General features: G+C 41.2%; 4 protein-coding genes and 1 pseudogene across 8 annotated transcripts; 1 reads left to right on the top strand and 4 right to left on the bottom strand.

Moving 5' to 3' along the window:
* Positions 1-454: 454 nt before the first annotated feature.
* Positions 455-7,073, bottom strand: LOC133932851 (leukocyte elastase inhibitor-like). Its single transcript, XM_062379726.1, has 10 exons — positions 6,937-7,073; positions 6,085-6,222; positions 5,370-5,551; positions 3,750-3,890; positions 3,408-3,525; positions 2,683-2,825; positions 1,933-2,010; positions 1,710-1,799; positions 1,447-1,627; positions 455-1,286 (listed from the first exon to the last, which is right to left on the bottom strand). The coding sequence occupies exons 3-10, from the start codon at positions 5,544-5,546 to the stop codon at positions 1,054-1,056; spliced, it is 1,161 nt and encodes a 386-aa protein (XP_062235710.1). The 5' UTR covers positions 5,547-5,551; positions 6,085-6,222; positions 6,937-7,073; the 3' UTR covers positions 455-1,053.
* A 2,086-nt stretch (positions 7,074-9,159) lies between these two features.
* Positions 9,160-14,146, bottom strand: LOC133932850 (leukocyte elastase inhibitor-like). Of its 2 annotated transcripts, none has more exons than XM_062379724.1 (9): positions 14,006-14,146; positions 13,282-13,463; positions 12,045-12,185; positions 11,687-11,825; positions 11,267-11,409; positions 10,736-10,813; positions 10,388-10,477; positions 10,123-10,303; positions 9,160-9,967 (listed from the first exon to the last, which is right to left on the bottom strand). In XM_062379724.1, exons 2-9 carry the CDS (start codon positions 13,456-13,458, stop codon positions 9,735-9,737), a joined length of 1,182 nt encoding a protein of 393 aa, XP_062235708.1. In that variant the 5' UTR covers positions 13,459-13,463; positions 14,006-14,146; the 3' UTR covers positions 9,160-9,734. The 2 variants fall into 2 exon arrangements, with proteins under 2 accessions (XP_062235708.1, XP_062235709.1); XM_062379725.1 differs by having other exon boundaries at positions 11,708-11,825.
* A 1,082-nt stretch (positions 14,147-15,228) lies between these two features.
* Positions 15,229-22,107, bottom strand: LOC133932849 (leukocyte elastase inhibitor-like). Its single transcript, XM_062379723.1, has 10 exons — positions 22,013-22,107; positions 21,694-21,875; positions 20,243-20,332; positions 19,523-19,663; positions 19,013-19,130; positions 18,051-18,193; positions 17,115-17,192; positions 16,725-16,814; positions 16,463-16,643; positions 15,229-15,832 (listed from the first exon to the last, which is right to left on the bottom strand). The coding sequence occupies exons 2-10, from the start codon at positions 21,868-21,870 to the stop codon at positions 15,606-15,608; spliced, it is 1,245 nt and encodes a 414-aa protein (XP_062235707.1). The 5' UTR covers positions 21,871-21,875; positions 22,013-22,107; the 3' UTR covers positions 15,229-15,605.
* A 1,744-nt stretch (positions 22,108-23,851) lies between these two features.
* LOC133933050 (solute carrier family 22 member 13-like) lies at positions 23,852-28,399 on the top strand (annotated as a pseudogene).
* LOC133932843 (xin actin-binding repeat-containing protein 1) lies at positions 27,434-38,918 on the bottom strand. 4 transcript variants are annotated; one of them, XM_062379717.1, is made up of 10 exons: positions 38,504-38,870; positions 37,938-38,078; positions 37,749-37,836; positions 37,306-37,638; positions 36,902-36,980; positions 35,322-35,446; positions 34,644-34,691; positions 29,162-29,292; positions 28,484-28,667; positions 27,434-28,370 (listed from the first exon to the last, which is right to left on the bottom strand). In XM_062379717.1, exons 2-9 carry the CDS (start codon positions 38,063-38,065, stop codon positions 28,499-28,501), a joined length of 1,101 nt encoding a protein of 366 aa, XP_062235701.1. In that variant the 5' UTR covers positions 38,066-38,078; positions 38,504-38,870; the 3' UTR covers positions 27,434-28,370; positions 28,484-28,498. The 4 variants fall into 4 exon arrangements, 3 of the variants coding, with proteins under 3 accessions (XP_062235701.1, XP_062235699.1, XP_062235700.1); XR_009911989.1 differs by lacking the exon at positions 29,162-29,292 and having other exon boundaries at positions 38,504-38,897; XM_062379715.1 differs by lacking the exons at positions 27,434-28,370; positions 28,484-28,667; positions 29,162-29,292 and adding an exon at positions 29,442-34,304 and having other exon boundaries at positions 38,504-38,918.
* Positions 38,919-61,122: the final 22,204 nt, after the last annotated feature.

Below are 61,122 nucleotides of genomic sequence, written 5' to 3'. Positions count from 1 at the left end.
AGGTGAAAAAATGTAATTATAATAGAATCCAATATCAACTCAAGCATTCAGGAAAAAAACAAGGAGAAAATCAAGCTGAAATTCTTGTATTGTATACTGGCTGTGTATAGTGTCGTATTGTTGTCAACGTGTTGCTTTGGAATGAACAAGCAACAGTCCATCTGTAACTGTTAAAAAAGTGAAGTTTTGTGCAGCAATAGGCCGTGATTACAGGGAAACATTTTAGTCATTATAATATATCTATTATTTCAATAGAACTGATTAAAGCCAAGTTTTGGTTAAAAATTAACAGTGACGTGTTAAAAACATATCATGGACAACTACATGGTGTCGTATCATCTTCATTACAATGGTTAAACTGAATTATATCCTTCTGATACTCATTATACACTGAATTAGACAAAATGTGAATGAAAGGTTATTTTCTTTTTCAGAAAAAAGTTGACAAACAATATTAAGGGATCACACACTTTATTTCATGTGTAAAAGCATCAGGATACAGAAACATAACTGGTCAAAAGTGCATATAAACTATTTTTTATGAATATTCATTATATGTATAGAAGTGCAATTACATATAACCACCAAGCATGGATCTATCTGCAAATATACTTTCATCACAATATTCTCTTTTGTTTGCTGAATATATAATATAAAGATATTGCATGTTATGTAGAGATTCTTATACCCATTATATGTTTACCTGGTATACAGGAACCGTTGACCTATGTGCTGCCAGCTAAGAAAAGCGTAACAAATGTGATAAAGGCAAAGTCTTCAAGAGAGTATAAGGTACAGGATAACAAATTAGACCGTAATGCTATAGATGCTGCAGCAAAGAGGGCCAAACGTGTATTAAAGGGATAAAGTGACCAAACTCTGAACAAGATCAGATTGGGTCAAATGTAAAAATAGAGCAGAGAGCTTGTGTTCAGGATAAACGAAATGACTCATGTGAGAAGTGAGGCAGACGATAGCCAAAGAAAAAAAGAAAATCTTGGGATGGGATCAAATTCTAGAGCAGTGGCTCTCAAACGCTCAACAATGTAGTGCTCACTGAGGGGAGCAGAAGCGGCCGGCAAACAGAACGCTCATTGTGGAGTTATGTCGGATAAAGAAGAGGAAGGGATGGTCTGCAATGAATCTGACTGGAATCAACAATCGACAACACTGTTCCATCATGACGCAAGCAGTGGCAGCAGCAGCCTCGGTTCCCACCTCATTGACCTCAACAAAAGCCTTGTGAACGACCTTTGACAGCACCAGGTCTTTGGAAGGAGACATGCCTGTAACAAGATAAAGAGGGATGGAGTATATTTCAAGAATGGAGGACACACTGACTTGGAGGAACTTCAGGATTCATTTAGTTGAGTAGCCAGATTAGTTTAATTGTTTCCTGATGTTTAAATGTTTATGAATTAATCTGATGTATGGTGCATGTCCTACCTGAGAAGTCACTCATTGCCATATCGAAGGCATCCACCATGCCCATGCTGATCAGGACATCCTTCATGTCATAACTCTCCTCCATCTTGAACCGAGGCAGGCCCAGTTTAACCTCTTGATTATCCATCGTGTCTCGACAAGTCCACTTCACAAAGTTCTCATAGGTCAGCTTCTCCTCCAGCTGGAGGTGTAGACAAATTCAATTTTTAGTTTGTCTTGTGGGTTTCTGTATTTATGGAAGTGCATGTGTGTGCATGTCCTACCTTCTCCAGACCAGTTGAACTATCGTCTATATCCTTTGGGAGAAATATGAGCATGCTGAGCTCCTTCCCTTTGTAAGGAATCTCCAAGACCTGAAGAACAATGTGTTTCCATAATGATAAATATATACTGAATACATTTGATATGCAAAAATCCAAATGACTTTACAGGTGGTTGACAAGTCACACTGTTGTCACTGACTCATCAAATGGATGTCTTGATTACCTGACAGTTGACTTCAGAGATGAAGGTCAAAGGGAACTTGGTTTCCTGATACATCATCTTCACTGGCTTCCTCTCTTTCTAAAAACAGCAAACAGGAGAAGCAGCTGAAAGCTTGTTCACATTACTTTGTTGCAGTCATGCAGCAAAAAGGTATAGTGAATACACTATGACGTACTTTCTGATTCTGAGAACAAAATATGGGTTATGGATAGTGGTTGTTGACTATAGTGTGCTTTTCTAGTCTTGATGACCACTCAAAGCTCTGTACAGTAATTCTTTTTGCAATTCACCAATTCACACAAATATAAAAATTTTGTGCAACACGATCTCTATCATAGATCACTGCTGAGACAAACAGCCTATCTTGCTGAAGGACACTTGGGTACGTGGAATGGGACTCTGCCCACCTACTGGTGGATGAACCGCTCTACCTCCTGAGCCACAGCCTCAAACATGTTTCCTTACCTGTTTAGGATTTTATATGACAATAGGTAACCTTGTAAACTGCTGATACTAGGGCTTCACCTTATACATGTCAATAATCCCTGTGAAAGTTTATCAAATGCTGCCATTCTTATGCAGATCACATACCTGCTACTGCTCATCCAACTCAGTACTACAACTGACTACTGTACCACTCTTGAATTCCTGCTATCTTCCTTTGATGTTATTCCGTCCTGTTTAATTAAACTTAAGTTGGTGTTAAATGCAGACAAATCCCAATTCATTTTATCCTCTGTCAAATTTTACCTTGTTGATTCTGAACTGAGCATCAACTGTTTCACACTCATTAAACTTCTTGTTCCAGTTGCCTTTGAAGTAGATGGCATTCACCAGTACCAGCCTGGTCATGTTGTCCACCACACCCTGGGCCAGCACATTCGGAATTTTACCTAGGCATTTGAAGTACAAATTTGAAATGATGAAGAAATGACAAGCTCAGTCACTGTGTTCCCTCAACAAAGAAATAAGGTATGATATATTCATTTACCAAAAACAGATCATCTTAAAGGACTGTTTACCACATTCCACTAATACCTGTGATACAAAGTGAACATTTATACCAAATTTGAAAGGATTCTCTCGATGTGGGATGCAAACAAAGATTTTGTGTGGTCAATGATCTTGATCTTTGACCACTAAAATTGAATCAGTGAATGTTTGTGACAGATGTACTGAAACAACCTAAGCAGGTTCCTGATGTTGCATGTTCACAAAAGAGATCACCTTGACATTTGACCTGTGACCACCAAAATCAAATCAGATTGTATCAGATTTGAAGTCGTTGCGTTCAAAAAACCAAATTCCCATGAGGCATTTTTGAGATATCATATTTACAAGAATGGAAAGGACAGATCAACAGACATACCGACTTCTGTAATAACGGACAGTCATTGACATTTCTTGATCTATATTTGGATAGCATTGCACAGAGAGATCATGTCGGCCCATACTGGTGTATATTTGTGACCCACCTTGAGTCTGCTTCTCCACCCACGTGTTGATGTTAAGTCTTGCTGCTTCATGGCTGGTTTTGAAGTCCACAGACTCCAGCTCTGCATCGTAGTGATTCCTGGTTTCTCCCAAAAAATCCTGAAACCATCAGCAACACATTTAATGATTCAGATCAAAAAAACAGAATAGTCTCTTCACTTGACTTAGAAGAGTTTTTAAGTCGTAACAGCAGGAGAACATTTGCACAATCACTTCCTTGCTTGTTTGTTTGATGACCCTCAGACATCATTCCCTTTTACTTGAGCTGAAAAGTTCCTATCTGAGCCTCTCACAACCCTCCACACCCCATTATGAACACACACCTCGACAAACTGGTAGGACTGCTCCCCGTACAGTCTGTTGGCAACACTGAGGGAGTACGGAGCATCTGCCTTGTTGAGTGCATTCAGCAGTTTACTGAAGTCAGCGTGGACGTTGTCCTGACAGTGCTTGGTCTTCAGGCTCTGTAGAGAAAGTAGACAAAGGCATGTTAGATAGCCACTCTGAGCCAGTACAAGACAAGTCTAACTGGTCTGCTGGTTAACTCCCATGTTGAGTTATGAGAATATTGACAAAATCATCAAATTCTTACTGATTGATATTTTTCTTGTGATCCACGGTAAGTTGTGTATGTATTTTTAGACTGTAGCTGACTTAAAATATTTCCCCAAATAAACCTGATGTAGGTGGTTGTAAATCTCTCTCTCATGAATCAAGTGGACATAACAACAAAAACTGAAAAATGTCAGGTCTATGAAATTTGCCTTCGCCATAGATCCTGGTACAGCACAGTGTATGGACTGGTCCATGATAATGACTTAACTGATAAGGTTTTATTTGCTGGTTTAATCTGATTAGTTTCAGTATCTGTATGTTAAAACCTGATAACTACATCTGATTATGGAAGACACATACATTTCCTAAATTACATCAATTGTAAAACTGAGAATTGAGGGGAATAACATTGTCATCTTCAGTCATTGCTTTCACTGTTTGTCTTATTGTGTGAGTCTCAGGGTGTACTGACCCGCACCCTGACTGATTCTAAGTAAGATTTTAACCTAAGTTTGAATCTTGTGAGCTGGATTTTAGATTTTCTAACGAACAGGAAACAAAGAGTAAGACTGAATGGATTTTTATCAGATAAAGTTTGCTCTTCCTCTGGCTCACCACAAGGCTGTGTGCTCTCCTTTGTATTGTATCCTTTAAAAATATGTGTCCGAGCTCTTTAAAGATAGGGTCGTTTAAAATTACGCAGATGACTCAGTGATTGTGAGTGTGCTTCAGGCAATTAAATCAGTCAGAGACCTGTTGTTGAGCACTTTAAGTGGTGCAAGGAATCATTCCTCCAACTTAACATTTCAAAAACCAAGGATATGGTCATTGATTTCAGAAAACAGGTCAGACTATTGAATGTGTGGACTTGTATAAATACCTTGGGACTATTGCTGAGTCCAAACTGAACTTTAAAGCAAACAGTGAAGCTATGTGCAGAAAGGGTCAGTAGTGTTTGTACTGTTTAAGGAAAATGTCCTATTTGAATTTTTACTAAACCATGCTGACACTTTTTTATCATGCTTTTATTGAGTCTGTTTTATCTTTTTCTTTGGTATCATGGTTTGGTACCCTGTCTTTAAAGGACAGAAATAGACAGAGTCAGATGTGAGTGATGGTTCTTCAACAAGAAGGTTCCCGGGTCAAACCCCACTCTCTCCCATCTGCATGCCGAAGTGTCCTTGGCAAGATACTGAACCCCTAAATGGCCCCTCATGAATGTTGAGTGTACTAATTGTAAGTCGCTTTGGACAAAAGCGTCAGCCAAATGAAATGTAAAAAATCACGGAAACGTCTGAAGCTGCAAGTTGTGGAGGTGCATTTTAAATCTTTCTGCCTACTAGAAAATAAACAAAGGGAGTGTGTGTATGTTTGTTTGCATGCTGTACCTCTGACATCTGTGTGTGTGTGTTGCCTCTGGCCCCCAGCATCACCATAGCCAGGGCTGAGGAGATGCTAAATGGAGAGTAAAAGACATTTGCTGCCTTGTCGTTGTCACTCAGCTTCTTGAACAGATCCAGACAGAAGCTGGTGTTGGCCTTGGACAGAGCGGCTGATGATGCCATTGTGTCTACAAAGAAAGCAGAGCATTAATTATTACATGACTCAATTTAAATCAGGCTTTTATCTCTTTATCTTGCGTTATCTTATATTTTAGGTTAGATGTATTATTTCTACTTCTTGGGATTCTCATCTTTTTGAAAATCATGTAAAGCACCTTGTTATAGAGCTGTAGTCAGTGAGATTATTATTAAAGTAAAGTGGTGATTGTTGTCCCTTGTAAATTAGGATTCTATTGAAAGTGAAAGTGTTTTTGGCGAAATGATTGTGAGTTGATCAGCAGACTAACACTAAATATACATACAACAAATCCTGTGTATTAAATGTACAGACTTTCTAATGGAGTATGCTGGAAAACAAACTTTTAATATCGCAATGAAAACGACTTTATGTTAAATAACACCAATTATTACATATAACACCATTTGTATTAACTATATTCTTCCCATCACGCCAGACCGTTAATGGACCTGGCATGAAGCGTTAGAAACAGTTCGACCAGAAATCACGTGTCTACAAAATAACATCGTAGTCTCTACTTACATTCAGACAGCTTCCTTTAGGAGTCTCAAAGAGGGCGAAGAGGGAGGTTCTGCTCAGCTGACACCGCCCCTAAGAGCTACTTCCTCGTTCTAGCATGTCCGTGTACGGGTGCTGAAAGGACCTTTCCTTCGCTTTTTTCTAAAACACAAATACAACACATCTACCTCGATTTGTAAAATGTTTTGCTGTTGGATTGTTTTCAACTGTTTGTTAATCTCTGCTCCTAAAGATAATTTTAAAACAACAACCTTCATTCCTGAGCAAAAATCTGATTATGAACTTAAAATAAAGAACGATGTGACAGTGACAGAACAATAAAGGGAGGATGAGAACAGTGTGTTTGTTTGTGTGGTTTATTCTATTTAAAAAAACACCATTAATATTATTAATAATAATGATAACACTCATCTTAATTATGTCAACTTAATTATTTTATTCATCCAACAGCTTTGATAATAATCCTGTAATTGCAACACTAATCTCATGATATGAACATATCTTCCAGCCCTTTAAGTAACACAGAGAGGAAAACTGTTTCATAGTCAAATGCCTGTAGGCACAGGAAGTGTGAAAGGATAACACATGACTTTGTTCAAGTTTTTATGAAGATACTTCGACAATATAAATGACCACAATACAGAGTTTGAATTCTTTAGAAAAGCCCCAAAACTATTTTTGGATGGTCACAGGGACCTTTAACCACCAAATTCTATTTGGATCATCCTTGAGACCAAGTGAATGTTTGGATTGAATTAGAAGATAACTGTCACCATCATGGAGACACGAAAACAAACAAACTTCTATCTTTCTATCTGATCTCTTCCTAAACTCTGTTGATGGTGGTTCATGTACCTGTGAAGTGCAGACTTTGTTGAAGGAGACGAAGATGGCTGTGTGAAGGAAACAGGAAAAAGCCAGGTCGGCGCGAAATGCCGACGATGCTGCCAGCAGCATGATGAGCTGAGGGAGAAATGCAGCCAGGCCAAGCCACTGGCTCCACCTGCTGTCTGCTCAGACACAAGACAGGAGAAACAGACCAGTCTTAAAAAGCTGCATTACAAACACACCATGGGATGGCTTTGTAAACTGTGAACTTTTAATCCAGTCATCCTAATTGTATGAATGTATTTTGTGCACAGGCATACATCTTCCGCATATATATATATTTATTTAAATTTGCATCTTTGCAATTATAAGTGTAAACCAATACAAATGTTATCAAGTTGCACATGTAATATAACCTATATCTACATATATATACAACATGTACTAATACTTTTTGACCTGAACTGTTTAATGGTCTGACCTGTTTATGACCAGAACACTGTCAGACCCATTTGATCACTTATTTACTCCCCAAAGAACTGAATGTGTGTCTGCTTATCTCCAAAGGAAACATATGTAAATCTGTTAACTTTGTTTAGATTCCTCACCCATCCTGCGCCTACAGAATCAGTCTGATCTGGTTCTGAGCGATAGCCTTAGTCCTCCAATATAAGATCCTTGCATTTTACTATCCTGCATCTTCACTCTGAGATCCTTTTTCCTCTTTGTTGATCCTGACTGCAGAAAGCATAAAAATAATATGGTTATCCACCCTCTTGAATTTCCAGATTTCCATCACAACTTCTGCAGTAGTTATATCTTCATGCTGGTCTTTGCTCTGTAGTTCTGTGATGCTGCTTTCAGAAATGCACTGAACTCTTGATAATCCCCGGACATTCTGCGGAGGTTCTCCTGCCAGCCCGCCTGTAAAGCTCTTGATAATGTCCGAATGACCCCATGTTGTGGTACAGCAGGAAGTCCTCCGGAGGATTCACTATGAGTGAGTAGATATGTTCATGATTATTCTCACACGCAAAAGACAAAAAAGTGAAAAAGAGAAATAAAAAAAGAACAAAAATGTCAGAATGAAAAAGCGGTGCTACACACGAAGAAGACACATCCAGGCTGTCAAGAAAATTATTGCTGGTAAGGACCAACACCAGTGTGGATGTGCTGAAAACAAAAACATATGATCTCAGCAGCGATCTCTTCCTGTATTTTATTATATATCACTAAGAGGTCAGTGCTTGTCTGCTTTTCCAAATGTTTTAACATTGCATATCAGATTTGGTATTTCCCTGGAGATGTTTACCCAATCTTTCCTATGGCTGTCCTCATCTCTTGTAAAGTAAAAGGTGTATCCATCACACCATTTGTTCTTTCTCTTCGATGTATTATATGTTTCTTCCCTCCCTCGCTTCCTTTCCTGTGTTAGATTATCAGAACTGTGAATTTCCGCAAACACATTAAATCTGACCTGTCTTCATTTGTTATTGCTGTTTTCTATCCAAAATTTAACATTGGGTGCTGCCTCTCTCCTCATACTCCCCCTAACTCTTTTATCATTCCCCATATATTGCCTGTAGGAGTTGATCCAACTATTTTATTACAGAATTTTCACCAACATTAATCTCTTTACTTTCTTTTTGTAAATATTGGGTTATCTTTAATTATTTCTTTCATAGTTCTACACACTCTTCTGTCCACCATGGGACTGCTGTTCTACTCATTGTCCATTTGCTTCTAGGCATTGATAACTCTTCTGCTTTTAGAACAATTTCTTTAAACTTTTCTTCCACTTTTTCTATCTCATGGTTCAGGTCTATGTTATCCATTTCTCTTCTAACATAAGAATTTAAACTTTATTTAAATTAAGCTTGGCTGAATATCTAATTAACTTCTCTTTCTTCTCTTATTTATTGAATTTTTATTATTTTTCATTACAACAGAATGATTTCGCTCCCATGTAAACTCAAGCAATCAGAAAAAAACAAGCAGAAATTCAAGGCTAAAATGTTCGTGCACACTATGGCTGTATCTAGTGTTGAATTGTTGTCAACGAGTTGCTTTGGCATGAACAAGCAACAGTCTATCTTTACTGTTACAAATAGTTTTGTGCAGCAATAGGCCGTGATCACAGGGAAACATTTTAGTCATTAAAATATCTTATCTTTCAATAGAACTGATTAAAGCCAAGTTTTTGTAAAGCATTAAAAGTGACGTGTTAAAAAGTATGTCATGGCCAACAAGTGTAGTGTCATCTTTATTACAATGGTTCAACTGCATTATATCCTTCTTATACTCACTATACACTGAATTAGACAAAATGTGAATGAAAGGGTTATTTTCCTTTTTAGAAAAAAAGTTGACAAAAATATTAATTCTTATTCTCTTTGGTTTGCTGAATATATAATATAATGATATTGCATGTTATATACAGACAGTGCAGAGATTCTTTCAACCATCATATGTTCACCTGGTATAGAGGTACAGTTGACCTCTGTGCTGCCAGCTTAGAAAAGCATAACAAATGTGATCATGGCAAATAATCCAAAGAGTCTAAGGTACAGGATAATAAATTAGACTGTAATGTTATAGATGCTGCAGAAAAGAGGGCCAAATGTGTATTAAAGGGATAAAGTGACCAAACTCTGAACAAGATCAGATTGGGTCCAATGTAATAACAGAGCAGAGAGCTTGTGTTCAGGATAAACACAGTGACTCATGTGAGAAGTGAGGCAGACGAGAGCCAAAGTAAAAAAAAAAATCTTGGGATGGGATCAAATTCTAGAGCAGTGGCTCTCAAACGCTCAACAATGCAGTTCTCACTGAGGCGAGCAGAAGCGGCCGGCAAACAGAACGCTCATTGTGGGGTTATGTCGGATAAAGAAGAGGAAGGGATGGTCTGCAATGAATCTGACTGAAGGGATTCCAAAAAGGTCATAATACTTGGTGCTAGCAGTAGCAGCAGCAGCAGCCTCGGTTCCCACCTCATTGACCTCAACAAAAGCCTTGTGGACGACCTTTGACAGCACCAGGTCTTTGGAAGGAGACATACCTATAACAAAAAAAAGAGGGATGGAGTATATTTCAAGAATGGAGGACACACTGACTTGGGAGAACTTCAGGATTCATTTAGTCGACAGTCGACAGATTCGTTTTATTGTTTCCTAAATTATGATGAATTAATCTGATGTATGGTGCAAGTCCTACCTGAGAAGTCACTCATTGCCAAATCGAAGGCATCCACCATGCCCATGCTGATCAGGACATCCTTCATGTCATAACTCTCCTCCATCTTGAACCGAGGAAGGCCAAGTTCAAGCTTTTTCTTATCCATCTTGTCTCGACGAGTCCACTTCACAAAGTTCTCATAGGTCAGCATCGCCTCCAGCTGGAGGTGTAGACAAATTCAATTATTAATGCGTCTTTTGAGTTTTTCTGTATTTATGGAAGTGCATGTGTGTGCATGTCCTACCTTCTCCAGACCAGTTGAACTATCGTCTATATCCATGGGGAGAATTATGAGCATGCTGAGCACCTTCCCTTTGTAAGGAATCTCCAAGACCTGAAGAACAGTGTGTTTCCATAATGATAAATATATACTGAATACATTTGATAAGCAAAATCCAAAACATTAATCAATATTTATTTTCATAGTAACAGTAAAAAAACAAGTCATCCATTCTTAATTGAATCATGAAGATATTTAATAGAATTTCGTAAACTAAAGTAATGAATTATCAATTTAGTTCTCTAGTCAATATACAGGTGGTTGACAAGTCACACTGTTGTCACTGACTCATCAAATGGATGTCTTGATTACCTGACAGTTGACTTTAGAGATAAAGGAGTAAGGGAACTTGGTTTCCTGATACATCATCTTCACTGGCTTCGTGTCATTCTAAAAACAGCAAACAGGAGAAGCAGAAATTTTTTATGGAATTGTCAAAGGCTTTTGACACAGTGGACTTCATCATCTTGGCGAATAGACTCGAATTGGCTCATCTGAGCATGCTGTAACTTGATTTTCAAACTACTTTTATCATAATGTGTCCAGGTTGCTTTGTCTTCCTGTTTTTTCCTGCTTGTATGAAAAGGCGTACCGCAGTGTTCCATACTAGGGCTTCACCATATATGTCACTAATCCCTGTGATAGTTTATCAAATGCTGCCATTCTTATGCATATGACATAACTGCTACTGCTCATCCAACTCAGTACTACAACTGACTACTGTACCACTCTTGAATTCCTGCTATCTTCCTTTGATGTTATTCCGTCCTGTTTAAGAAAACTTATGTTGGTGTTAAATGCAAACAAATCCCTATTCATTTTATCAAATTGGTCAAATTTTACCTTGTTGATTCTGAACTGAGCATCAATTGTGTCACTCTCATTAAACTTCTTGTTCCAGTTGCCTTTGAAGTAGATGGCATTCACCAGCACCAGCCTGGTCATGTTGTCAACCACACCCTGGGCCAGCACATTCTTAATTTTACCTGAGAATTTAAAGTAAAAAATTGAAATGATGAAGAAATGACAAGCTCAGTCACTATTTTCCCTCAACAAATACATGAGGTAAGCTATATTCATTTACCAAAAACAGATAATCTTAAAGGACTGGTTACCACATTCCACTAATACCTGTGTGTCCAATTGAACATTTGTGCAAAATTTGAAAGGATTCTCTTGAGGTGTGATGCAAACAGTGGTTTTGTCTGGTCATTGACCTTGGATTGCATTGCACAGAGGGATCATGTAGGCCCATTAACATACTGGTGAATGTGCGTGACCCACTTTGAGTCTGCTTCTCCACCCACTTGTTGATGGTAAGTCTTGCCGCCTCATGGCTGGTTTTGAAGTCCACAGACTCCAGCTCTGCATTGTAGTGCTTCCTGGTTTCTCCCAAAAAATCCTGAAACCATCAGCAACACATTTACTGATTCAGATCACACAAACAAAATAGTCTCTTCACTTGACTTAGAAGAGTTTAAAGTCGTAACAGCAGGAGAACATTTGCACAATCACTTCCTTGTTTGTTTGATGACCCTCACACAGCATTCCTTTTTACTTGAGCTGAAAAGTTCCTATCTGAGCCTCTCACAACCATCCACACCCCATTATGAACACACACCTCTACAAACTCGTAAGACTGCTCCCCGTACAGTCTGTTGGCAACACTGAGGGAGTAGGGAGCATCTGCCTTGTTGAGTGCATTCAGCAGTTTACTGAAGTCAGCGTGGATTTTTTCCTGACAGTGCTTGGTTTTCAGGCTCTGTAGAGAAAGTAGACAAAGGCATGTTAGATAGACACTCTGAGCCAATAAAATACCAGTCTGTTCCACTGGCTCACCACAATGGTGTGTGCTCTCCTTTATTGTCTATCCTTTACAAATATGTGTAAGAGCTCCAACTTAAGAAAATCCAACTAAACAGTTCAAATACCAAGGATATGGTCAACGATTTCAGAACACAGGTCAAACTGTGGAATGTGTGGAATTGTATAAATACCTTGGGACTATTGTTGAGTCCAAACTGAACATTAGAGCAAACAGTGAAGCTATGTGCAAAAAGGTTCAGTAGCGTTTGAACTGTTTAAGGAAAATGTCCTATTTGAATATTTACTAAAACATGCTGACACTTTTTTATTACTATTTAATTGAGTCTGTTTTTTCTTTTTCTTCTTCTGAAATGGTCCAGTCGGCTGATTGGTGAGCCTCGGATGAGCCTACAGTCCCTGAACACCACACAGCTACAGAGGTTAGCCAGCTCCATTAGGAATGATGACTTGCATCCTCTACATGGGGAACTTCCACTTCTACCCTCTGGTGTAAGGTTTACAGTCCCAAAGGTAAAAAAGTAAAACAAAACTCAAAGAAAATAGTTTTGTTGCATCTGCAATTGTTCACTTGAACGGTTTACAGCCGAATATTCACTATCCTGTTTTCTATTGATAGAAATGCATTTGAGCACTTTGTAAATTTTGTGGTCTTGTATTTGGTCTGTGTGTTTATAATTTTGCACTGTTTTGGATGGATGTCTTCTCTTTCTGTTGCTGCAAAACAAATCTACCTACGGGTACAAATAAAGTTTCCTTAAGCTTCCTATAGCAAAAGATCACAATACCTGCCCTGATTAAACCTGGTCAGAGTCTGAACAGCAGATCTTTATTATTGTTTGTGACTCTGGAAGACAAAGCTGGTGATTCATGTTGAACGTGGGTTGACACAGATGAAATTCTCTGCTCTTTTTACTCTGACATACAGTGTGTCTGTGTCAAAGTTCCTTTTACTTCATCAGGGTAACGTCTGAAGTGTGTGTGTGTGTGTTTGTTTGTGTGTGTGTGTGTGTGTGTGTGTTTTCATGCTGTACCTCTGACATCTGTGTGTGTGTGTTGCCTCTGGCCCCCAGCATCACCATAGCCAGGGCTGAGGAGATGCTAAATGGAGAGTAAAAGACATTTGCTGCCTTGTCGTTGTCACTCAGCTTCTTGAACAGATCCAGACAGAAGCTGGTGTTGGCCTTGGACAGAGCAGCTGATGATGCCATTGTGTCTACATAGATAGCAGAGCATTAATTATTACATGACTCAATTTAAATCAGGCTTTTATCTCTTTATCTTGCGTTATCTTATATTTTAGTTTAGATGTATTATTTCTACTTCTTGGGATTAATATCTTTTTGAAAATCATGTAAACCACCTTGTAATAGAGCTGTAGTTAGTGAGATTATTATTAAAGTAAAGTGGTGATTGTTGCCACTAGTTTATTACGATTCTATGGAAAGTGAAAGTTTCTTTGGCGACCTGATTGTAAGTTGATCAGCAGACTAAAACTAAATATACATACAATACATCCTGAAAATATATAATGTACAGACTTTCTAATGGAGTATGCTGGAAAACAAACTTTTAATATCGCAATGAAAACGACTTTATGTTAAATAACACCAATTATTACATATAAAATAATTTGTATCAACTATATTCTGCCCATGACGCCAGACCGTTGATGGACCTGTTTCTTACATTAAGCGTTTAAAACCTGTTCGACCAGAAATGACGTGTCTACAAAATAACATCGTAGTCTCTACTTACATTCAGACAGCTTCCTTTAGGAGTCTCGCAGGGCAAAGAGGGAGGTTCTGCTCCGCTGATACACCCCAAAAACACAGAGCAACTTCCGCGTTGTCGCATGTCTGTGTATGGAAGCTGAAAGGAGCTCTCCTTTGCTTTTTTCTAAAACACAAATACAACAAAATGTTTTTCTGTTGGATTGTTTTCAACTGTTTTTTAATCCCTGCTCCTAAATCCTATTTTAAAACCACAACCTTTAGTCCGGAGCAGGAATCAGTATACGTACTTAAAATAAAGAACGATGTGACAATGACAGAACAGTACAGCGTTTGACAGCTCAGAGTTAGAGCAATTCCCTGGTAGGTGGGACTGGAGAGCTCACTGCCTTTGTAAGGACATGTAGGGGCAATTACTGCCTCTTTATCTGATGCCTGGTAGATGGTGACTGCTGTGTTTGTGAAGGTAAAGGAGACTGGGAGAAAGATGTTTTATTTACCCATTTGAAATCTAATGAGGTATTTTATATATTCAGTTGAGTGGCTGTGTCTCGATCCAGATTTCTGTGGCACCATGGTTGAATGAAGATAAAGGGTTTGCCTCTCCCCGTATGAGATGGTATAAATATGGGCCGAAATGTCATGATTGACAACTGGCTCATAATTTCACATTATTCTTCATCCAACGAGACCAAAATACATTTTCAAAAGCACTGCAAAGAGACATTTTTAGAATTTATGAAAACCCCAGTTTTATCATGTCTTGCAATTACCAGAGTTATACTTGCAATTTTTGTTGTAACAAAAATCTACATGTTGACAGCCTTAGCACATGCTTTAGATGTGCTTTTATTTTAGTAAAAGGAGTGATTCTCTCTTCTACCTTTGCTGTTTACTGATCCCCTTCAACAAATCACAGATTAGAAATAGACGTTAGCTGCACTCTTTTGCTTTAGTGTCCATTTTTTTTAAACCCTCTTAAAGTCGTATGCTTTAAGGGTAGAAACACAACACTAAAAGTAGTTTCTATAACGTGTCAATTCTACTTGGCATAAAACTTATCAAAGCCTAGTTTACGTTAGATATGAACAGTAACATGTTACTGTGTGTAGCATTATACTATGATTTTTACCTGTTTCAATGACAATTACTTGTCATGGACAACCAGTGTAGTATTTACGCTTAAACAATGATTGATTGAATGTCATCATAACCCAGATCTGAGAATTTTTTTTTCCGTATACAACATTTGAGAATCACACTTTTATTCCATGTGTAAAAATGCAAAAATACAAAATTTACCCGATCCCAGTTCAAAACTTCATGTTAACTTTTGTCTATATTTGTTATATGAGTAGTACTGCAATAACATATACCTGCACTTTGCATAGTCATCCAAGGACACATACATCTGCTAATATGATTTCACCACAGTTAAAAAAACACTAAATTGTTGTTTATACTCACCATACTGGTGCTGGAAATAAAGAATGGGAACTCAAGGTATAATTGAAGTCCTTGCAACATGTTTTTTAAAACCCTGAATTCAATGATATAATATTGCAATCGTAAATGTACTGTAACGCCCCTCTGGTTGAGAAAAACTGTTCTTAACAATGTAGTGCTCACTGAGGGGAGCAGTAGCGGCCGGCAAACAGAACGCTCTTGGTGTGGTTATGTCGGATAAAGAAGAGGAAGGGTTGGTCTGCTATGAATCTTTCTCTATGGATTACAGAAGTGATCCCCACCATTATAGCAGTGGCCGCAGCAGCCTCGGTTCCCTCCTCATTGACCTCAACAAAAGCCTTGTGGATAACGTTTGACAGCACCAGGTCATTGGAAGGGGACATGCCTGTAAAAGGGGAAGAGGAACAGAAATTATTTTATTATATTTCATAATCCTAGTGCAGTACCTGTTTTAACCTTGCCTGTTTGGAATGAGCTAATTGCTTGGCCTGTGGTAATGCTGGTTGCAGCTTTCTTTCTGAAACCTTAAAAGTGACCTGCAGTAATTGAACCGTGGCAAGTAAAGAGCTGACTACTGGACTCGGTCCACAGAACCCTGGAACTGGACACCACTGCTGCACATAGAGCTGTTCATCTGTTTATTCAAAGTTCAGTGAAGTTCGCCCCGCACACAGAACCCTGAGCTGGAGAATCACCTGTTACCATTGCGGTGAATGTGCCCATTATCGTAAATGTGCTGTTGCCATGATTGACAACGTTGCTAACAGTTATGAGTCTGTTTGTTCAATGTTTATTAATATTCAACATATCCGGTGTCCAAATTGCACTAAACTCCATAGTGCACTGCCTTGGGCCCATATAAACACACATGCAGAGTGTGGATCTGAAAGATAAATAAAGAATTCTCTAAATATTCTATAGATAATGTCTAAACTCCCGATGCATGACAGGAATGCAGAGCACGATGATGAAGCCTGACATTCATGTCCTGATTTTGATTTGTTTCATGTCCTACCTGAGAAGTCACACATGCCCGAATCAAAGGCATCCACCATGCCCATGCTGATCAGGACATCATTCATGTCATAACTCTCCTCCATCTTGAACCGAGGCAGGCCCACCTCAACTTTAGAGTGAGACAACCTGTCTGAATGAGTCCACTCCACAAAGTTCTCGTAGGTCAGCTCCTTCTCCAGCTGGGGGTGAATACAATATCATCATTAGTTTGTCTTGTGGGTTTCTGTATTTGTGGAAGTGCATGTGTGTGCATGTCCTACCTTCTCCAGACCAGTTGAACTGTCGTCTATATCCATGGGGAGAAAGATGAGCATGCTTAGCTCCTTCTCTTTGTAAGGGATCTCCAAGACCTGAAGAACAGTGTGTGTCCAAGATTAAAGCAAATATAAACTGAATATATCTTGAGTTTATTAAACAAACAACTTATTATAGTCATTCATTTTGCTTGTAGTTATGTTAAAGAAGTCTGGATCGTACCCAACTCCCATGTAATCTATTTAGCTTTGTGACATGTTCTGCTTCTTTCAGATTTGATAGAAAATCATTGACAAATGTAAAAAAAATATCAGTTGACTTGTTGCCTGGTCAGTTGACAGCTGTTTGAGACACATGCTATTTTACCTGACTCATTAAATGGACGTCTTGGTTACCTGGCAGTTGGGTTCAGCGATGAGGCCCAAGGGTAAAGTAGTATTCTGATACATCATCTTCACTTGCTTTGACTCATTCTGAAAACAGCAAACAGAAACAGTAGTGGTATATATGATCCGCGGAGTTTACAATTACACTACCAAGCCATTCCCAGAACATGATCTCTTTGATTTGTGGGAAAGTTTGGAAGATACAAGTCCAAACTAAGTCCTAGGACACCAATCTGAGGGTATAACTTGACTGGTCTGTTTGTGTTAAGCTGGCCTCCCTTAATCAACGGAAACTCAACAATAAATGTTTGCTCACCTCTTCAAACCTGTCTAGTCTTCTTTTAATCAACCACACACAAAAATGAAGAGGGTTTTTAAGTGTGCACATTTTAGAGATTAAATAAACGCAAATGCACCCTGTGACATCATTGTTGAGCAAGCTATAGTATATAATAAGGCAGCAAACTATAGATTTTAAGCCTGTGGATAATATACCCTAAATTTCCAAGGTGCAAGTTCCTTATATATATATATATTTTATTTTTTTGACTTTGGTGAATCATTTCTCAATAAAATAAAACAATGTCTGATCAGTTGGTGGTACCACTACTTAAAAAATTCTGTATTACTTAAAAAATTCTGTATGTTTACTTAGTATTAGGAAATGTCTTGTGTCTTCTGTTGTGCCTGTGCACTTTGTATGTCTCACTTTGGGAGAGTGGGAAACGTTGTATCGATTCCTTGTATGTTCTGAACATGTTAAGAATTGACAATAAAGCTACTTTAACTTTAACTTAACTTTAACTTAACTACATGGGTGTGTCTTCTGACTCGCATATTTGTATAACAGGTGTCTTACGTGGTGTATTGCTTTGCTATATACAGTAGTTTCATAGAACTATACTGACTGACTAGTGGTAGTCCCTTTTCTCTGTCAAGTTTTACCTTGTTGAGTCTGAACTGAGCATCTCTCGTGGCACTCTCTTCAAACTGCTTGTTCCAGTCCCCTTTGAAGTAGATGGCATTGACCAGCACCATACGGGTCATATCGTGCACTGCGCCCCCAGGCAGCAAATCCTTAATTTTATCTTAGAATTTAAAGCACAAATGTGAAATGATTAAAGGGTCAGTGTGTAAGATTTGGGTATAAAGAGATCTTCCTGGCAGAAATTGAACATCAAATAATCCTAGAGGTGTTTTAACCATTGTGTTTCATCTAAATTGTTTTGCTTACCTTAGAATGGATCCTTTATATTTAAGTATTTAACATTTGTATTGGGAGATGATTATGGAGGCCGGCGTGTTTTTTACAGTAGTCTAAACCGGACAAACTAAACACCTTTTTTAAGTTTTTATGACGACTGAAGGCTCTCACAGGTTCTCTTTCATGTTTGGAAAAAGAGGATGAGGTAATATGAGGTGACTATATTCTGAACACCGTACATTTAACAAATGACAAGCTCAGTCAAGCCCCGAAATTAGTCCAATCATGTTTATAAGAACAAACAGAGTCTTGCTTTCCCATGGTTATTTATTGTGTAAGAAACATGCAGCAGTGGCAGGAGGCCCACTAACCTAGAGGTTGGTGCTTTGATCCCCAGCTCTCCATTCCATGTGCCAAAGTGTCCTTGGGCAAGGCACTGAACCCAAAATTATCCCTGAAGGCTATTCCATCAGCGTTTCAGTGTGTGTGAATGGGTGAATGTCAATTGTAGTGTAAAGCACTTTACATTGTTGTCATGACTAGAAAAGTGCAACATAAAAACTGAGTCCATTGACATCAATATAGATTATTTCTGTATTTATACTAATAAAGCTGGATTGAAATTAACTTTTCTAACGCCTGTTCTCTCCTGGTGATATGCAGATCTATTAACATACAGTTAATAGATCTGTTAGTGACCCACCTTGTGTCTGCTCCTCCACCCAGCCGTTGATTTTGAGCCTTGCTGCTTCAGAACCGGTTTTGAAGTCCACAGACTCCAACTCTGCATTGTAGTGCTTCCTGGTTTCTCCTATGAAATCCTGGAAGCAGCAGCATGTATTTACTTACACAGATCAACCAAACAAAATAGTCTCTTCATTTGACTTAGTGAAGTTGAGTCCTTACAGCCAGGAAAACATTTTCAATATTACTACAGGGCTTCAGTCTTGTTTTGGTCTAAGGAGGGCTTTTTTTTTAACCAAGGCAATTAGAAGTTGACTGTTAACACAATAACTGCCAAACACACTGCCAGCTCATATCAAACAAGGTCATGCCAGCAATCAAACAAGGTCATCCCTCTGCTGCCAAATGTATTATTAAGTGCTTAATTGAGTTTGTTGTGTTCCTCCCTGCCTTCTTCTTCTCTCAGTTCACTGTAGGTTTGCAAACAAGGTGCATGTACACTGTACCACACCCCATCATGAACACACACCTCTACAAACTGGTAGGACTGCTCCCCGTACAGTCTGTTGGCAACACTGAGGGAGTACGGTGCGCCTGCCTGGTTGAGTGTCTTCAGCAGTTTACTGAAGTCACCGTGGACGTCATCCAGACAGTTCTGGGTCTTTAGACTCTGTAGTGAAAGCAGACAAACACATAGAGGGAAAAATTGAGACAGTGAAAAACCAGTCTAATATACAGAGTCTACTAAAGTGGTCTGATGGTCAACTCACCGTTTGAGTGATGTGAATATATACACGGTCATCAATCTTTTCTGTGTAGATTATTGTCCTGATCCACCATAAATATAACTATAACTATATCTTTGAATAAGATATTTAGGGCAGAATGTTTTTCATCAAATCAACAAGACATAAACCATCATCTTTAGCCATCAATTTGTTTTTTCCATGTACACAAGTGTTAACAGAGTCATTAACTTGTCAATACAGACACACCAAAGGAAACCACTTAAATATGTGTGTCCTCAATTTAACCAATGCACTTTTGGGTGGTTGCCATTATTTAAAACCAATGTCGGTTTAAGTCACACTGCGGCATGAGCCAGGACCAGGTTGCTGTGACTTATGTCACACAAAGGGTTTTTGAACTGACACTTGACACATAGACACAATAAACCTGAGGCTGAGCTACTCCCCCCAAACAGATCATTGTTAGTAAAAAGCCCTTCAGTTAGTTTATGCAGTGTCACCTTCTGGATCTGCATCTGCACCTGCTCCTGCATCTGTCTCTGTTTGGCTCCTCCCGGCTGCGGCTTCACTGCCTCACAGAAGCTGAGGACCTGGTGGTGCAATTGGTAGGGTTCACGGTTAACTTAGATATTGCATGTCTCTTTGTATATAAAGGAAGTTACAAAATCAACGTAGCAGTGAATTGTGGGCTCAGTCACATTGGGCTCCCTGCACTTGAAGTGCTTTCACACTTACCTTATTTGGTCCACACCTACCTACTTTTCAGTTTCTTTAGGTATGAACCAAAATAACAGGTTCGGACAAAAATTAAATAGTCATACCATACAACGTACCAATATTTTGTCTGAGCAAAAGAGGTGATCTCTGTCTGCATCAAACAAACCATGGTTGTACCCAGACACGTGAACAGATAGACCCCTAGTGGTGCTCAAGCACTGGCCCTTTTGCCCTGAATGAGAAAAGTGCCCTTCTGCTGGAGCCAAATTTTTTCTTCATTCATCAATATTTAAGAATAAAAATTACTCTCTCTGTCATCAATTCCCCCAAATGTGTTTTGATATGAGACGGGGCATTTATTTGAGTTTTTGTGAGAATTTCGCCCCGACATACTCCCCGGCGCTCACCAGACACAGTTTCAGAAGCATGCGCTGGCCTTTAGACAAGCCTAAAAACATTTGTCCCTGAGTGTTACCCTGACAAATTAATCAGATTGATTTGGTAGAGTAAATGTTATTTTTGCTTCACGTATGATAAATCAGGTCACTGGTTAAACTAAGCTGACAAAATGGAAAGCAGTCTCTTATTGAAAAATAGATTACACATATTAAAGCTCTCATGTTGCCTCACGGGTTATACAGCCTTGCCTCTTTCTCCACCCTTCACTGCCAAAATCAGCAGAGGATATGGAAAGTGACAAGTTCCATCCGATCAGTTGACCACACTGCTGACCGTCACATTTCTTATTCCCATGGGTCGACTTCAGTAAGTGTAAAGCAGATATTGACAGCTGGATCAATAGCAAATTACAAAAAAAGGAGCATAGAACACAACCACGCACTAACTTCCAGCAGCTTTACCTAGGTGTGTCTTTTAGAAACATGTAATTGAGGGTTTTCTTGTATTACACAATGTTCCAACTTCTTGGTACATATCACATCAATTGTACTGTTGATTACCATTTTCATTCTGCTGTTTATCGTGGCATGTAGACTCTCTCACAGGTTTTTTGTATATCAAACAAATACTATTAATTTATCCGCATAATAATTTCCATCCAAAACTGAGCTGATTTGACATAAATTGGACTTGAATTTTTTTTTACTGAGAATCACGTGACTACTTGCTAATAAAGGAATACAATGTGTGATCCCTTAACTTTGAGAGCGGGATCAAACTATATGGTACATATGCACATAGTGTGTTTGTGTGTGTGTGTGTTTGCATGTTGCACCTCTGACATCTGTGTGTGTGTGTTGCCTCTGGCCCCCAGCATCAGCATAGCCAGGGCTGAGGAGATGCTAAATGGAGAGTAAAAGACATTTGCTGCCTTGTCCTTGTCACTCAGCTTCTTGAACAGATCCAGACAGAAGCTGGTGTTGGCCTTGGACAGAGCGTCTGATGATGCCATTGTGCCTACAAAGAAAGCAGAGCATTAATTATCACATGACTCATTTTGCAGGGTTATATTGTATTTAAGGTACAATTTCGAGTTATTAACATTGCGATCTTATTGAAAATCATGCAGAGCAATTTATAAAAGTATGACTTACAGACAGACACGTTCCTTTAGTGCAGCAGGTGTTCAGTCTCTCAGGAACAAACTGATTTCTTTGTGAGGAGGAAACTACATTACTTACAGGTGCGGCTGCCACACCCTAAAAAGACATACCTCTGCATTCTCATGAAATATAATTACAGTAATAAATTGAAGTGCATATCTTTGCCAGAGCCTGAATGTCCCCTAATGAAACCATATTTAAATCTATAAGACCTGGATTTTTTTTGCGATTTTCCTCGAATTGCATAAATGTCCGTAAGATCCATTCACTTTTGTCTGAGAAAGCAACAATAATATTGAACTGGGAAACTAGGTGAACTGTATACAGATGCACACACAGGCAGACAAAGAGTGTTCAGGACCTCCCTGACTACCTACATACAAGAATATCAACGATTTTTACTGGATATATTCAGCGATTTTTCAAAGTAAAGTCCAACATTTTCACTGTTTTCAATTTTTCAAAGTAAAGTCCAACATTTTCACTGTGGAATAGAGGATGATCTATTCTGTCCTGAACACAGGCATATCAGTCTCTCTCTCAACTTATTTAGCTAAATGTGTTTTTATAGTACTTTGAAGGTTAGAGGACTTCACTCGTTCTTGAGCCAGTCCTGCACTATTATTTCTGTGAAGAGAAGTGCAGGGATAAACCCAACCAAACCCAATAGCAATATAAACTACTGCATCACATTTGCACTGCCTTTCAGACCAAATTGAAGCTGCACCATGCACAGCCTTCCTCAGCTACTGAGGAAAGCTGTTGCGCGATTTCAAGGTCTTAATATGAGCAACCTACCACCTGCACAGTTGCACAAGGGCTAGCAGCTGAGGGCTGATCATTTCAATCCATTGATCAAAAAGCAACGTGAATCCCATTGTTCAAACTGCATGTTGGTTGAGATGATTCCTGTGTTGTCTCACGTAGATCGCATTCTTCCTCCGGACTGTTCTGCAAGATCAAACAAGAGGTAGACAAGAAACACCCCCTATGCCACCCAAGGTAATCGTAGAACTGACCATTGATATCCTTGCCCATAAGCTTTACTGCAGATAATGTCAGAATCAATGAAGGTCCATCAGATCTTCCCCTGATGGACTAGAAATGTAAATACATTTAGTGACCTTACATGATGCTTGATGCGCAAGGGAACTTGTACAAACAATGAGTTAGGAGTTCCTGGTGATCTTGGGTATTTGAAAGCACACAGCACACTGAAAAATGCAAAGGAAAAAGCCTCTCCCCACAATACTCTTCCCCAAATACAAGCAGTACAACACTACAAGACAATCACTGGAATTACAGTAATCCAAATTACAACTGCCTTCAGAGGGACAACTGGATACAATTCAAAGAAAATTTATTTTTCTAGAAGAAGCTTTTAAATACCATAGGCCTGAACGTGAAGGATTCCTCCTTTATGAACCGTAGGTGTAGACTTGGCCCATATGACTTATCTGCAAGAGTCACAAGAGCCCCCCCCCCCCCCCAAATATAGTGCAATTAAGAGGTATGTACAGGATAGTTACACCCACATTTACATTTCATGCATTAACTGACTGCTGGGTTAAGAGGTAGATGTAGCTGATGTACCAATGAGGGGTTGTAGCATTGAAGGGTGGTGGTATACACGCAATCGGCTGCACAGGAGACCATCCACTCTCACTCCAATTCTGAAACTTCTCTAAAAGTAATTGAAAAGCTAAATGACTGAGAGTGATACAGAGATACCTCTACCCATTATACAAACCACTGCCTTGCTTTAACGTGTGAGCTAGAAGATTTGTCTCTCATCACTGGCTCGCTTGTTCTAGAACTGCTGCTTTCGTGATGGTCCCTCTGTTCTGCTCCTCTGCCCTGTAACTCTGACTCCCTCTGGTGTACGTATCGCCAACAGCTGCTTCAGTCAAAGGAAAACTCGGGGGGCAATCACTGATTGTGTCCAATTTTATTAGAGGTAATAAATTTAATAAAATGTTTGGACCAAATAAACTAAAATGTTGTTTTTCAAATATCGTGGAATAGTAGTATATACTGTGCATCACCCTCGGACAAGGTCTACTTTTAAGGCATGTTCAACATTGTCAGCTATAAAAATTGAACTGTCATTATTTTGTTTATTTCTATTTTTGATATGGTTATACCTCGTTTTTATAGATTACCTTTACCAAGTGTGCATTTCACTGTTAAAATGTAATTAATAATCCAAACTCGTTGGGGACAAATGTCTGAAGGCCCCTCAATCCAACATAACAACGTTATTATGATGACCCCAAAGTTATCACCGATGCCCAAATGTTTTGTTGGCACTTTGACACTCCAACTTTTGTGTAGGTTTGGTCGACGCTTCGTGGTCCTCCTCTCGGTCCTTCAGCTACTGCTGTGTGGTGTCGCTGCTGCTTTCTCACCCAACATCTATGTCTACATCGTTATCAGATTCTTAGGTGGCATGTAAAATTCTGGAATCGTTATTAATGCATTTGTCATAGGTGGGTACAACGTTAAAAACAGAAACTGAATGTCTTGATACTTCATCAGTCACTAACAGTAAAATCATTGTAATTTGTAATTTCTTGTACTTCTACCCCACAGGACCAGTCAAATACTTTGAAACCTCTAAAAAAAAAAACACCACAACAAAAATTCTAAATATCAATGTGTAAGCAGGGTGCATTAGCGCTGGTGTGTAAAGAGCAGCATTTTTTGTGGCGACTGTCTTGATCCTCAGAACACATGAAGATATCATATTTATAGAATTGTTGTAATATATGTAATTAGTACAATGAAACAAACCCCTGGGACTTTGATTATCTATTCACCTGATCACATTTAACTGAAAGTATGAAGTGATATTGCAAAAAATTGGCTCATAAGTAACTTGCACAAACACACACATAATTGTCCAAGAGAAGCCTAAAATAGGAAATTGTGAATGATATCTTTTCTGTCTCATCTGTCCTTCTGCTCTGAAGGTGGAGAATGGAGTGATTCTTCCAAGTTTGCTCTCTGCACCTACATCTGCCAATCTACATTTCCTGTTGGACTGATGGTGACGTCTGGCATTGCCTATCTGATCCGTGACTGGAGGATCCTGCAGCTAGTACTCTTCTGCCCCCTTATCCTTGTTCTGGGACTATTTTACTGGTCAGTTGCCTCACGTACCAAATTCAATACATGTTTTCTAAAAACAATAAAAGTATATATTTTAGTTTGTGATCCTGGATCTATATGTCCACCAGGGTTCTTCCAGAGTCAGCTCGCTGGCTCCTCACCCAGGGCAGCTAAAGAAGGAGGCCATAAAGGAAATCTGCAGGGCAGCTAAGGTGAATGGAAGAAAGGTCCCAGAAGACCTGATGGAGAGGGTGAGTAAACTCAAGCACAATGAAGCACAATAAACTGAAGTAAATAGAGACTAACTGAAATATAAACCTTGATTCTTAAGCTGGAGGCTGCAGGAACATCCAAGAGGAAATATGTTGGACATCTTCAGGATCTCATATCTGAGAAAACGTACTCTTGTAATGAGCTTCACCTGGTGAGTTTATTTCAATCAAACCTGCTGATTGGCTTTGTTTGAACTTTAAGGCTTCATTTTCAGACATTTCTTACAACGTCAAGCCTGTTGATGGTGTTCAAAAATACGGACAACATGAACGCCGAGTAGGGAACAAAGACTCTCACTGTTTCTACATAAATATCTACAATTAAGCTTAAATAAGCCTAAAGGGAAGCATTTGCTGTCTGACAAAATGCAAGGGCTTGATTTTCAATACTTTTACAAGTAAATTAAGGACCACAAAAAGTTGAAGCAAATCTTGCGAAAGACGTTCCAGACTATCAACTGATGTTTTCAGGTTTATTTGAAACTTTCACAAACATCACCATAAGAGCTTGTGCCTCTTCCGAGGGTCGCTTAGTCATAATACTTTATATTTGTGAAGTTACAGATTCATAACTGGAAGACTTCGTCTCTACCGGAACTTCACTTTCAAAATAAAAGCATGTAATCCAAAAACGTAATGAGATTATCTGACTTTAAACTAGCAAATACTTCATAATCAAAGAACAGAAAGACACTATAAGACACAATTAAGCTTAAATAAGCCTTAAGGGAAGCATTGGCTGTCTATCACTATACAAGGGTTTGATTTTCAATATTTTTGTGGTCTTTAAGTAAATTAAAGACCACAAAAAGTTATTTCATGCTTCTTGGGCACCTTACTTCGTAGATTTATCAGTCATACCCAGGTGGGAAAAGACCCCCGGGTACACCCAGAACTCACTGGAGGGATTACATATTCCACCTAGACTGGGAATGACTCAGAATCATCAGGAATAGCTGGGAAGAGGGATGTCTGGAATACTTTATTTGGTAAGTTACCTCCATGATCATAGGTCGCAAAAGTTTGCAAAAAGCAAGATTGCAATTCATCAGTAGTTCTGTGTTATAATAAGATATACAGATACTGTCCCTACATGCATCTTATGCTATGGTCACCAAGGGTTTCTGTGAGCCTTCTGCAGCAACCAACTGAACCGCTAATTCTAATAAAAAAACAATGATTGTGATCGCTGAAGACATGTCCCCCCCCCCCCCTGATAGGTTTGCAACTAGTCTCACGTACTATGGACTGAGCCTGAATGTCGGCAACTTTGGTCGGGATATCTACCTCACGCAGTTCATCTTTGGCCTCGTAGAAGTTCCTGCATATCTGGGCTCTTTACCAATCATCCAGCGTTTTGGGAGGAGGATAGGTCAAGCCGGGATGCTGATCTTTGCAGGTTGTGCATGTCTTGGGACACTCGTGATTCCAAAAGGTAATGTGTCGTATAGAAAAGTCTGGAGCATATACTGACCTGATAATGTAATTTATATGCGTGTGAAATGCGTTTTTCCTTTAGAGCTTCCTCAAGTTGTAACAGCCTTAGCTGTTCTTGGAAAATTTGCAGCAAGTGCCTCTTTCGCTATAGTCTTTGTTTACGCGGCAGAACTATACCCCACTGTTGTGAGGTAGGTATTGTCCCAAATGTAAAATTTCAAATCGGTAATAAGTCATGGTGGCTGTACTTAACTCTTTTGCTTATACTACTTGAGATAGCCAATGAGCCCATTATGTTTACTTGTAGGCAGAGTGGTGTAGGTTTGAACTCCATGTTTGCTCGTGTGAGGGGAATCCTCGCTCCACTGGTCAGACTCCTGGGCGTCTACCATTACACCATCCCCATGCTAATATACGGCACCATCCCCATTGCCGCTGGAGGTTTCTGTTTACTACTTCCTGAAACCTGCAATGTCGAACTTTTTTTAAAGAAGACAAAAGTTATTGTCTTTAATAATGCTCTTTTTTTGGTTTCAGGGAACCTGAGAATGGAACTGCTGAGATTTTATCCCATTCAGGAAAGAGGACAAAATGTAATTCACATGTTTATTCGCAAAACGTTTTTTTTTCATATCAGGAGGAGTAGTGTGTTTCCACTTAATTGATACACTGGTTACAGTAATTACTTATGTCATACATAATGTCAGTTAACCTCGAATAAAATGCATAACTGCAAAACTTTGACTGAGTCATGTTGAATTGTAATTTTGTTTCATGCTTACTTCCAATTTGTCATATTTAAAATTCCTTAAAACGTATTGCTTTGCCTTACGTGCAGAGAAAACACAGGAGACCAAAGTTTGATACAAAAAGTACGATCTTCCCTCATAGTCCAGTGAATCAAACAAGAGAAGACAAAACGATTCCAAGAAATCAGCAATAATGCACTTTTCCTTTGTTGAAGGTGTTGAATTCATATGATCTTAATGGCCATTGCAGATTGGTTATCCATGCTGGGTGATACAATCCCTGTGGATCATCACTCAGAATGTGGATGTTCTGATCAGGGGCAACAAGTTCACCATAAAATCATTTATTATAGAATTCAACCTACTACATATTAGTTCATATTATTTGCTCCGGTGTAGACTGTACAGTGTAGTTACACTGTAATAACACCTTTGTGAAATTTTTTTATTTTGTGATTATTTATTTTTCACAGCAATATTATCACAATGTGGAACCTCGACATTTATGGTATTTGAAGTTAAAAATATTTTGAGATTAAATCGTTCTTTGTTACAGATTATATAGAATGTTTTGCTGTATTTTGTTATAACTGAAAAGTAATTAATCTAAAAGTTTTTTACAATTACTAAAGCATGTTTTTGCAAAAGATTAGTAGGTTATTTGTCAACACACAGTTAATCATCACTGCTACATAGATGAACACACACAGCATCCCATGGTGCCTCAAACATATATCCTCAGTCAGATTTTTCATCTTTTCACAGTCACCATATCGTCAGCTGTGGACAGACACAGAACAGAGTTTTAAGGGAGAAAAGCAAATTAAAATGATTGTTCACAAAAAATGATGATATTCACGATATTAATAATTACTTTGTCGGATGGTACTCACGTTTACACTGTATGTTTAAGCTTCAGATTCATTATGGATCACGCCAGCAGTATTCCTCAGCAGCCACTGGTTCTTGTGTTGCACATGTCCAAAGCCCTCGTCATAATTCCCTTTTCTTCTGAACAGTTGTTGGTAGTGAAATATGCAGTAGAACTCCCCATGCAAAGGTGTGTAATTGTACATGCTACGAATGAACACAACATATAAGTGCAAATGAATGACCTTAGTTGAAGGTAGAAGTTACCACAGAGGATCAGGGCCCCAAAAAGAGGAGAAAGATTCCGAGAATGAAGTTGTATTATTATGATAATAAGGTCATAGTATTATAGGAATGAAAACTTCTTTGGATCGAGAAGCCTTATATACAGTATATGGGTGCAACATATGGGTTCTCTATGCTACTAATTTCCAAAAGTTTGCCCTTTTTCTCGAAGTGTTATAACTTAAAGTCATGATTTCATTCTTGACTTTTTTCCTCATTAAATTAAAACTTTATACATTACAATTTTATTCTCGAAATTTCAAAATGTTTGTACTTCAATTTGGCCTTAATACTTATTTGTAAGATAGGGTATTATACGAATATCTAGATCACATTTTATTGGTGATTACAGTCTTGTAGATTGATGATGTAGATTTAATCATGGGATTCTCCTGGATAGCATTGTAATGTCTCACCTTAACTTTTTCTTGCACTGTTTACAGACGAAGCAGGTTTTGTGAAAAATGTATTTGTCTGCATTTATTTTTTCCATGGGGTAAACTGGCTTCAGACAGGCAGAGCACATCTCTCGACAAGTTGGTTGAAACTGATGATAAAAGGTAAATTTGAGTTTGAAAAATGATTTTATAATTTAATAATGAAAATAACAACAAAACTAAAGACCTGAACTAAAACTGAAAAATGTGTCTAATTTCAAACATGTCAAAAAATTACTGTTAAAAAATAACAATAAAATTGATCAAACAACATTTAATATTGATAAAAGCATGTGAACACAATGCAAACCTTATAAATAAACAATCAAATTATGTACATGACAACTTATCTTTAAAGAATCTAACCTGCACCCTGTCTGTAAATGAGTTAAATCTTGTGATTGATTGGCCGCCGAACTTCGGGGTATGTCATCGGACTGACCACTGCCGGACCTGTGAATGATGTCATGGTTTCTGGATGCGTGGTGACCACAGTGGAAGTTGTGGATGAGTAAATCTGGTTCCCGATGTCATCCGTCTGCTCATAGTTCTCTTTGATAGTTTTGGTTCCTCTAATGCTTTTCCCCTCGTGGTCCGTCTGCACCTCGAGAACACTGAGCTCGCGTTTAGGGTCAATTGGGCTGTGAGAAGGCTGCTTTTGACCTCCCTTTCTTGGGTCCATCTTTCTTTTTTGGGCCGGACTGTTGCACGTCAGCGTCTTTGTTGTGAGGAACTTCGCCTCTGACTTTGGGCTCTGCTGACACTTCGGGCAGATTGTTGTCTCGGCTAGAACCACATCTGTTTTATCAATTGTTCTTGTGGCTGACTGTATCGAGATGAAGGCAGGTGAAGATGGTGGACTTGCTCGTTGTTTGGCGGAGGCTTCTGCGTTGCTTGCACCTTTCCCAGTTGGGCTTTCCTTTGTGCTAGGGTTTTCCTGGGCCTGTGGTAATTTTGTTCTGCTTGACCCGATGCTAATTTTGCTAATATTTCCAGTGGAGGGTGCTCCTTGCATTGTCCCCAAGGATTCCTTGAACAGACATGATAATCCAGCAATATCTGAGTCGGATTTCAACGTAGAGACGGAATAAAGAGCCTTCTTTATGGCTTCCTCTATGTCCAAAAGTCTGGCTATGGTTTGCTCTTTTAGTGTCATGATTTCCTCGCTGGCTCTCTCAAGATCTCCAAAAATATGAGCCATTGAGGATTTGCTTTGAGGGTCATCCTTCAACGGGGACTTCTCCTCTTTGTGTTCCACTTTGAAATATTTTTGTTTCTTTTTGTCGGAACTGACCACCCAGTCTGGGACATCCTCAAACACACTCCTCAGAGACCTCACGTCAACTTCACTCGTGTCCTGTTCGATATCTTCGACTCGACTGAGAATGCTCTGCAGCTCCTCCTGCTTTCGTAAATTGTCAAAAATGTCCATGGCTGCTGTCATGTTCCCTCTCACGATTTCATCCATGTGAACTGACAGCCGCTGTCGGCGCTCGTCTTCTGTCTCGGTTCGTGCTCTCTTTTCCCTCATCTCAACTTTATTGTCTTGTTTCATTTCTCTCTCTTGCTTGTCAGCAGTTTGTAAACTGGTGTTTGTTCCAGTGTCAGATGGATAAGTGGATATAGTTTGTTGTTGTTTTAAATCTAAATGCGAAATTTTTACTCTTTTTGGCTTCACAGGTGCAATCTTTGACTTTTTACCTCCAAATTTCTGGCATGCTTCATTAAAGTTTATAGGACTTTCATCGCTTTCATTCACATTATCTTTAACAAGGTTTTGTTCCTGAGGGGGTTTCATTTCTGCTGTTGAAGTCATCTGTGCTTGTTTGTCAAAAGTATTTTTATTGGTGTTCTCAAAAGAGCTTTGGATCTGACTCGTTTTCTGAGATATCTTAATAGCTTCACCATTATAATTTCCTGAATATGACCCAGTGTCTGAATCACTTTTTTTGGGGGACTGGTGTTTCATGTGTCCATCGCTACATGAAGCAAAAGTTGTCAGTGGTTGAGCTACAGATTCTTCTTTGGATTGCCCCTTTCTTTCAGGTATTGTAACATTTGTTTGTGTTGCCTCAGGATTTAGGTTGTTACTTGATCGGCCATCTTTTTGTTTCACTTTCAAATGCTCTGGTTTTGGTGGGATGGCTGGTTTCACACGAACAGGTCTTTTGCTCTTCTCTGAGACAGCAGTTGTTGCAGGTTTATTTTGGAGCTTTACGTTAACCGCACTCAGCTGCTCCACGGAGTCCTCTTGTCTCAAGTGAACATGAGTTGAGCTGGATTCAGTCAAAGGGCAAGGCTCCTCAGTGTCCGGCTCCTGAACAGATGCCTTGGATTTGTCTTTGTGAGATCTGGAGGAGTTTTTATATATCATAGCTGCTTTGAAATCACCTCTTGTGACATTAATGTTGGATCTCTCCAAGGAAGCCAAAGCTTGTTGAAGTTTACCATGAAAAACAACTTCATCTTCCTCTTGTTGTTCATGTTGTGTGTCTGAACAATCAGCAATGGATTCAAAGTTTTTCTGGACCACATCAGTGTATTTTTTACCCTGTTTGCTGCAGGTTTCAGTAGTTTGCACCACTTCAGGATTACTGCCTTCATGGCGCTTCTCTGTATTTTTGTCTGAATTGAAGTTGGAGGCTGATGGAACTTCTTCCATCTTTGGTTCAGAGACAACTTTTTGGTCCTCATTGTCTCGACATAATTCTTTGACGTCACCTTCCATAACTGAGACAATGGGTTGCCCAGACGACTGTTGAGCAACCCTTTTGTTTTGTGAGGAGTGGTACAAATATTTGGCTTCTGTTGTGGCCTGCTGAAGGCTGTGGATAGCAGTTTGGAGGTTTGAGATTTCGTTGCTGTTGTCTACCACTCCCAGTATCTGAGCTTGGTGGAGCCCATCATCCTCCTGTGTCTCAAGATGTTCATAAGACCTCTGAGGTGCAGTTGGGAAATTACAAACTTCTTCTTGCACTTGGCCACCACGCTCCAGAACGTTATCTTTACTTACCCCGGGTGTAAGTAACCCGATGTTGGATTCTTTACAGGACTGGCTCTTTCCAAGTGGCACATTCTGACCTGTGCATGTGTGAGAACTGGTGGTAGATGGAGCACGATTCTCACGGATATTTTGCTTTGCTTGGCTTTGCCGATCTACAGAGAACATGCTTTTCAGTCTCTTTACATCCACTGGGACCCAATCTATAGAACTCTCCTCTGCATGCTCACCTCCCTGTTCAGTATGATGCTGTGTATTTTGTTCAGCCAGGGTCTGTTTCTGATCAGCTTCCTGTTCTTGCTCTATTGGCTCAATCTGAAGAGTTTTCAAATACTCCAGATCTCCCTTTTCAATGCAACTCTTGAACAGTTGAACATTCCCTTTAACTGTGACCTCAGGTCTGGTTGATCCGGTGCAGGTTTGGTCTTGAGAATTTTCTAGAAGGGAGCTTATGGTCGATTCAATGATGCCTTTTCTTAGTCCTTGATCCTCTGTTTTACTGATATGAATCTCCTTTGTTTTGGGTTCATCAAACTCTGCAGCATGTCTTGGTGGAGCTCTGTAACTTTTCACATCTTCCTCATCAACATAATTGTAGAGGGAGTAAACCATGACGTTAGCACATTTGTTGGCATCCTCCTGAATGATCACTCCTTTCCTCAGAGAGTTGTCCTGATGGAGAATGTCCTCAACGAGCTGAACTACATTGGCGGTTTTAAACTCTGTGTCTTGGCTGGTAGTGAACTGATCCTGGTGCACAGGTGCATTCACCACTATGGCCTCCATCCCTCCTTTTCTATCCTCCTTTAGGTAGGTGATGTGAGGCTTTAGGTTTGCTCGTGGTAGCAGCTGGACAATGAAGTTTTGTGCACCGCCTTCAGCCAATTCATTATATTTTATCTCAGGGCCACTCTCTGAAAGTGCAAATTTAGCCTTTTTTGCTATCATTGTCTCATTCACCTCAATGATTGATCCATCTGAATGTAGGGCATTGATGCGATAAAGGGAATTTAGAGTTTCCCTGATGTTCTCCACCATCGTCTCAATTTCATCCTTGTTCTGACGCATAATTTTGTCAAATGGCATTGATTCAAACAGATGGGCTCGGTCCTTGACATTTGTTATGGGGGGCTCCCCAGATGCTTCATTAGGATTTGCTGGGATTTGGGGTTTTGATGGATTTTCTCTTTCTATGTTTGTGGAGATAAATGGGTTGTTGTTGAAAAGAGCTGCACCTGTTTTGATAATTTCCTCAAATTCCCCTTGAGCTGTAGGACTTGTAGGGTCATTGTCAAAGGCCGCTTCATCAGTATAAAGGTCTTCATCATCAGAAAATTTAAGACCAGTGCTTTCAGCAACGACATGAACACATGGCCCTTGTTTATGTGGCTGATCTGTGAAATCAAGACTTTTGTTTTCAATGTGTATGTTTTCTTTGCAGCTCATTTCGAGCTCGTGTTTTTGTTTTCGGACTGGCCCTCTCTCTTCCCCAAAAATAGAAGCTTTCCCTCGGAACCTGTTATCAGAATTTGGCCTGGATGTTTTCACAGACTGATTCTCAAATATCCTCCTGGAAGCCTGCACATCTATTCTTATCATCTCCTCCTCACACTCTCTGTTAGGCTCTGGACTAGAACCAAATGTTTTGTAATCCTGCACAATCCCTTTAACACTTCCATGACATGGCCTCTCTTCATGCTCCTCAAACACAGCAGATGGTTTGCCGACAAAACCCTCACCCATTTTTCCGTCTGCCATGTGCGTTTTGGGGGTGTGAGGAGATACTTTGTTACTCAAGGCACAGTTCTCAAATATCAAGCGTCGTGAGAAGACCTCTCCTTCATATCCAGTTTCACCAGCTGTCACCCCAGACTCCGAGTTTAAGACCTCAGCAAGCTCATCGTCCACGGCTTCATCCAGCATCTTCAGCTCAGGGTGGGTGTGCTTCATGAGTCTCCTCAGCTCACATTTCTGCCGCTGCTGGTGTAACTTTTCCTTGGAAATTTGGGATGGCATTGATTTTTGGGAACGTTTCTCAGAACTGTCTGCTGGTCCTAGCTGATGTCTGGGTAAAGGAGGTGGAGGATGGTCATCTTTTCTTTGTTCGGGGTCTTCGGCCATCTTAGAGGAACAAAGTAACAGTCTCATCGTGGGGGCATTTTTTACGTAAATTAGCTGTCCCATGAAAACCATGCCCCGACTGTGCACACATGCAACCAGAGCCATTTGTTACCTTCCAAACCATGCCGTTTCAATTGCTGTCCATAATCCAGGTGTCAGTGGGTTAGCTGAACTCCAGAGCAACAAATGCAACCATATGGATGAATACAAATAAAAACACATGGCATCCAATATCTGCTTCTTTCCCTCACTCAAGAACAGAAATATGTTTATGTTATTGCGTTATTTGTTAATGCAAATTCAAAGCACAACGTCATGGATGTCAGGTGAAATCCTTACCTTGGTTATCTTAACTCTTTTCCCAGATTCAGGGGATCGATCTTGTGCCTGAATGAAAACAATAATTAATCCAGGTCAAGTTAACCTCAAATTAACGTTTGAAGTTTCCTTCTTCTGTCCTGTTATATAACACTTTATCTTTTATGAAAGCATAATAACCCTGAATCAATTTTTCAAGCAAATCTGATCCAGAAACCATTGATTGTGTATAATGTGAGTCAACATGACAGCTCCCCAAAAGTGAGGCCAAAGCATCTTGATCAACCCCTGGTGGCTGGCTGTAGTGTGGGTCATAAACTACACCTCATCCATGTTAGTGGATGGAACATGGACCAAACAAAAAATTTAAAATACTCATCAAATAAATATTTCTCAAGGATGTTTTCTGTCTTTTGTAGTTTCTTATCACACTCATGTTTATCCTGGTAAGTTTGGTTTTAATTAGTCTAATTAATTAGTGTTGCATAAATAAATTAATTAGTGTTGCATAAATAAGGGGTTAAACTGATGATTGACAGTTGAGGCTGATTTTCGATTGGTCAACTGCGCAAAACCTAGCTAGATGTGCAAGATGGCAGCAATCGTATCCAAAATATTTTGGCCTCATTTCTGGATAGTGGGAGAAAGTCGAGATCCATATTTATCTATGAATATGTGATTGAGTAGAGAGGTGTTTACCAGTTTTGGCTCCTGTGGTGCCACCTTTGACAGATAGAGGGCAGACAACACTTTGACGGACAGTTTCTCCTTGAATTGGAAGAAGGAGCTGTCTCTGAAGTCTGCAACTGATCTCCTCTTTTCATCTGCAAAGACACCAGACACAGCAGGTCAGTAGTGATAAAGTTTGAATAAACAACGATGCGTTCATGACAACAGCAAAGAAAAACGGATTGTCCAGTTCAGGGTTCTGCTTACAGAATTTTAAATAAACGGGTGAACAGGTCTTTGTGCAGCAGCGAGGGCAAGGCTTCAGAGAGAAAACATCCCATTCCAAACAGACAGCTTAAGAACGGGTACTGCACTACTATGATTTAGAGAAAAGAAGAGTTGTGTCACTTTTATTTTTGATTATTTCTGGCACAACACCCCGTTACAGAGAATTAAAAAACGTAATGCCAATTCTAACAGCGCACAGCTTTCAACGCTCACGTCCATATCGCCAGTGTTTGTTGATAGTTATCACCAGTAGTCACCCTCTCTATTTAACAGCTGCCATGTGATCCAGTTATAAATGTACCACTTAGAGACAGATACCTGACTCCAATGACACACACCGAGAGTTAAAGGACACACGAGTCACAGCCAGAGTTGTCGAAAGTATAGAAAGGCAAAATCAGACTTTTGAACTTTGTTGGTAGAGACACAGAAGCCCCCGGGAGCTGCCACTCAGGAAAACACAGCGCATCAGAAAACCAGGTGGGAACAATACGACCTGTTTCTAATCAGCTGACGCATTATTCTATGAAAATCCTTTACTCACAGACTCCACTTTCCCGTGTACTGCCCGTCGTCTTATCTCCTTTCTGTATTTTGTTCTAACTGACGTTGCTGTTGGTTCGTCTGATAACACAGCCTCTCCTTCTCTCTCTCTCTCTCTCTCTCTCTCTCTCTCTCACTCCCTCTCAGTCTCATTCCTGACAGCTGACCCCTTCACCCTCCTGCACTTATTCAGGACTCGTAGCACACCGGGCTATTTCCGTCTCCCGCGCTGCACTGACCTACTCTGAGCCCACACCCGGCCGAGTCAATCACGGCTTCTTGCTAAGTCACTGTGCTGACGAGATCCATTTCATCGCTTCCCTTTTCATTCTCGTTGTCAACTCAGCTTTGACCTGAGTCACAGGTTCTCAGGCACATGCACCTTTCCAGGGAAGGTTTACCAGGGAACTGGTTTTATATATATTTTCTATTTGCTGTTGTGATGGACCAATAATCTAAAATCTTTTGGTAATATGTTATTTTCTAGGTTATTTATTCTGTGATCTTTCTCTGGTATATTAATTACCTCCACAAAGGAGGTTTGTTCGCAGCTTTTTGTTATCAGGATTACGAAATAACTAAAAAATTACGAAATTTTGTAGAGGCGTGAGGAACCCATTAAACTTTGATATGAATCAAGGATTTTTATTTTTTTTGTTATCCCTCTTGAACAGTATTTCTGAAAATAATTTTTGCCTCACCTTGAGGTCATGATGCCAGTTTCAGATCCCACACAGGCTTGATGTTTCTGATGGCAGAGGAAATACAGTTGCACTCACCATCTTGATCGGCTGCAATTCTTTCGAAATCAATCCCCCCGATTGTTTTTCTCCTCACCGCCCGGCTCTGATTCACAACCTGCAGACAGAAATAATGAACTGTCATTGGTACTATAGAGATGACGGACAGACTTGATTAAAATCTAGGAAATAATGTTGTAAAAATGTAATTATGTTTTTGATAACAAAGTCAATTGCTAAAAATGCATTTTAATATTCTACTTTTCTTCTCTAACACTAGCATTTTTGAAAATGCTTAGAGAGTTGGTGATTTATATCATTGATATTTGATCGGTACATGTCAATACTTTCTCCTCCGATCAAAGTGAAAAAAAGTATTGTTTTCAATTATCAATCTCGGCCTCAAATTGCACTTTCAGGCTCAAACGAGTCATTTCATTCACCTTTCGAGTCACTTTATCGTCCTTTGCACCAGTTTCATTAACTGGTGGATTTCTTGTCTTCTGTTCCTCTGCTGACCTCTTCACCTCCCCAGCCTCTCCATTCATCAGCGGTGTGATACCTGCTGCCTTCACTCTGGCCTGTGTTGCAGTGTTGTTCTGAGTTGACTCAAACCGAGCCTTCAGGGCCTCTATGGAGCCGGTTCCATTCTGAAGGCTCCCCATCGACCTGCTGCGTGTCAAACCGGGTTTGGCTTGGAAGCGTTCCCCCTCGTAGCTTCTCTTTGTCTGGGATGCCGGATAAATCTCTTTACTCTCCACGAGAGATGGTGTTATCTGACAGTTACACACACACACACACACACACACACATACACACACACACAAGCTCCATTGATTGTTTTTCCCACACGGTATCTGCTTTTCTTTGTCAAAAATGAGTTTACCTCTTGAAACACCTGCTTCAGCTTAACTTCACCATTATTTACAGAAGGTGCTCGAGTTGTTGCACTGACTTCCTTTGTATTTTGATACCTGGTATGCAAACAAAAACCAAGTTCAATAATCCGCTGCGCCGCCTGTGTCACTTTAAAACACAGATAAGATAAGAAAGATGGAAAGATTTTTTCTTTCACCGGGAAACGAGCTGGGACACAGATGTTTTCTTGTCCCGCAGTCCCGCCTCTGTCCTGGTGGGTTTGTCACATGACGAAGAGACACTCCTCATGGACTGGGTGCGTCTCAGGTTGCTCTTCCAGTCCATGACAAACAGGACACTGCAGCAGATTATAAATAACCATATCACATATAAACACGACAAATAATCAATGACAATATACAATTTTATAGTGAAAAGAGCAATTTATCCACTTTTATGTCAAGCTAAACATTCTCCCATCTACAATATCTTTATCTTTATTCATATAAAACTTCTCAAAACAAAGATAAAAGTTTCTAACAAATAAAAAACACAAATTAAAATTAAACAATATCCAAACAGATGAAGATGTATATAAAAACATTAAAAACAAACCAAACTCAGTAACAAAAGAAACTAAAAACACAAAATGTTTGACAGAGACTCAGTAAGGAGTGCAGTCAATGATATATGATTTGGAAGACGTCAATTTAAAATTACATCTATGGAAAATTTATATTTCAAATAAGCGTTAAAAAACAGCTTTTTAAATAGATTCGTTACCGTACAGTCGTCAGTCAGTGTCTGTTCTCTGTGATTGTCTGAAACCCTCCTGCTGCATCACATGACCTGTGATCAAAGTCCTTTTTCTTCCTCATTACTACTGTGTAAAGTGATCGGTATAAAATGTCCAGAGGAGCAAACAACAGGAAATAAATCCTCCAAACACAGGCTGTTCCTGCTGCTCATTTAACTCTGTGTCCAGCAGCTATTTGTGCTCATGTTGTGAGTATTGGCTCCGTCGAGTCCCAGGAGCGTCCGGGAGATGCCTCAGTGTTTGATTCCAGGTTAAACCTCCAAAGCTCAGATGTAATTACTTGATCTTTGAGCAGCAGCAGACCATGCATTAAGAGAAAATTAGATTAACTTTACTGATCCTGTGGGGAAGTCGGTTCATTACAAGAGCAGAAGAATTGGACAAAGAAAAACAAATAGAACCTGTCGAAAAGGAAGTTCTCTATATGAGCTACTGATTAACAAACACTGTCAGGTTTCAGATTTATGCAGTTACGATTCTCAAGCTGTTGAAGTTTTATTAGACAGTTTGACTTTTTCTTATTTTTTTCAGGCAATGTGCTGATTGGCTTGAATCAGGAGTGTAAAGAAAGAGTCTCGAGGTTTGTAGCTGGAACTTAACGGTAACAAACAGAGTTATGTAAATTTGAGTCTCTGTTTCTTAGACTTTGACCTCACTATTGAACATGTTCCTTAACAATTTGAATTATAAATACACAAACTTTATTACTCACACAAAAATATTTTTCGAGGTACAAACATTTTCAAATGGAAAAAATATACAATTTGTTTTTTTATTACCCGTAGAAATTATTATTTTGTCCCAAACACTTTCCCACCTGCACAAAAGTCCATCTTCAAATGTTTTAGATCTTAATTTAGGTTTGAATGGACAGGAGTCCAGCAGCAGCCTGCGAAAGGAGCAAGTGTTGTAGAGGTTTGTCTCCACACAGGAATTCCAAGACCTTCTGACCCTCAGGGGTCAAGAGGTAAGAACAGGAGGAAGTTCAGCTGACTCGTGATCTTGCTGACACCAACTCCGACCCCGACTCCGACCAGACTGACGCACGCTGCAACTAAACGGTTAATTATGTTCAGATTTAGCGTAAATACAAGGTACTGAAAATGACATTTAGTACTTTAGTACACCGTGCATACAAGAGCTGTAACTGATTGCAAAGAATTAAGCAATGTTCTCATAATGTAGATTTATAGTTATAGAAAATCTGTTTTAAATTTGTCCTCAAATTAAATTAATTTGCTATGAACTGTTGTCGACTGTAAGTAAGTCCATTTACTGAACTACTTCAAGCTGCATTCATTAAGCTATTTGGCCACATGGGGGCAGCACAGAGTTCTCAAAACTGCTTATGTTTACAATTTCTGTTATGGGAATATTTGTTTTGGGACTATACTAGCTTTTTGACTGAATTCAAATAACCAGTCACTAGATATTTAGGATTTTAAGATATCAAACATGTACCAAGATTATAAAATATTACTATATTAAAGGAACCTTCCTGCATAATGACCACATTTACTTTTGACACTGCAGTTCTTTTTACTACAGATGAATCCATACCTTTATCATCTCACACCAATTTGAACGCAGTGATTTCACTTGTATCAAAGTTTTATTTTTATATCTCTGTATTTCTGCTCTGACACAATCTGAGCTCATCTTTGTGGTGCCTGTAATCTGGGTTTCCCTGTTTGTCACACACTTGTAAAATGCAGCAGAGGTTTTTGATATAATGGCGGCTTTTGTTGGCCACACAAAATTCATATTCACTCTCTTTAGTCATGCGCTCTGTTAATCAGTCTTCAGACAAAGAAAGAGCAACAGAAGCAGCAGAAGCAGCAGCAGCTCACGCCCCTGGGGCAAAAATGAGAGATTCAGCCTGGCTGTCTCCCCCACCACGGCCCCTCCTTTGACTACAAACCCTCATCCCTCCCTTCAAAAAAACCCACTCCTGTCTCCGTCTCCGAGGCGCTGCAGAGATGAAAGGGAATATGCGATGCAGCGCCTTTGACTGTGAACTGTGCCGTGTTATTAGGGGAAGTTTACGGGCCTTGTCTGCGTTTTAAACACACTTGCTTACACCAGCCAGCTGTTAACGTGGGTCGGATGTTAGGCAGAGTGGAAAGGAGGCTCCAAATACTTGCAGCTAATTCGCTCTGTGACGGACAAAGCGCTGCAAAGAGGAAGGACAACATCTGTGCATGGGTCCTGCGTTTTGAATGCACCTCCTGTGTGAACATGCTCTTTCCTGAATGAGGAAAAACTGAGAGGAGATAGGCCTTCCATATTGCTACAGGACACTATTGTTAGGGTGTCCACTAGAGGGCGGTAAAGACCTGTAAGACGCAGCGTTCTGCGTTGTCTTACCCACATGTGGTCTTTGTGGGAACATTACAGTCGGGCCAGGCGAGGCCAAACTGGGTTATTTCAGTGCACCGAAATAACAGCAGAGAGAAGTGGGACCAGACAGTCGAGGGGAGATAAGGTCACTGCTGCTTGGCAATGATTGGCCAGCGATGCATACATATATGCATATTTTTAATCACAGACAGTGAAATCAATTCATGCTCACCGAGTATCAGAGCCTTATTCAGACAGTGAACTGACGTCGCCTCACTTAACCCTGCAGCTGCAGCACTTTTCCCTTTGTCTCGAATAGTGTAAATTCCTATAGGGTCTAGTCTCTGCAGCACAGAGAGGCTGATTGGTAGGTTGGTTGTTAAGGAGCATGTGACCTGCTGCTGGATGCTAGTGACAAACACACACGATGCACCTCACATGGCCTGAAGTCATGTGTCTGCATCTGATATCATGCATGCATTGTAACACAGAGGGCAGGGAGAGTGTGTGAGTCGGCAGTGTGTGTGTGTGTGTGTGTGTGTGTGTGTGTGTGTGATTCATGCTGTTGTTACTAGTGATACTGCCATTGAGACAGTTGTTGTTCTTTCAGAGCCTTCAACCAGACTTCTTATTGCTGAAAACAGGACAAAAAACGTTTTTAAATAAAAAATATAGAGATAATAATCAAACAGCCAATTTCTTCTGTCAATAAACAAGCTTCTATATTTCAGATAAGTGACAGACATCGTTTTTTGGCCCATCCAGTAATATCTGTTTTGATGCCAAGATGAATTAGTTCAATAGTTCATCCATATCTCCCTCATTTTCAATATTTAATACCTTTGATATTCATACAGCAGTTCTCACAACAAAGAAATAGAGTCATTAACAAAACATTAAGTAAAAATGCATGGAAATGCATAGTCATAAAAGAATAAAAACCCCAATGACAGAAATTTAAACCTGACCATTACGATGACATAAACTAGATTTAGGTTGAGTCAGGGAAAGTGGTACGATAAAAGTACGTTTTAAGCTTTGATTCAAAGGAAGCTACTGGCTCAGTTGTATTTCCCCCAGCAGGGTTTCCCAGTTCCACTCATGATCAGTTATTAGTGAACATGGCAGCTCTGTCTCAATATGCGTCCTCGTTCGTCCGTCTGTTCTTCATGACGAGTTTGACGTCAGAGCAAATGTTCCGCATGCGAGTCCAAATCAGGAGTACACACACAAACACACAGACACACACACACACAGAGAGAGATAGAGAGAGAGAGGGAGAGAGAGAGAGAGAACAGATGAAGGCTATGGAAGTGTTGAGCCAAATTACAAACTATATGGAACATGGCTTGCATGATGATGAAACATGTTGCTCCAAGACTTATTCTCTTCAAAATGACATGTCACTTATTATAATCTGTAATTCTGCCAAACTTATATCAATAAAAAAAAAAGCACATTGTGTGACTTCAAACTAAAAGAATTGTCGATTCATGTGGTTTGTCACTGACAAAAATTCACACACTTAGAGACTCTATAGTTCCTCGTGTGCAGGTTTCACAGGATATGGAAGTTAGTAATATCAGAACCTGACAGCGAAGCTTCAACTTTGGTCTCTGACTCACCATTTTTTGCCCATGTGTTGCCTGTTACAGTGAAAACCACCACAGAGGCCTCAACCAGCGTTTCAGAAGTAAACCTTTGCTCAAAGACTAGATTATTAAATGTGTGATGCATCAGTGTGGGTTATAATAATGAATTAGTGATTAAGTTTACAATGTTGATGACAGTTACTAGAAGTAAACAATTATGACAAGAGCCTATATTTATACAAACATTTTTTCGGGGACGTTTTCATAGGTGCTGCAGCTTTTTGTAACCGCTGTACGGTCACAAATAGCATGTCACCATTGATGTGTAGCTGAGACAACGTAATGTGGCCTCAGCTATAAAGCTTGTTTGAATTTAAGGGGACTGTGGGGCCTTGGTGGAGAGGTGTGAGCTCTACTGTCCTGGTTTATTATCTGTATCAGCATAGAGGACAAGAAAAGATCTGCAGAATCTGCGTTTTATGTCCGCATTTTATTCAGTGTTTCCTCGTCTATAATGCATATTATTACCTTAGATTCACTTAGTTTAGTGCCGTGACTAGCAAGAGAACACTATGGAAGATCGGTTCACCTGATTGGATAACCTTGGCGCAGTTTGTCAAGTTTGGAATCCATATTTGAGGGAAATGTTTCAGGTGTTCAGTCCGTCCCTCCGCTCCCGATTGCTCCTGGCCAGTTCTTCATTCCTCTCAGCAGAGAAACGTGTGGAGGAGGAAGAGGAACACGAGGAGGAAGAATGAGGAGTGAGATCAAGGTGTATAAATTTATCCTTTAGCTGAGTCACAAATCAAAGCGGCAACTGAAAAGGAGCCAACTTGAAAGCATCACTTTGAGTTGACGCCGACCTGATCTACTGTATGGTCGCTGAGCTTACCGCACATTTTTGATTTTAATTTAATTAACTTGTACCGAAGACGACAAAGGGAGAATAAAAAGCTTAAATGCTTTGATGACGGAAAAACCAACAGTGGGAATAAAAAAAAAAAAACCCTGGTGATTTCCTGTGACCATAGAGAAATCACACAGGAGAAACAAGTTATCCTCCTGTTGTCAGAGAAACTGGATTGTTGTGTTGTGTTTCTGTCCTAAAGTGAGTGTAATGAGGTGTCGTACTTCACCCAGGCAGCGGGATGTTTTGGAGAACGGCGAAGGAAACTAAAACCAAAGAATTTCTCAGCTCATTTGTTTCTGGGTGCGTGGTGGAAGGATCTGACTGGGAATCTATGTGTCACTGGGAGAGTGTTTTCCTTCCAGAGCTCGATAAAGAGAAAAGTTCAGGAACACACTGTCAGCTTCTCCCGACACATGGCTATGATTTGTTAGAATACTCGTCCCTCCCTCTTTTCCAAGGCAGAACATGAGTAGTGGGGAGCAGCAAAACATTCTGTGTGTGAGTGTGTGTTTTCTGTATCTGCAGGTGTGTGTGTGTGTATGTGTGTGTGTGTGTGGTTGTGTGTGTGTGTGTGTGTGTGAGAGCAGTGTGTTGAGCCTGAGGGGGAACGTGGCTCGCTACAGCTGAGTGGGAGTGACTGTGACCTAACCCGTCCCCTTTCTGTCCACATGCAGCCACGCAAGCTCCGCCTCGCTCATTGTGGCCCATGCAGGGGCCTGCCCGCTTGTGTGTTGGTGAGAGTGCACGTTTCACACGTGTGACCACCGTGGAGGTGGCCGGAGCTGTAAGCTGCTTCCCGAGGCTTAGGAGGGCAGCCTCTCTCCTGGCTACTCACAGGGCCGAGTTCGCTACATGCCTGGAGGGGGTGACGGCATAGCTGAGCAGTGAAGCATGGTGCCCGGGGTTTCACATAACAATGCTGGGTCATGGGGTCGCACACAGAGGCCCTGCGTGGTACTGTACACGGCTTCAAACGCGCCCCTTGTTCAACAGTCAATGAAACAGAAAGTATATGTCGTTCTCCGCCAGGTTAACAGAGAGCAGCATTTTACGAGTGAGGAAAATCTTTCTAAGTGCAATTAAGTTAATGCTTTTCGGTGCATTTGTTTTTTCAGATCTGATAAAAGCTTCGGTGACAGCGCGGGGGAAGCAGGTTAAACTTTGCCCTGACACAGTTTCTCACCTTACTTTGGTCGCCCATGAGTAACCGTGGTGCAGAGGCACTGTTCACGCACGCACATGCATTCAGTTTACCCGTCTGGGGAGAGTACCTCCTGCAGGACTTCATGTTCGCTGCTGTTGATATCACACACACACAAGCACACACTCTCCCTCCCAATATATTCAGCCCATGTAGAGAGCTGGAATATCAGGTTTCCTGTCTGTGTGCACAGTTTGTTCTCACAGCTTCACCTTTGTTCCGACACCGTCAGCACACAGCGGTGCTGCATCAGGGCGCTCTCTGAGGATACACAAACCCAGCCACTTGCAAACTCTGTCACCAGTTGATTTCAGGTTGCCAGAGGGATAATTATCACAGGGCAAAGTGGCCTTTGCATGCGTCGGGATAATTGCAAACATATGAGCAACAATGCATCTTTAAAGGTTTTTAATGAGACCGTGGTGGTCGGCGGTGCTGGACGTCTGCAGGCCAGAGCGTTCCTTGTGCTTTGTGTGTGGCTCATTCATGGTTTCGTTCTGTTAAATATATGTACGATTGTTGTTCCTGCACATTCCCCTCCGCTACGTGGAACCCCGGGTGACCCTGCCGTGGCGCCAGTAGAGGCCGGGCACTGCGAAGGAGGAAGAGGAGGAGGAGGAGGAGGAAAGGGGGAGGAGTGCATGGAGTGAATATTGGAGTCAATTTATGAAGCTCAGGAAAAGGTTGACAGGCAGACAATACTGTACTGTGGTCCCATGTTACACGACGGCGGAAAAGGAGTTTGTGTGAGGAATGAATAGCTCCTGTATTCACGCTCGCTCTTTATCTAATAAGCCGTCTCCTGAAGTTATTTAACGCTTGTGAGTAGTCAGCTGCAGCCGGGAGAGGAGGCCTGTGTTTTGACTCTGGGCCAGTGGGGCTGAGCCTTGTTGAAATGTGATCCTGTGCGTGAGACGTCACACGGTGCAGCTCCTGGAATGTCCTGTAAAGTACAAACTCTAACACACGGCCAACTCTAATCGCTTATCTCACGACTGTGACACTTTGTACTGCAGAGCTGTCGAATAGGATCATATCTGTGTCGTTTATCTGAGAGAAGCCACAATATTGATGATTCTCGGCTCTTCCATAATCCAGATTTAAAAAACACTATGCGGTTCGCTTACGTGTGTCTCGGGTCTCACTGTCGCCATCGACCACATTAAAGCACCAAATTGAATCAAAGGCGAACCACATTGATTTACCTAATCAAGATGAATTCAGGCTTCATATGGAGTCCCAGTCGGATAACGTGTCCTCAGGAAGCTTCTGACGTCAGGTTCAATTTCAAAACACTGACTCCAAACTTTACCGGACAGGAGGGGATTGTCAAAATGATGCTATGGAATTGCCTAATGGGAAGTGAAGAATCAAGTGTTGAGGATTCTTGACCTTTAGCATATTAGAGACTTAAAATCTGGATATTTAGTCCTTTGTGGCACAGATTTTGAGTTTTTATAGTTGGACCAAACGAGGAGGTTATGCAGTAATTACTGAAACGGATTATTACGTATGGGTCAGGAAAGGACTATTTAAATTTAATTGCAGATCTGGATCAGGTGGTGGATCCAGGATTTCCCTTTAACATTGTGAGAGGGGGCGTTTTTCAACATTTTCATTGATATCTCAGGCAATAATTAAGAGAGCCTAAAAAAGTTAATTAAGCCTGTTTAGGGGACTGATATTAAAGTGTTTGCAATTTCATTTGGTGCAGATTCAAAACACTAATCTAGTGATTTGAATGTGAAACAGATATATATGTCCACTCTGAGTCCCTTTCTCGTTTTTTGTAAGTGAATATTTATACTTTACACTCCTGCATAGTGGATACAATAACATTATAGTCGCATGTAAATCAAAACAGCAACGTCAAAAACTACAGCCCCATAAAGAGTGGAACCAACACCTTTATAAAACATGTCCATTAAATATTCTTTGTCCACCCCATGTGACTGCTTCACTGTTGCTGTTTTGACCTGACTTGGTGTTACCGACCCTCTCCACCAGAGGCACTGTTTCGCAGGCTCTGGAAGCTCACTCCTTGTTCATGGAGGGCAGGATGCTGCTGCAGACACATGATGCAACCACGTTAAATATCGTCACACTATTGCAGCATGTGTGTGTGTCTTTGATATGGATTTGTTGTTCGTGCCGTGAATGATGAAGGTCATAACAGTGTATGACTGCAAGGGGAAGGCGGTCCTTGTTACACAAAGAAAAAAAACATGTGAATGCAGCAAATTAACACGCTCCCTTAATTGTCCGAATCATGTGAGACGTTTGTCAAACTGCTCAGCTGATCAACTGATCTAATTCTCTGTGGATACAGGATCTGACCCCAGGTTGTTCAGTAGCACATGTGATGCACATGCAGAGTCCTCCCGTGTTACACAAGGCAAACACTGGATATGTGTGAGTGTGTGTGTGTGTATGTGTGAGTGTGTGTGTGTGTGTGTGTGTGTGTTGAGAAGGCTGGGGCGGCTGTGCTCATGAATGACCTGAGAGATGATTAATTACTGTAGCTTTAAAAGACATTCAGACACAAATAGAGAACGCACTGTTCTTGCACACGTGTGTGGCAAGCTGCCATAAAATCGTTTGATATACGTTTTCATCAACTCAGTTTATATTTGATTATTAAATTTATTCTTAATTTCACTCCCTCGCCTGTTTTTCACCCTTGCGGTTATTCTCCTGATTTATATTCCATTTTTAGATCTCACATAGCTGCAGCTTTGGGGGGGGAATGGACATCTGCAGATCTGCACTTTCTCAAGGCTGATTAGCGGCGTGCACCTGGGATATTAGCCCGCTGTAATGTAATTCATGCAGAATGCAGCTACAACCAACCTGACCTGTTGTTTACTCCTGTGGGCCTTCCTCTCTCTCGCGTGGTTTGTCGCCTGATTGTGTAACAGAGACATTGCACGTACAGTAATCAGGCTGAAGAGGCAGTGTGACTAACATCTCGGCCTGTATAAGCCGAGGTGGACTGTGTGAGCATGCACACGTAGAGGAGGGATGTCACAGAGTGAGACATGAAGAGCTCTTTTGTTGGAGTCTGCAGAGGGAGGTTTGGGAGGAGGATGACAGGCGGCTGAGCTGTGTCTGTACATCCCTCCCCTCTCTCTCTCTATGTCTCTCTCTCTCTCCACACACACACCTCCGCACCATACTCTCCCTCCCGAGGCACGACTCTGGTCACCGTGGATATTAATACACTGCTCTGCCACTGAGTGTGCTCAGCATAGGAGTGAAAATATCTGACAGGCACTATTTATAGACCCTGCAGGCGGACAGGCAGAATCCACAGTAACGTGATCCAGACTCTTGTGGAGTCGTGCTCCACAGGAAGCGGCCCCGGCGGAGAGCAGAAGCAAAGCCCAGGGGGCTGGGAGCACAACCTGGCCCCAGCAGGGAGAGAGCGTTAACGCCAGTGGCAATTATGGGAGCAGGATGCTGTTGTAGCGTGAACGCACGTGTGGGTGTTACAGCAAACAGACTGGTAATGTAATATTCATGCAGGTGTGCACGTTGCCTGTGTGTCATTCTCCTGAGCCTTTTACACACATGCAAGGTGCAGGGGTTTGCACCCTGTACATACATGTTACATGTGTGTGGTGCTTTTAATTGAGGGCGCAATTAGATCTGAAGCCGCCATGAATAAAAGATGAGTCACACGGCGACAGCATGAGGGGGTGAGGGTGTCAGAGGCAGGTCAGCTGGGCCGACTGGGCATCCTGTGACATCCTGAGAGTTTGGACACAAACAGAGGAGGGAGAGAAGGATGAATAATGAAAGGCGACCAGGCGGCGTGTTGACCCCTGTCACCAGCCTGATTATGCAAATCCCAGAAAGGGCTAAGACACAAGGACAGAGGAGAGGACCAGTATCTCCTCGACTCCTCACATCTAAGCTGCAGATGACTGATTTAGCCTGGGTGACATGTTTAATAGGAGGTGTTTGTGATTTAAAACAATTTAATTTGGCTAATTGGGAATCTTTCCTCTCCAAAACGTGTCCATCCTAATCACACGTGGCTGCCAGACAACACATGCATTTTTATTGTGTTTTGGCCGCCTGCAGCTTTGTGGCCTGATGATAGTTTTTATCATTGGATAGGAACCAGAGGCTGAAGCCCTGCTGCTGTATATGAGTGATCCATCAGCGTGTGTCACGTGCCGCAGGAGGAAGTACAGCAGATTTACTCACAGGCAATATCATGGTGTGATGAATAGAGTCAATAATAAACAGAGTCAATAAACATGTTAATATTTCCTTCCAGTAACTGCACCCTTCCTTTGTTCTTCTCTTTCTTTTTTTTTCAAACACTTCTATTGATTGAAACTGAATGGTGTTTGTGGCATTGTTGAATTGAGTGTGTGTTAAATCACGATGGCAGAAAATAATTTATTTTATTTTCCTCATCCTTTTAGATCTATTTCCTCCATCAGTCTTCTTCAAGTGCTGATAGAGAGAATAAATAAAACACAGCCGGATTCAATAACAGTTTTCTATAAATGACTCATTCTCTCTGTGGTTTTCTCTTTAGCTGAGCGGGCACATCACGTTGAGCCACTGGTGTATATTGTCAACTATACGTTTGTGAGTGTAAATTGTGTTTAAAGTCAGACATGACAGGATAAAGTTAACTGAATGATTTATCTGCAAAACAAATGAAAACCTGCGCTGATGTTTTGCTGTCACAGCAAACTCTGTGAAATCTTCTACAGACATTCATGGTCCCCAGAGGTTCAACTCAACCGATTTCGGTTATGAACTAACTTTTATGGAATTTTTGTCACAAGCCTTTGCAAAGTTTGTTATGATATTCTGAACAATCATTTCATTCATTTCAGCCTTGAGTGTTCCTACATGCACCATGAGCACATACTAAGCTGGGCCCAACATGTGTACTATGCATTTTACTGCCTTCCCTCTCATATCAGTGTGATTTGATTGGCTGGGGCCTCACTGCGTGATGCAGCCATGATGCAAACATGTAGTTAAAATCTATCTCGGGCCTTGGGAGGAGGTTTCGCGAAGGTGGTCTCTTGACTTTCAACCCATTTAGCACCAACTTCAGGTCAATTATTCCCGAACTTAATTCATTGCTTATATAGTAGTATAAGTATTAATCTACATATTTCGTGTATAATGCTAATTACTTCAGTGATTGTTTGTTTTTTTACTTTTCACACTCATCTCGACCTGCTGCTCCACCAGCTCCTTCTCCTTTTGCTAGTGCACCACAACCCGACTTGACGTTCACTGGGTACGACACATCTCAGTTGCCCGCCTCTGGGGTATCCTCCTCCTCTTCTTCTGCACTCCAGACTACAGTGTGCATTTGCGAGTGCATGTCTGTGTGTGTAAGTGTGTGTGTGTGTGTGTGTGTGTATGTGTGTGTGTGTGTGAGAGTGGCGCACTGGCAGACTGGTCATCTGCTCGTCTGAATGTTGCATTTTTGTGACAACACTGTGTACTTTTAAGTTTAAATAAAGGAGGGAGTTTGCCTCCTGCTATCTGAGTGAATGTGTGTGTGTGTGTATTTTTGTGTGTGTGTGTGTGTGTGTGTTCTCCGCCGTGCTTTCCAAGCCCGTCTGCTCACCTGGTGGTTGCCATGGGAACAGCCAGACAGTGGCAGACTTTGCTCCTGTCTCCTGGGGGGGGGGGGGGGAACAGAGAGGAGATTTGAGGGCGAGGAGTCTCTTCGGGTCCTTTAAAAAACAATAATGAACCCTCAAAACGTAAGGGCTGTTAATTCTTTAACGATTCATGTGTGTTTTTTTTTGAAGATCTAAGCACTGTTTTATTCTAAATTTAAGGTTTTTTTTATAAGGTCTCTTTGTTCTGTTTTGTTGAGCTGTAAAGTTTTAAAACACCTTTTGCCAATTAGCTTCATATGAAAATCCCACTGCTTGTTGTAACTGCTGCAGGAATTCGAGCTTCTGGGAATTTTTAGACAAAGGGAGTAATGTTTGCACACACAGATATATCAGACCTCCCTAATCGCATCATGGCCGTGCATGTGAAGTTAAAGCACACATGCTCTGCAGCTCCTGACACTGTCTGATCATTTGCATTCCCAGGAGAGAGAGACGGAGACGGGGACGGAACAGACCAGCTCTGTTGTCCTTTCTGTTTTTTGTGTGTTTGTGTCCAAAAGACAACCCCGCAGCTGGACCGAGGCTCTGAACACTGCTGCAGCACCGAACACTTGTTCTTGTGGTTTGGGGTGGGGGGGGGGGGGGGGGGGGATTTTTTTCTTTTCCTCTTTCCTTAATTGTGCCTCCAGTTTATTATGCTGACGCCTGAATAGCAAGATGTTCCCGGCTTTATCGCACCAGTTGCACACTTCTCTCCTTTGTGTTTTGCCAGCTGCCCTGAGAGAAGAAGGGGGGGGGGCCGCGAGGCTGAATGTGTGCATGTTGTCAATGTTGTGCACTACATGTTATTTATAGGGTGAGTTGATGAGCTTTTTGGGGGTTTTGCACGAGCAGTATAAAAGTTGGTCTTGTACTGTTTTCTGTGTGATAGTGCAGATTTCAGTCCGGCTGCTGTGTCACTAAATTGGGTTTGGATGTCTTCTGTGTATGGACAGAAACAGAGTCTCCCCCCCTTCTGATCCGTCCTCCTCCTTTTTCCGCCTCTGCTCACCCTTGCCAGTTCTTTCGCTCTGTCTTTCCTCTCCTCCTCTCCCAGCTGCAGGCCCTTGTAGTCAGGGGTGAACCAGGGAGCAGCAGCAGGAACTGAAAGATGATGATGATGTTGATGATGTTGATGATGGGAGGGGTAGATAACAGAGAGACAGACAGCAGCTGGACGCAGAAACCATATAGCAGTATAGTCAGAAGGAGACACATGTTTAAGTGGTTTGGAGACGTGACTCTTTGGCCCGGTCCGGCCCGGCCACCCTCCTCATCCACCCACGATCACAACACAAACATGTGAGACTCTCCAGCAGTCCCACAGGCTGCTGGGAGACACTTACATAAAGCAGCTCCCGTTCTTGCTTGGCTTACTCTCACATGGAGGAGCATGTGAGACGGGCGCTCTGTGCTGCTGCTGCCGATTTCACTCTCTCTCACCCCGGTGTCTCTCACTTCGTCTGGACGGCACGGCAGAGACATCCACACTGACACCGAGAGTCTTTCATCCATTCCTGCCTCTACTCCCCGGTCAGTCAGTCTGACCTCATGACCTTCCCCCTGAAACCTTAGCTCCCATATCCCCACTTGCTTGAGTGTATGTCTTCCCTGACCAGAACGCAGGGGCTCCTGGTCCAGCCCTGGGCCCCCACGGAGGGTGACCAGAGGTCAGTGTGTGATGTGCAGCTGTAGGGCGAAGAGGAGGAGGAGCAGGGAGGAGGGGTGAAAAGTGCTGACTGCACAGGAGCGGGCCACCCACGTGACGTCACAGTGACAGATTCAGCTCACAGCATTGTTTCTGTGCCAGACTCTCATACTGCCTCTGTGGTGTGAGCAGCGTCAGATAAACATTCCCAAATAAACCGGCTGCCTGGAAGTCTCCCTCGTACAGTACGTACTAAGTAGTACGTGGTTCACAAAAGAGAGATTTACTTTAAGGGTTAAAATAAATAATGACATTTACAACATTCTCTTAATCATACTGCTGCAAATGAGCAGTATTAATTATTGATTAATTATCAGTTTGTTGATGAACTGATAAATCCTGAATGTTAAAAGCTGTTGCAAGTATAAGATGCAATATTGGAATAGAGTTCTGGTGCTAAATACCAAATATACAAAACAAAAATCCAATTGAACAGCTTTTGGAGAATGTTTTCCACTAAGCTCCTTTGTCTTGAAGCAGAATGTTCCAAACTACTGAAGGGATCACTGTTTATTGTTATAGCAGCTGTATGAGATCTAATGGGACTCAGTAGAGCACATGTGCCTCCGCCAAGGCTGAACTGTCCCCTTAAATTCAAATCACGCAGCTGCACACACTCATAGATTTCTTTCCCCTAAATACAACCGATTTTTCATCAAAATCCACGAATGAATGAAAAATGCTGAACAATGTTAAAATAAATCCTGGATTCAATCCCTGGTTCAGATCCGAACCAAAAACCTAATGGGTTCTTCTCTGACACATACAACACTATTCAGTCAAATGCTGTGGAAATCCATTCTGTTACTGTGAACAAACATATAAACTAACCAACAGATCATCGGGTAGATATTTCAAAACCTCAGGTTATTACATTTATACTGATGTGAATCATAAGCAAAGAAGCAAATATCTGACAAATCTGAACATTTTACTTTCACTTAAACCACTGATACCTTTTTTCTTTAAGGCCTTAATTTTAAAGTCGATATTTTTAATCATCAATGCTCAATATTGGATAAACTAGCAGAACTGTAGCAAAGATAAAATGTGCTGAAACTGTTATTAAACTGCTTGATCAGAAGACTCGAGTTTGTGTATGTTTCCTCCATGAACTCAGATAGTCAGCCTCAGCTTCACGTTCTCAGCCCCATCCTAATATCGAAATTGCCGTCAATTACTATTCAGTTAATTGGCAAACTGATTACTGACTTATCGTCTCAGCGCTACAGAATCCACCGCAGACTCTTAGAAGGCATCCTATTTGTGCCGAGAGCGTCCAGAAGTGACATGAATAGCATGTCCAGACTGAGTTAATCCCGCGTTCTCCGAAAAATAAAGCAGCTGCATTACCTCCCGTCGCCTGTAGACACCACACTACCACGCTCAGTTCCTGCTCATACTATGTGGAGGAAAGGATTGTTTTCTATCTGTGCAGATATTCTGGGCGTGCGTCCCACTCGGCAGATCGCCCTTGGCACCGCCAGACGTGGTGTCCTTTACCTACCTCCCTGAAGCTGTGCTCCAGTGCGCCGTGGCCGGCCTGCAGACTGTGGCTCCCGGGCAAACAGGCACAGAACACAGTGAACTAGACGGATTATCTTTGTCGAGGGAAGAGATCGAGACAGATTATCTCATAACAGTCCTCACCATCAGTATTTCACTCCCTCCAGGGAACCCGACAAAAGTCTCTGACAGATTATTATCAGCACAAAAACGGTGGTTAGCTCATTTGGATGCTCTCAACAAGGAGCTTCAACAAAGGGTTTATCCGGTGGATCCTATTTAGATGTTACACACCAAAGATCAGCCGCCGGTCTGTCTCTGACAAACTCTCGACGTATCACACCGATAATCTAATTTCTGGTTGTCAGACATAAATTGCCGGAATGGGACAAAACAATGAATAGTTAATGAGAAAGTGTAAATTAAAGCGTCAACATTCTCTATGACTCCGAAAACAATCTGTGCTTGTGCAGCCTCTCTCATCTCAACACTGTTGTCTTTGTTGTGGGTCTTGAACACTCAGCATTTCTGCTCCGCTCATTGTCACATCCATCTCAGAGCGAAAACACACTCCCATTGTGGCTGCGGTTATTGGCATGTGTTTGCTCTGCAGAAGAGGGGCAGCTCCGGCCTTGGGCTGGTTTACACTGGGAGCCTCTGACCCCTCTAGGGTCAGCGTGAGGGTGGTGAGGTGACGGGACATTTAAGGGTCGCTCTCGTCACATGATCGCCGCTTGTGCCTTATTTTGTCTTCTTTCATATTCGAGACCTGCTCCTCAGGGTGGTGGTGCTGTTTCGTGATAAAAGAAAGAAATACAATGGGCTACAGTATGACTCGCTCAGAATGAATTTAAATTAGTAGTTTCCAGCAGTTTTACAGTCGTTGCCCAAAGGTTCAGAGAAAATAAACCATGGGAGCATAGTTTAAAAACAATTTCCTCTGCCTATGTTATTTTCATTGTCTGTTAACGTTTTATTGGACATTTTTACAAATCCTCCAGGGAATTGTTCTGACATAAATCTGGCAAATTTAGGGCACTGATATATGAATGTGAGGGTTGAATGTAAAGCGGAGGTATGATCTCTACTGAGAGCAATTTCAGTTTGATGCCATAGGTGACCATGCAGTTATTTAAAAAAGTTGAAAGTCTTCACCTTGATTAAGAGTTTGTGCACTATAAAAAACAAATTATATTATAGCCTTATCAATGTGACGAAGCTCGACCTGAAATTGGATTTTGTTTCAACATTTTTGTACGAACCTAGCCAAAGTTGTGGGGTTAAGACACAATTGTATAAACAATCATTACTGTTTTCCTTTGGTACTGAAGAAAACTTTAAAGAGAAGTATTAGAGTTATAAGGACTTTCTTTTTTTATGATTTTGTTAGAATTAAAGGAGATTTATTTAGATTGGATATTCAGCGTTCAGGTCTGACTCGGTACAAAATAGTTTTAGAGTTTTACATTTGGTAATTGATAAACACAAAATTGTAGCATATTCAACTGGTTTGGTTTTGGGATCAGTTTCAGTGTTTTAATATATAATGTTAATTATCTAACAAGTGATATTAGATCTGAGTCGCTCTCAATCCCTTTCATTTTGTTAGAGTAGCTCTCCAAAGGGACAAAGAGACCCCTGCTCTAAATGAATGGTACCCTTTGGAGTTGAAGTCGGCTGTATTGACTTGGATGTAATCTAACTAAAGCACTATCCCACGGTTTTGTGGCTGATTCCCTGGAGGCAACGCGCGGTCGAGATTACCACAATTCTTGGGTTTTGGCAGATGCGATCTACAGCAGATTTATGTCACGGGCATTAATCTTTTTCAGCCTGTTTTATCTTTGGATTGTTGCCACGGAGAGTCCATTTAACTGCCAGAGCTGCATTCAGGCTGTCCATGGGCGAGTCCTATATTAAAGAAATTACGGGCATGCCTCGTTATCATCACGGCCAATTGGACCTATATTTAAAAACCTTATTTTTTATCAACTTAAAATGTCAAGTTGCTGATATTTTCCTTAAAATCAGAGAGGCGTGTTTTACAGCGAGGCAGTGAAGTGACACCGCGTTCCATCACCCTCAGCCGCTTGTTAGTGAAAAAGGAGCTCGTGGATCGTTAACAGTCGCAAAGTGTCACAGTGTCTCCGTAATATGGTTGCCAGGGCAACCGTGACATCGATGCAGACATAGTGATGCATGAAAACTGTGGTAGCAGGGGATCGGTTGCTAGGCGACCTGAACTCAAGAGAAGTCATGGGGCAGACTGCCAACGTCGGGTGAACGGGGGCTCAGCGGAGGAGCGGGGGGGTTATTTCCCCTCCACGACTTTAATGTGTGAATCTCTCATTTGGATAAACTCACACGTTCAACAGGTTGTGAAAGGTTTGTGTGTCAATCAAATACATTTTCATATGGGTAGCATCAAATCACAGCATGTGCACTGAAGCTTCCTGATATTTACCAGAAATTTTGTACGTGAGAAATGTCTGAGTCAGTTGCTGCTGACATTTTTCAGATCTTTTCCTGCCAGCTCCCTGGTAAAATCCGTAAAATTATGAAGTTTCCAACACACGATGGAAACACATCTGAAGAAAGCAATGAGGAATCAAGTATCTCAGGATGAAAAAAGAGTGACACAAACGAAAAGTTCAACTTGGAAACGCCTAGTCAGGGGCCAGTGTTGATGTGCTGAAAAAAAATAACATGTGAGTTCCACAGAGGAATTTATGCATCATGTCCTTCCTCTTTAAAAGTTAAAGGCCGAGTCCAGAGTTCATGACTGAAAGAACCTTGCACTGTAAAGAAGAGACCTCACTTTATTGTACAGAAACTCAACAGTTCCCACAGTTAGAACCTGAGTCACATGATTTCAAGTTATACTCAGTTCACATAATGATGAGTCATGTGATGAGTTCAGTTTTTTTCATGATTGACTCTCTGATTCTTCAAAGTGTTTCAGTTTCCTTTGCCAGTCCAACTTCGACTGAATAATCACATCCACCATCTCTCTCACTCATTCTCTCTCACTTCCTTCATTTATTTATGTGCACTGCACTGTGACATTTGTAATTCTGTTGTGTTGCACATTGCAACAGCTGCGGTATTTTTACTCTGCGGCAGATTAGTGTTTCTATTTTCGTGTGAGAGGGAATTAGTTGTTTGGGTCTAAAAGTAGAAGTCACATAATAACAGTGAGGGCCTGACCAAGTGGAAAATGTCACACAATCCAGTTTAACCAGATTATCTATCTACAATATTTGCCTGAGGTGGTGTTAATCATGAGTTGGTATAAACTTAATAATGGGTCATTATTATTTGCCCTTTCTCTATAATATAAATAAGATTACAGCAGTTTTGGTAGGTCAACATTACAAAGGACATTTAACTGCAATGTTAGCCTTTATCATTTCTTCTGAATTACAGTTCCGCAAAGTGGACCCGCTAGCCAAAAACAGCAGATTGGCCTTTAGGAGGAGGGGGGGCCTTAAAGAGGCGGGAGCAAAAACCGTGTTTCAGACAGAGGCTGAAATGAGGAGCTGCAGCAATTTACCCTATGAGCAAAGCAGGGTTTTCCGAAAACTGGGGCATGAAAAACTTTGAAAACTGCTAACCTTTATTATGAACTTGAATATGTCTCCTTTAAAACCAAAGTACCCCTCACCCCATCTGTTTTTCATTTGACCTTTTTGTTGCTGCATTGAAGTTGAGAGCTTGTGAAGCAGGCCGTCACTGATCGATGTCGATCTCAGACGTGAGACTTACGACGTGCAGAAGACCTGTGACAAGCCAACAGAGCCAAGGAGGCAGCGGGAGCAGGATTTACGACCTGCAGATGAGCTTTAATGTGTCAAGGCACTAATATTATGACTCAGGATGAGATCACCCTCACAATGGAAGATGGATGGTGAAGACGGATGCTCCTTTCTCCCCCCCCGTCCCCCCTCTCCCTCAGGTGGAGCGCATGACTCATACGCTGCAGGAAGTGCGTGGCGTTATGAATTGCGGCTGTCAGAGACCCTCGCTGTAATCAGCCTAATTAGAAAATGGAATCGTGCGCACATTCACAAACTTTAATGGTTTCTGTGATGATGAACAGGTTAGCGTAGCACTCAGGAGACACATAGGCTGAAGTGTAATTTGAAGAGAATGACGGTGACGCAGGCAGGTGCTTCATGATGAGCCGAGCTATTAATGAAAACACAGAGAAATCCCCAGCCAGTGTCTTTATTCTGTATTCTGACGTCAACTCTTCATACAAACACAATGACTCCTTACACACAAGTTACTCATCATCCCGACCTTCAGCTGCGTTGTTGGGACCTGAGCTATTTGCATTGGGACGAAACAGGCGCACGGCAGCACGTGCTTCTCCCCATATGTGGTAAGGGGTAAATAGAGAGAAGTTAAAAACGGAACCAATCTGTGGTGGACTGATGTCATCTGTTTGGCCTCAGGTGCCTATTTATAGGACGTGTGGCCTTTTATATCATTGCCAGCTACGGTGGCCTTTATCCTCCACAGACAGAACAGTATTAGTTATTGCTTGTTGATGTGGCTGGAACTTAATGACTCACATGGACGACCACAAAAAAAATCATGACCCCGAAATAGATTTGAGCAGAGTCAGGGCTGCAGCGGACAGTTTTTCAGCTGCTGCATATTTCATGTTGTGATCAACACATTGTCCTCTGTATATTAATTCTCATGATTCCATTTTCTTTGTTGTTGTTTTTTCGTGGTTTGTGGCGGGTTCCAACAAGCAGGCTTTGATAACTTTTTACCCCCCCTACACACACACACAACAACAAAAAATACCAGAAGCTAGAAGCGGGGATCAAATTTCCAGAAACTATTCTTCAAATTCTAGTCCAGCTTTCTATACCTACTCAGAAAAAGAAAAAACAAGCCTGCAGCTACAGAGGAGGTTTTTTTGCAACGAGCGATTCTGTTTGCCAGAGCCCGGCCGGCTTGTTTTCGCTCTGAAACGCGATAGCCCCCCTGGGACACACCACTCAGTGTGCACCACAGAGGGACTCCTCGGGAACAGAGGGCTGCATCTGCAGAGCAAACAGCGTGTCGGCCCTGTTGTCTCACCATCCTGCCCACTGCCCTCTCTGCTGGTTGCCATGACAGCGTGGGGGGAAAACTCCTGGAACCAAAACACCCGGCTCAAACTCCAGAGCGGCTCCTCGGTAGCTCGTCAGAAACATCGGAAAAAATCGAGTTTATTTATAGCACCAAATGTTGCTTTGATCAAAATATTGATTTCCAAAGTCCCTTGAAGGTTCCCTTTGACTGTCACAGACTGCGGGTGTGTCCGAGAGGTGGACACACACTAAAGCCTTGGCTCCTCATGTCTGGCTGTGTCAACCTCTCCTTACCTCACCTCCAGTAGCCCCCCCCCCCCCCCCCCCCCATCAGCGGAGAGTTGCACAACACTGCCTGGCTATTGTTTATCGCCATGGTGATAGAGTATGCACTGACAAATATTGTTGTGTGGGGGGGGGGGGTTGTTGAAGGTTTTTTTTCTGCACACTGCTTACGGCTTAGTGTCGGGGGAAAAGCCTTGACACAGATTGACCAGGGGGCCTCAGAGTCTTGCCAAATATAGGACAAGGATCAAATGGGATTTTTTTTTTTTCTCCTTCATTTATTTTAATCAGAAGTGAAAGGAACAGGCTGACGTCTGAGCAGAGAGTGGCCGTCAGTAGTTCTACATTATCCACAGGATCTGGAGATATATTTTGGGGTGAGACATGGAGCGCAGGAGTATGTGAGGGCACGGAGAAGAAGGGTGGGAGGAATCTGTGTGCTTCACTACAAAGAGAGTGAAACTGTGTCACCCTGCTGCTGCTGCTGCTGCTGCTGCTGCTGCTGCTGCTGCTGCTGCTGCTGCTGCTTCTCTTCCCAGGGTTGATTTCAAGTTCAGGCCGACTTCAGAGCCGCCGACAATCTGACTGTCACCACGACCGACTGTGTGGAACTAATGTAGGCCTGACCTTCTTGTCCCCCCCATTTCCCCCCACCCTCTCTCCTTCTCCCTTCCTCCCTTCCTCCCTTCCTCCTTCCCTCTATCCCTCTCTTCCTCTCTCTCTCTCTCTCTCTCTCTCTCTCTCTCTCTCTCTCATGACTCATACGTGCCTCTGTACGCCCAAACGCAGACGGATTCATGACTTGATGATTTCTGGCCACGTCGTGACTCAGCCCCGGCTCATGCCTCCTCCGTAGCGGTGTGGGCTCAGCAAGTGTCGGTGTCTGAATGTACGGTACTGCAGACTCAGTTAAAAAAAAAAAAGTCACTTCAAGTTGTTTATATATATTTTTTAACCTTCAAACAGAAACAATGTTTTTTTTCACACACACAAAAATTCTTATTACTACTGCATTACTACATGAACATGCACACTGATCAGCCACAATATCAACACAGAGTGATAACAATCTTATCAAATATTAGGATATTAATAAACTCACCAAAATCACCCAAATGGCTCAAACACATTATACTGAAGAACTGCAGTTGGCAAAACCAAGGAAAGATGGTCTATGTCGATGATGTTGTTGTTATGAATATAAAATAATAATAATAACAATAAATGAATTAATCAAATAATAACAACTTTAAGATAAAAGCAACAACAGACAGTAGAAAACTTGAAATAATAAAATTGGTTATAAACATAGTAATCAATGATGACACATAAGTACAAGAAAACTGATGATTAAAAGAGTAAAATGCAAACATTTGTGTAGATAATAATAATTACTACAGTGTGTACAGTCTCTTTTATTGTGGTACGTTCTGTCGCTAAGTTTGTGTTTGTAGGAATAGACAAAGACAAAAGAGATGGAAAGATTGTGACCACTCGCTCAGCCAATCAGCTTGCAGCTTCTTTCCTAGTGGGTGTTTGATGGTTGAGTCAGAAGTTCCTGAGACCAACTGGAAACAAGATGTTTTCACAAGAACTGCTGAGCGCCAGAGGAAACACCTCAGAGTCAGACAGAGAACTGTCTGTATTCATAAGATATTCATATCATTTATACTTTCACGCCATGTCAAATAAAAGCAGTGACAACGAAACTCAGACAGTGTAAACAAACATGACACCCTGAGACATGCAGTGACCAATATACTGTGTGTGTGTGTGTGTGTGTGTGTGTGTGCGTGTAGACTAGGTATTTCTAGGTAGTACTAAATCTTCGCACAGACATTACGAGGACTTGTCTTTATTGTGGTAAAGATAGACCCCAAGTCAATGTAGGATGAAGTAATCGAGACACCACTGTGTGTGTCTGTGTGTGTGAGTGTGTGAGACCCTAAGACAGACTGGTGCTCTTTGCAGGTGGCAGGTCTTGGTAGAAAGTTATGTGCTGGAGCTCAGAGGTCAGAGTTCTGTAGGCCAGAGGTATCAGGCTGCAGCTGGGGGTGACGTAAGAAGCCCACACACACACACAAACACACATATACACACACACACATGGGCACGCACACATTTTACACTACATACAGTGATACCAGGGTTGTGTAGTTAATGAATGTCAAAACCATCCCTTTAACAGCCTTTTACATTTTTTCCTTAAGTGATTCAGAGCCATTTTGGACAGTTTATCTTAAATACACACAGTTGATTATCAGCAGTGTGTGTGTGTGCGTGTGTGTGTGTGCATGCATGCGTA

Source organism: Platichthys flesus, chromosome 21 (assembly GCF_949316205.1).
Source record: "Platichthys flesus chromosome 21, fPlaFle2.1, whole genome shotgun sequence".
Classification (NCBI taxonomy): Eukaryota; Metazoa; Chordata; class Actinopteri; order Pleuronectiformes; family Pleuronectidae; genus Platichthys; species Platichthys flesus.
The sequence above is the reverse complement of the archived record's forward strand: the minus strand, read 5'-3'. Positions and strand labels throughout refer to the sequence as shown.

What these genes read in the sequence shown, in the direction of transcription:
- LOC133932851 (XM_062379726.1), bottom strand. Translation starts at nt 5,546, where the DNA reads ATGGCATCATCAGCCGCTCTGTCCAAGGCCAACACCAGCTTCTGTCTG. An exon ending in CACACACACAGATGTCAGAG is followed by an intron (nt 3,891 to 5,369) that starts GTACAGCATGCA and finishes CTTTCTCTACAG; the next exon opens with AGCCTGAAGACCAAGCACTG. An exon ending in GGCAATGAGTGACTTCTCAG is followed by an intron (nt 1,287 to 1,446) that starts GTAGGACATGCA and finishes ATCTTGTTACAG; the next exon opens with GCATGTCTCCTTCCAAAGAC.
- LOC133932850 (XM_062379724.1), bottom strand. Translation starts at nt 13,458, where the DNA reads ATGGCATCATCAGCTGCTCTGTCCAAGGCCAACACCAGCTTCTGTCTG. An exon ending in CACACACACAGATGTCAGAG is followed by an intron (nt 12,186 to 13,281) that starts GTACAGCATGAA and finishes CTTTCTCTACAG; the next exon opens with AGCCTGAAAACCAAGCACTG. An exon ending in GTTCAACTGGTCTGGAGAAG is followed by an intron (nt 10,304 to 10,387) that starts GTAGGACATGCA and finishes CTACACCTCCAG; the next exon opens with CTGGAGGCGATGCTGACCTA.
- LOC133932849 (XM_062379723.1), bottom strand. Translation starts at nt 21,870, where the DNA reads ATGGCATCATCAGACGCTCTGTCCAAGGCCAACACCAGCTTCTGTCTG. An exon ending in AGTCCTACCAGTTTGTAGAG is followed by an intron (nt 19,131 to 19,522) that starts GTGTGTGTTCAT and finishes TGCTGCTTCCAG; the next exon opens with GATTTCATAGGAGAAACCAG. An exon ending in TCGCTGAACCCAACTGCCAG is followed by an intron (nt 16,815 to 17,114) that starts GTAACCAAGACG and finishes ACTGTTCTTCAG; the next exon opens with GTCTTGGAGATCCCTTACAA.
- LOC133932843 (XM_062379715.1), bottom strand. Translation starts at nt 38,065, where the DNA reads ATGGACTGGAAGAGCAACCTGAGACGCACCCAGTCCATGAGGAGTGTC. An exon ending in GTGTCCCAGCTCGTTTCCCG is followed by an intron (nt 37,837 to 37,937) that starts GTGAAAGAAAAA and finishes TTTGCATACCAG; the next exon opens with GTATCAAAATACAAAGGAAG. An exon ending in ACGATAAAGTGACTCGAAAG is followed by an intron (nt 36,981 to 37,305) that starts GTGAATGAAATG and finishes TTCTGTCTGCAG; the next exon opens with GTTGTGAATCAGAGCCGGGC.